The sequence below is a fragment of the Rosa chinensis genome, chromosome 1 (assembly GCF_002994745.2).
Source record: "Rosa chinensis cultivar Old Blush chromosome 1, RchiOBHm-V2, whole genome shotgun sequence".
NCBI lineage: Eukaryota > Viridiplantae > Streptophyta > Magnoliopsida > Rosales > Rosaceae > Rosa > Rosa chinensis.
Window position 1 is genome coordinate 18,773,863 of NC_037088.1, and position 71,104 is coordinate 18,844,966.

General features: G+C 39.5%; 5 protein-coding genes and 3 long non-coding RNA genes across 22 annotated transcripts in view; 3 read left to right on the forward strand and 5 right to left on the reverse strand.

Annotated features, from left to right (window-relative positions):
- Positions 1-6,859, reverse strand: part of LOC112181853 — an 11,888-nt gene extending 5,029 nt beyond the window's left edge. The window contains exon 1 of one of the 3 annotated variants that reach the window (XR_005804540.1): positions 6,688-6,859. The gene's annotated coding sequence lies outside the window, so the exon portion shown is untranslated. Of the gene's footprint in view, positions 1-5,999; positions 6,045-6,687 lie in introns of those variants that run through there. The other 2 variants (XM_024320253.2, XM_040512576.1) reach the window with 2 other exon arrangements.
- A 22,900-nt stretch (positions 6,860-29,759) lies between these two features.
- On the forward strand, positions 29,760-31,574 carry LOC121050976. The gene is made up of 3 exons (XR_005804600.1): positions 29,760-29,929; positions 30,097-30,173; positions 31,491-31,574. It is a non-coding gene; the product is annotated as an uncharacterized LOC121050976 (long non-coding RNA).
- Positions 31,575-31,834: 260 nt separating this feature from the next.
- On the forward strand, positions 31,835-34,617 carry LOC112195344. Its single transcript, XR_002934485.2, has 4 exons — positions 31,835-32,284; positions 32,375-32,431; positions 32,508-32,567; positions 34,537-34,617. It is a non-coding gene; the product is annotated as an uncharacterized LOC112195344 (long non-coding RNA).
- Positions 34,618-38,992: 4,375 nt separating this feature from the next.
- LOC112195334 (non-functional NADPH-dependent codeinone reductase 2) lies at positions 38,993-41,977 on the reverse strand. Of its 3 annotated transcripts, none has more exons than XM_040518433.1 (5): positions 41,613-41,977; positions 40,589-41,372; positions 39,863-40,106; positions 39,583-39,762; positions 38,993-39,440 (listed from the first exon to the last, which is right to left on the reverse strand). In XM_040518433.1, the coding sequence occupies exons 2-5, from the start codon at positions 40,930-40,932 to the stop codon at positions 39,216-39,218; spliced, it is 993 nt and encodes a 330-aa protein (XP_040374367.1). In that variant the 5' UTR covers positions 40,933-41,372; positions 41,613-41,977; the 3' UTR covers positions 38,993-39,215. The 3 variants fall into 3 exon arrangements, with proteins under 3 accessions (XP_040374367.1, XP_024191522.1, XP_040374317.1); XM_024335754.2 differs by having other exon boundaries at positions 40,589-41,494; XM_040518383.1 differs by having other exon boundaries at positions 40,589-41,520.
- Positions 41,978-45,899: 3,922 nt separating this feature from the next.
- On the reverse strand, positions 45,900-46,324 carry LOC121050911. Its single transcript, XR_005804320.1, has 3 exons — positions 46,289-46,324; positions 46,021-46,133; positions 45,900-45,928 (listed from the first exon to the last, which is right to left on the reverse strand). It is a non-coding gene; the product is annotated as an uncharacterized LOC121050911 (long non-coding RNA).
- A 527-nt stretch (positions 46,325-46,851) lies between these two features.
- On the reverse strand, positions 46,852-50,648 carry LOC112173764 (plant UBX domain-containing protein 9). Of its 11 annotated transcripts, none has more exons than XM_040512336.1 (9): positions 50,419-50,648; positions 50,217-50,278; positions 49,810-49,907; positions 49,416-49,600; positions 48,348-48,409; positions 47,792-48,218; positions 47,624-47,707; positions 47,096-47,189; positions 46,852-46,992 (listed from the first exon to the last, which is right to left on the reverse strand). In XM_040512336.1, exons 3-8 carry the CDS (start codon positions 49,835-49,837, stop codon positions 47,151-47,153), a joined length of 825 nt encoding a protein of 274 aa, XP_040368270.1. In that variant the 5' UTR covers positions 49,838-49,907; positions 50,217-50,278; positions 50,419-50,648; the 3' UTR covers positions 46,852-46,992; positions 47,096-47,150. The 11 variants fall into 11 exon arrangements, with proteins under 11 accessions (XP_040368270.1, XP_040368268.1, XP_040368266.1 ...); XM_040512334.1 differs by having other exon boundaries at positions 46,948-46,992; positions 47,548-47,707; XM_040512332.1 differs by lacking the exons at positions 46,852-46,992; positions 47,096-47,189 and adding an exon at positions 47,220-47,537 and having other exon boundaries at positions 47,792-48,110.
- Positions 50,649-57,203: 6,555 nt separating this feature from the next.
- Positions 57,204-58,028, forward strand: LOC112202939. The gene is made up of 2 exons (XM_024343989.1): positions 57,204-57,818; positions 57,897-58,028. The coding sequence occupies exons 1-2, from the start codon at positions 57,204-57,206 to the stop codon at positions 58,026-58,028; spliced, it is 747 nt and encodes a 248-aa protein (XP_024199757.1).
- A 3,427-nt stretch (positions 58,029-61,455) lies between these two features.
- Positions 61,456-63,818, reverse strand: LOC112202947. Its single transcript, XM_024343995.1, has 3 exons — positions 62,753-63,818; positions 61,855-62,516; positions 61,456-61,788 (listed from the first exon to the last, which is right to left on the reverse strand). Exons 1-3 carry the CDS (start codon positions 63,816-63,818, stop codon positions 61,456-61,458), a joined length of 2,061 nt encoding a protein of 686 aa, XP_024199763.1.
- Positions 63,819-71,104: the final 7,286 nt, after the last annotated feature.

The following is a 71,104-nucleotide window of genomic DNA, read 5'->3' on the forward strand; positions in this document are numbered from 1 at the left end:
CCATTACGGGAGAATATGTCTCCTTGTAGTCGATTCCAGGGCGCTGTGAGAAGCCTTGTGCCACAAGGAGAGCTTTGTACCTTACAATCTCGTTTTTCTCATTACGCTTTCTAACGAATACCCATTTGTGACCAACTGGTTTGGTATTGGGCGGTATTGGCACAACTGGTCCGAATACCTTTCTTTTCGTTAGAGAATTAAGTTCTGCCTAGATCGCATCTTTCTATTTTGGCCAGTTAGCTCTACGTTGGCATTCATCAACGGAGCGTGGTTCGATATCATCGGTCTCAATAATCTCATGCGCCACTGAATACGCTAATACATCATCAATGATGATGGAGCTTCTTTCCTACGTCCCATGTACACTAGTGTAATTGACAGAGACCTCTACGTTCTCAGGAATAGGTTCTGACATTGAGGCGTCCCCCAATGATGTCTCTTGGACATAACCATAATCCGAAACATTCTCATGGGACGGATTTTGAGTATCGATGATTAAAGAATTTGTTTGTGCCTCATTTGCTCTCTTTCTAGGGCGAGTATCCTTCGAACCAATTGGTCTACCGCGATTCCTTGCAGGACCTGCGGCCATAGACGCCACATCATTACCATGTTGGGCAATGGCGCCATCTCCTGGTGTCACAAGAGTGGCGTGATGTCCAGTATTTGGGACATCAATCCTTGCAGGCACGTTTGCAGCAAGTATGTGTGATCTCGTCACTTTAGCAATATCAGAAAACGCATCAGGCAGAGTATCTGCTACGTTCTGAAACTCGATTATTCTTTGCACTTCAAGTTCGGACTGTGCGGTACGGGGATCGAGATGAGACATAGTAGGGACAGACCACGACAATTCCTGTCATTCCTGTTGAACATCTGTGTTCTTATCTCCCCCTAACGACGGGAAGACTGTCTCATCAAAGTGACAATCCGCAAATCTAGCGGTAAAGAGATCGCCTGTCAAGGGTTCAAGGTAGCAAACGATAGTTGGAGATTCATATCCAACATAAATGCCCATTCGTCGTTGTGGACCCATCTTAGTACGCTGTGGCGGCATAATAGGCACATAAATAGCACACCCAAAAATGCATAAGTGTGAGATATCAGGCTCGTACCCAGTCACTAGCTGTAACGCAGAATAAGATTGGGTTGCAGTGGGTCGTAGATGAATTAGCGTCGCTGCATGTAATATTGCATATCCCCAAGCAGAAACAGAGAGATTGGTGCGCATAACCAATGTCCGAGCTATCATCTGTAGTTGTTTGATAGCGGCTTCTGCGAGACCATTTTGGGTATGAACATGGGGAACTGGATGCTCTACGTCAATCCCCAGTGACATGCAATAGTCATCGAACGCTTTCGATGTAAACTCCCCAGCATTATCAAGTCGAATTGACTTAATAGGATGGTCAGGGTAGTGAGCCCGTAAACGGATAATCTGGGCGAGGAGTTTAGCATAAGCAGCATTTCGAGTGGACAACAGCGCGACATGTGACTAGCGTGTTGACGCATCAACCAATACCATAAAATATTTAAAAGGTCCGCATGATGGTTGAATTGGTCCACAGATATCCCCTTGGATTCTCTGTAAGAACGGAATGACTATTTTAGGATCCTTTGCGTAGGACGGTCTCGGTCCTAGTTTCCCGAAGGAACAGGCTTTGCAAAATGAGCGAGGGGCCTTAGAAGCAACCAATGAGGATTTTGGTTGGGCCTGAGCGTTCTTAACGCTATTAGTAGCAAAATGTGTGACTACATCTCCCATTATGGCGTTAGAGCCATGGAAATTGGTGTGTGTGGCGTCATGGCCACCAGGAGGAACAACCATGGCGTCATGCTCATGGTTGGCGCCAATGATGGCGTCATCACATGGGACTTGGGCGGCCCTATGGCACCCCAAGATGGCTGTAGTGCCAGATGCTGCAATTGTTGCGGTCTTGCTAAGTCCAGGGATCAATTTTCGATCCTTGCTTCTTCTCGCTCTAAAGAATGGATGTCCGTGTGAAGTCTTTAGTATACGGAGCATCATATCATGACCAGGGTGTCCTAGTCAATCATGCCAAAGCCAATATGTGTCAGAATCCAAGAGATCTTCTCTTATTACATTATTGGATTCAATAGGTCGAATTGTAGTGACATAGAGTCCACTAGATTGACACATAAGCTTCTCTAAGATGCGCTTTCATCCGCAATCATTAGAGGTGATGGAAAGGAACTCTTTCCCTTTCCCATTATGCGTTTCCGCATGGAATCCGTTGGCTCTTATATCTTTAAAGCTCAATAAGGTTCGATTTTCCTTAGGAGCGTAGAGAGCTTCAGTGACTTTAATCAAGGTGCCATTTGGCAAAAGGAATTGGGTCATTCCATGTCCTTGAACTAAACCTGATGGCCCAGCCATCGTAGTCACAGAGGAATATGTAGGCAACATCTCTAAGAACAATTGCCTATGTCGAAGAATGGTGTGCGTAGTCGCACTATCCGCAAGACATTGTAGTTCATCCATTCCTAAAAGAAAAGCTCATAATTAAAAAGGAGTCATAAAGAAAAGAACTCAACTTTTATTAATAAGCCAAACAGAATTACATCATTGTTTCTTTTGACTAAAGAAAATATAATCCAATAAACTAATGCAAAACAACGATAGTCGTCTAACTCCTTTCGGTAATTCCAATGTAAACGTGACCAGATGAGTAGAGAGATGTCGGTGGAGCAAACCTCACTTAAGTACCACTTATCTCAAAACCTTCCTAGACATCACACTTACATTGAGTACGCCTACTTTGAAGAAAGACTAATATCATTGGCATCTACTATAAAATAATATGGCAATTATCTACATCTCTTGGAAAATAAAAAGACTTAATCAAAATCGCTAGTTTCTGGGTCTTGATTCTTGAAGTCTTCCACCTTTAGATCAAGATGATCTTGATCTTCTTGTTCCATGTAATTTTCCTCCCTTGCTTCACGATACATCTTGTATGCGTTTGCAACATTCTGGGATGCTCTACATGCCTTTGCTCAATGTCCAGTTGATCCACATCTGAGACAAGCATCATTATGGTCAGGTTCCCTTGATCGAGGTGCCTTGGGAGCACTATGCGGACGGTTATGGCCCTTGGTGGCGTCACCACCATAACTGGAGGCTTGGCCTCTCTCTCTCTTCACACGTTTACCTCCACGGTTCCGTGCATGCATATCTTGGTGGTTTCCTTCCTCTTTTGGGCGAGTATATGGACCAGAACATCCAGAATTATCCCTATTCTTAGGGTTTCGCTCCTTGCGTCCTCCCTTGGGGGCGTGACTATAATTAGACTCCGGATTTGACTAGGCTCCCACCGGTCTAGAGTTATAGTTCTTCACAAGTATGTTGTCGTGCTTTTCAGCTACGTTCATGGCACCAATTAGCTCATGAAATCTTGTGATGTGTCTAGCATTGACATCAATCCGATAGTTTTTGGCTACCATCAATGCAGAGAAAGGGAAGGTGGAGAGAGTCTTCTCGATCAACATCGTATCAGTGATTTTCTGTCCACAGAGTTCCATCAAAGACTTGATATGAAGTGCTTCTGAATTGTAGTCAAGTACAGACTTGAAATCACAGAAGTGGAGGCTATGCCATATCACTTCTACGTCTGGAAGCAGGGAATCACGGACGTTGCCAAAACGCTGCTTGAGTTCTACCCATAGTTTTCTTGGGTCTTCCTCATTGAGGTACTCATTTTGGAGCGTGTCATTCATGTGCCTTGTTATGAGAATGATGGCTTTTGCTTCATTAGCCTCTCTCGTAGCTCTATTTGCTTCAAAAGCAGCAGCTTGTTGAGGAGTAAGCACGTCTTGACTTGGCTCTTGGATCATACTCAGGATCCCATCAGCCTTAAGATGCTGGCCCACATCACGGACCCACTTGTGGTATCCTGCGCCTGTTGTCTCTAGTGGAGCGAAGCTCAACTTGTTCAGGTTACTCATCCTGAAAAACAATAAGAAAGTAAGGTTAGTTTCGGAGCGAAAAAGGCTACCACGAAAAACTAATAAATTTCTGAGCGTAGTCGCTTCCAAGAAATTAGGGATTTTCTGAGCATAGTCGCTTCTAAGAAAATCCGATTCCAAGAGGGGTTTTGGATTAGATCGAAACAATGATGTATGTGGTCGATCGTTTTTCTTCTCAACAAACTCTAAGTTTGGAGGACTCTACAAGCTCCAAGCTTGAAGTTAGCACGAACCCCCACAGTTCGGCTTTTAGTCTCCCCTATGAAGAAGAAAGAGGGGTAGAAGAAGGGATGTTGGAAGTCCCCGAGAAAAAGAAGAAGAAAGTGAAAAACTTCAAAAACGGAAACTTTTAGAAAAGTTTACCTTGAAAATTGGCCGGAAATTTGACCGGAAAAGTCACTGTAGATGGTCGGAAAAAGGGTCACCGGAGGTCGCAGGAAAAGTGGCCGGAAACTGGTGGCCGGAGCTAGGCAGGGCGGTGCAGAGCAGTTGCGGAGGCTTGCGGGGGCTGTTGCAGGGTCTGTGCAGAGGCTGTCGGTAGGCTTTAGGTAGGTGCTCAGCAGGTCTCGACAGATGATGCAGGGGCTGTCGGCAGGTTCTTGGCAGGTGCTCGGCAGGTCTCGGCAGATGATATAGGGGCTGCGCGCGGGGCTCGGCAGGAGTTGCAGGGGCTGTCGGCAGCTTTTCGGCAGATGTTGGCAGTCCAGGCACAGGGGTGCGCGGCACTCGACAAGTCTAGGTAGAGGCTCAGCAGGGCTTCCGGTAGCGAGGCTAGCGAGGCGAGGCTAACCCGAGTGGTTCAGCAACTTCCAGCGGCCAGTTCAGGTAGTTTCCCACCGGTTCTGGGTTCCTTGGGACTGGTTCTTCGATATATGAGGCGGTGGTTGCAGGACTTTGAAGGCTACGAAATTAGGGTTTCAGGGTTAGGGCTTCGTGCTGATAACGTGTTTTAGGGAATCAGAAATAGAGAGAAATTTGCTGTGTGTTCTCATTGATAATAGGGGCCTCTTTATATAGAGGATTACAATGTATAGAATCTCAATCATACAAGGAAAGTAATTCTACATTGATTAGGATTCTAGCTCCTTCTAATTAAATCCTATTACCACTAGGTCAAGTAACCTAGAGTTTGGGCTAAACACAAATTATGTTTTCCTTGAACAGGAATCACTTTGTTTTTCTATGAGTGAGACACCAAACAACATCAATTTACTTTAGAAATTGAATGCCTTACTAGCTTGCTAAACATTAGTAGAATTGCAGATTTACGTTTCTCATATCGTTAATTGTTTGATTGTGTTGCTACTTCAAAGTTTAGGCTTTCTACTTTGCTAAATATTTGAACATTAGTTCATTTGCTTGTACTTGGGGACTTGGGACTTGGGACTTGGGGTTAGGATATGTGGGTATTAGTTTAATTTGTGTCTGTGTGTTCACTGTGTTAGGTCTGTGACTTACCTTATTTGCTAGTTTGCTATTGCTGTAGATCTGGAAGTTTCAAATTTAAACAGTGAACTGCAAAGCTGCTTCAATTTCATGCTTTTTAAATTTTTCTTTGTGATTTAATGTAAAAATGATGTCATTTACTTGTGTCAATGTGTCCTTGCACGGTGATGGATGTATGAGAGATAATTGTATATGAAATGATGTTTGAGTTACCCAAAAATAGTACAAGAAATGGTTATAATTTGTGTAATGAAACCGAAGAACCGCAAATCCGAACCAAAAAAACAAAAATCAATTCAATCATCGATTCTCATATTTTAGAATGACCAACCCAAACTGAATGTTTATTATTATATTGGTCTCGATTATTGACAAATTTCAGGATAGATCGTCCCAGCCATTCTAGGAAGAGAGCTAGACTAAGTTAGGAGCAAGTGTTCCTTACTATTTGAACCTACGCATTTTCAGGATTAGTGATGATCTTCCCGTTAGGATTAATGATGATCTATCATCAGTTTGTTGTACTTTTCTAAGATCATACTACTTTTCTATGTATTTAAACTTACTAAGCAATGGTGGTGTCAAATCCACGTGAAGACCTCCAACAGCTAGAAAAGGCATGTGAAACCACTCCGACTCATAGGCTTTATCTAAAGTGTAAATTACATGTTAATTTGGACGGTCAAATTTGACAGAGGCAAAGGAAATTATCTTTTATTTCTTATTGTTTCTCTCTCTCTCTCTCTCTCTCTGAATTAGCCTTTCTGTTTCTTTTTGTAACCATGGAGACTTTGTACACTTTCTTAAGTTTTGGAAACCCAATCCTTCTTCCATTGCAATTCCTAGTCCTTTGCTTGAAATAAATAATGAATTTGAGGTGGAAGAGGAGGAAGAAGAAGACTCGTTCCTCGATTTGGAGATCAGTATAGAATCAAACACCAAAACCCACCAAGAAAGTTCCAAGCTTGACTAAAAGAAGCTAAAATAGAACCAACCATTTCTATTTCCCCACTTCCTGATTCAATTACCAAAAGAAAAATCCTGCCAATTGAACATATTTGCAAGCCTCAGTTCTCAATTGATGTACTCAAATCAGCTCCAAAATTTGGAGTTTCAATTTAAAAAAAAAAAAACTGAAATCAAACCATGCCATAATGCAGACCGTCAGATTTAATTGTCCTTCAAATTTGGGGATAAATAGAGAAATTTACAGTCATCCAAAAAACGATCAAAATCAAATAAAGAGGAACTTACCTAGCCACGGGTAAACGACAATGGTGACGATCAAAGACCACTGACTCTATGCCTCTTCATGTTTTTGGGTTCAGTTGATCTATAGCTTTGAATAATTGTAGGCAGTATTTATATGATTAATGCCCAACTTGATTTCCTTTGGTATGAAGAGGGAGAGAGAGAGAGAGAGAGAAGTCAAGAAGGAGATAATGAAACCAAAAGGAGAAGTCGAGAAGGAGATATAAAAAAATAGTTAATTGTTTATAAATAAAATAATTTTAGAAATGTTTTAAGAAATCAGAAATTGAGAGAAATTGAGTTGTACTTTCATTTATAATAGGGGTCTCTTTATATTGAAGATTACAATCAGAGAATATGAGTCTTACAAGGAAACTAAATCATACATTGAATAAGATATCTCCGAGAATATTTGTAAGACTAAGCTTATTATAACTCAGACAAGTAATTAGAGTTTGGGTCAGACATACAATCAGATGTCCTTAAACACTCCCCCTTGTGTCGCCCAAACATAGTGTTCATCTCGTTGCCTCGTCAAAAACCTTACCGAGTAGCAAAAACCCAATGGGACAGAAATAACCTCGGTCGAAGGAGAAAAAGAGTACAACACACCCTTCATGTTTCGAGACCATACATGTAGACATCTCTCCCTGATGACTACAGTAATGGGAGTTCAGATAATTTCCGCAAATGATGCTACCAACATGTTTCTCGAAAGTGGAATTTAGGCAATGACTTAGTGAGCATGCCTGCCACATTGTCCTCAGATCGAACCTAATTCACTTTGATTTTGAGGAGAGTCTGTTGTTGCTGATTATGCTTGGTGTTGTTGTTTTTGATGTAGCATTGCTTTGTTCAAAGCAAGTAGCATTACCCTCATAAATGCTCGTAGGCTCATCTGTGGTAGACTTCAAACCACAATTGCTTTGAACATGTGTAATTATTGATCTAATCCATATATATTCATGAACCACTACATGAAGAGTAATAATGTCTGCATGGTTCGAAGATATAGCGACTAGGGTATGTTTTTTAGACCTCCAAGATATCACGATCTTACCCATGGTGAACACTTAATCAGTTTGGAAATGACCTTTGTGTGGGTCAAAGAGATACACAACATCAGCAAGACTTTCCAAAACACTAATGTCGTTTTGAGATAGGGATAGAGGATCAACAAGACCTTCCTGGTGTGTGATAGGTCTTAATTCATCATCTCTCTTTAGGGATAGAACAAGGCCATACAACCAGTCCAATGGCATCGTGTTGGAGCAGAGCTATATCTAGCTAACAAGTTCACTACAAATGAGATGTCTGGTCTTGTGCATTGAGCTAAGTACAATAATGTGCCTATTGTACTTAAGCAGGGCACTTTTGCCTCTAGCACATCTTTGTCGTCATCCTTCAGATGAAGAGGATCCTTTTTTGGATCAAAACTACGGACGATCATGGGAGTGCTTGAAGGCTTGACCTTGTCAAGCATCCATCAACAAGATGCTCGAGTTCCAAACAAAGACATAATTGTGTTCTCCTAAGATCCTTTATCTCAAACTCAGATTTCGAGTGTTCAGTTGTTTCTCTTAACTTTTAAAGGGCTTCCAATGAAAATCATGTCACCAACATGAACTATGATAGAATCCGAAACTTGTCATGGAAACGCGCGGGCAAATCTTTCTAATCAAGTAGTCACTTAGTGAGCGTTTCAACCTCTTTGCAAACACGCTCCATGGTTAGAGCCACTTAACTTGGGTAAATGAAGTTCACCATAGACCTTCATGATTATTCCATATATAGATCCCCATAAAGATACGTAGTGACCATATTTGTAAGTGACATATTCAGTTATTCGAAAACTACCAAACTGACAGGGTGGTGGAGTGCAATTAATGACATCCATTATGAGAGAATATGTCTCCTCGTTGTCAATTTCGGGATAGATCGTCCTAGCCATTCTAGGAAGAGAGCTAGACTAAGTTAGGAGTCAGTGTTCCTTACTATTTGAACCTATGCATTTTTAGGATTAGTGATGATCTTCCCGTTAGGATTAATGATGATCTACCATCATTTTGTTGTACTTTTCTAAGAACATACTGCTTTTCTATTTATTTAAACTTACTAAGCAATGGTGGTGTCAAATCCACGTGAAGACCTCCAACAGCTAGAAAAGACATGTGAAACCACTCCAACCCATAGGCCTTATCTGATGATAGGACCCGCCCCGAATTTCACCCTGAAATCCGAGGTGGCCCTGTGGGGCCCACCTTAGGGATAACTCTACCAAAAACTCGGCAGAGTCACCTCTAAAATGGACTACCCAAAAACCTGTAAAACACACAAAAACACTTCAAGCAAACCAACCTTATACTCCTAGAGCCACCCTGCTCCCAATTACCAACAACTCTACTTTCACAAAACACAAAACTCAAAAATACTAATCTCAAAGGTTATCAGAGCAATACTACTATACACAGAGATATAAAGAGAAGAGTAAAGGAACAAGCGATCCTACACTGCGGAAGTAGTGATAACTATGCCTCAAATGTCATGTACGCCCGACCTCCACTAATTCGCCTGCAAACTGGGCATTAGAAACCGAAAGGCCCAAGGGAAAGTAGAAGAAAAATGTTAGCGTGAGTGGACAAAAATAAACAATTTAAAGGAAAAAGGTTTTCATACTTTCCCACATTTATTTCATTAAAAACCGATGCATGCAACAATTAGAAAATACATTTAGCTTTAAATCCTAGAATTCCAAAACGATAAATCGACTAGCCTCGCTAGTCACCACATTCGAAAACTATATCGTAAAACCGAAATCTCATTTCTCAAGAAGATAAGACCAGCCCCGCTGGCTACAGTGAAAATCGGACTAGCCCCGCTAGTCAAGCAACGATATAATATGGGGAAGAAGTTTCACCATACGAAAGAAGGGAGCCTTCCAGGCTCGGGTCGGAGTGTCCCACACTCTGGAGCATCCCATGCTTTGCTCTTACTCACCCACGAACACATAGTAAGCAGGGAGGAGTACTAATAGGCTAGCTAGCAATAAATATGCCGACCCAGGTATGGTGGGTTAAAATCATACGAAAATCGAAAAACAGTAAAGCTTCCCCATAAGTCCCGCGAATAAAGAAAACACAGGTACGATTCCCAACCGTACCTAGAAATTCTCGTAGAAAGTCACATAAATCAACAACATGTCCCACACGCTAAAAGAATAATTAGATTATCAACAAGGCATTCCCAATGCCAAAACCGAAAGTCGATAAATAAATAGGAAATCACTTCATCGAAATCCCATTTCGAAAACCTTTTCATAATCTCAAATCAACGAACAGAAATATACTTAATTCCGGAAATCACCTCGGAAAAATAATTAGTCGAAATTCAACATAAATTATAAATTCGAATCCGAGCACAACAAAGTAATATCCGAAATTCACAACCGATAAAAATCATAATTACTTCATGAAAATCATTATTAAAAGCAAATCCACGAGATAAATCAAAATCAAATTCCAAAATCAATTCATATGCTCGGAAAATAATATGTTAATTAAATAAGCATTAATTCAAGAAAATAAACGCATGCATCATTATTTAAAACAAAAGTCCACTTACAGTACTATTGGGCGACCACGTAAACGAGTTCCTTCATTTAACCGTAGCTCGCGGCATTGCCCTGTACACAATTATATTTCTGTAAACGGCAATCCGATAAAATAATTACGAACCTAAACGAAATCTGAAAATCCCTATCTCCATTACTTCTCAAATTCCACCCAAATCTCTCTCACAACACCAATTCCTCAATTAACATATTCCACAACGAAAACGAGGGAAATCCGACGGCCGAATTTCCAACAATTCAATCACAAAACTTCAAACTTCGGAAATTCACAAATAATTCCAAACTCCTCCATAATTCACCAAACTTCACATACAAGCTCTACAACATATATACAATTTAATGGGCTAAAAACCGAAATTAAAACACTGCCCTACACGTCTCCACGCCTCCACGCGCCACCGGCAACCACCTCTGATGGCCACCAAAATTTGGCAGCACCATCTACTCAACAAACCTAACCTCTTTCTCAACTACAACAAGTTCTAATTTTACCTAGAAGAGCTCCAATTTGGCCGGTGAAAAATTTCCAGAAATTCCAAGAACCCTAGAAATTGAAATTGTTAATTCGACCTCTACACTGCAAATTGTAATGAAAGACCTTAGGGGAAATGATCTATGTCAAAAACCGAACCTTCGACACCAATTTGGTGGCCGGATACTGCCGGAATCGGAAAATATCGGCGTTGACTCAAAACTGCTACAGTGACCATCCTCTTCTTCTCGTTGCTTCACCTTCCACAGTTCATATCAAGCTACGAAACGAACCCAGAAATGAAGAGAAGGAAGAGAGCTTTCCAACGACATCTTATACGTCAAAATCCGTCGCCGGATGGAGGAGTTATGGCCGGAAGAAGGTGAAGAGGTCGGAGAGGAAGAGAGAATCGGGGAGAGGGCTCGGTAAGTTTCCGAAAATGGAAACTTACCACAGTAACTCGGCTATTTATAGAAAATTATCATGAACAGTAATTTTAGTATTTCGCTTATAACTTTCGCATACGAACTCTGATTTTTACGTACCACATATCCACGCGCTCGGTTTAACGTTCTCTACAACTTTCATGAAGAATATTTTCTCAAATTTTGATCCGAACAAAAATTCATATTTTAGGGCCCCCTAAAAGTACTGAAACGACTGTAAAAGTGAAGGTAAATGTCGTTTACCGTCCTAATGATCAGTAAATCAGTAAATTTAGGTTCGGGACGTTACATCTGATGTGTAAATTACATGTTAATTTGGACGGTCAGATTTTCCAGAGGCAAAGGGAATTATCTTTTTTTTTTTATTGTTTCTTCCTCTTTCCTTCTCTTCTCTTCTCGGTCAGATTTGCCAGAGGCAAAGGGAATTATCTTTTTTTTTTTTTTATTGTTTCTTCCTCTTTCCTTCTCTTCTCTTCTCTTCTCTTCTCTTCTCTTCTCTTCTCTCTCTCTCTCTCTCTCTCTCTCTCTCTCTCTCTCTCTCTCTCTCTCTTCCAATTAGTCTTTCTGTTTCTTTTTGTAACCATGGAGACTTTGTACACTTTCTTAAGTTCTGGAAACCCAATCCTTCTCCCATTGCAATTCCTAGTCCTTTACTTGAAATAAACAATGAATTTGAGGTGGAAGAGGAGGAAAAAGAAGAAGACTCGTTTTTCGATTTGGAGATCAGTACATAATCAAACACCGAAATCCACCAAGAAAGTTCCAAGTTTTACTAAAAGAAGCTAAAATAGAACCAACCATTTATGTTTCCCCTCTTCTTGATTCAATTTCCAAAAGAAAAATCCTGCCGATTGACATATTTGCAAGCCTTAGTTCTCAATTGTTGTACTCAAATCAGCTCCAAAGTTTGGAGTTTCAATTTTCAAAAAACTCAAATCAAACCATACCATAATGCAAACCGTCAGATTCAATTATCTTTCAAATTTAGGGATAAAGAGAGGAAGTTCATAACCATCCAAAAAACAATCGAAATCAGATAAAGAGAAATTTTCCCAGCTATGGGTAAATGACAATGGTGACGATCAAAGACCACTGACACTGTGCCTCCTCATGTTTTTGGGTTCAATTGACCTATAGCTTTGAACAATTGTAGGCGGTATTTATATGATTAATACCCAACTTGATTTCCTTTGGTATGAAGAGGAAGAAAAAGAGAGATGGAGAGAGAGAGAGAGAGAGAGAGAGAGAGAGAGAGAGAGAGAGAGAGAGAGAGAGAGAGAGAGAGAGGAAATAATGAAACCAAAAGGAGAAGTCGAGAAGGAGATATAAAAAAATAGTTAATTGTTTATAAATAAAATAATTTAAGAAATGTTTTAGGCAATCAGAAATTGGGAGAGAATTGAGTTGTGCTTACATTGATAATAGGGGCCTCTTTATATAGAGGATTATAACAAGAGAATATGAGTCTTATAAGGAAATTGAATCATACATTTAATAAAATATCTCCGAAAATGTTTGTAAAACTAACCCTATTACAACTCAGACAAGTAATTAGAGTTTGGGCTAGACACACAATTAGATATCCTTAAACACTCCCCCTTGTGTCGCCTAAACATAGCACTCATCTCGTTGCCTCATCAAAAATCTTGCCGACTAACAAAAACCCAGTGAGACAAAAATAACCTCATTCAAAGGAGAAAAATAGTACAACACACCCTTAATGTTTCGAGACCATACATATAGACAGCTCCCCTTGATGACTACAGTCATGAGAGTTTGGATAATTTTTTTGTAAACGATGCTACCAACATATTTCTGGAAAGTGAAATTTAGGCAATGACTTAGTGAGCAAGTCTGCTACTTTGTCCTCAAATCGAACCTAGTTCTCTTTGATCTTGAGGAGAGTGTAACGCCTCAAACTGCACCTCACCAGCTTGAGCACGTCACAGTGCCGCAAGTTTCTAAAACATAAACCAAATACTCAATTTACATTCTAGAGAACCGCAAGGCATTTTGTTTGATAAACTTTTCGTAAAATGCACAGCGCAGATTTGAAAATACTTTTGAGGTGAAAACTTCTTAAAATTATTCAGTTTACTTTGTTCGTCTAGGACTTGTCATTTTCGAATGGTCAAGGAATAAAGGACTTAATAACCACAACAAACAGTCAACAAGAAGTTCCGGAATAACATGTGTCAAGAAATAAAGGTCGAAAATAACATCCGGAACCTGATTTCCATTATAAAGAGTTATCAAATTCCGCTTAACTAGCTCCGTCCACTACAATCCCGTTACCAGTGCACAGTACCTGTAATCACACTGTTGTAGGGGTGAGCGTTCGTCCTCGCTGCTCAATAGGGGCTTCACCCCGGCTAGATTTGAAAACTTATAACTTTAATGATGCACCAGTATGAAAACATACTCCAAACCATTTTATTTAAGGAAACGACAAACTTTAAAATATTTTCCAACTCAAAATCGATGCATGATACTTAAATAAATATGGCGCCACAATTACTTGTTGACCAGTCCCATAGACCCACTACACAACCTTACCTTACATTTTAATTTAAAACCAGGTAAGCGTAGCGAGAGCGCCCACTACCTAGCTACACACACAGAACCGGGTCGTCATTGCGATCACGCACCGTTTAACCAGTGTAGCTAACCCTCCGGAAGTTAAGGGGATCGAATCCAAGGAAGTCAGTGCTACCCTTCGCTCTCAAGCCATCACAAATTCTCTCACGGTTTAGTTAGTATGCATTGCATTTTAACGTAACCAAGCCATTCAACTCATCATGCATCACAATTAAATTAAACACAAAAAACATCTAATCGAGTGAGTCCCGAATCCTCTACCTGGATTCCGAAGCTTTACCATTTCACGTTGTCTGGAATTCACGAACCTTCTGTTCCCCTAGTAACTGGAGTACTATTGTTCCGATATAATGATTGTTAATAAACTGTCGAACTAATATATAAAGTCTCGACAATCAACTAATCGTACGTTCGACTAACTTTTCCTAGTTTGACCAGGATTCACCAGGAATCTTCAAATTAGGATTCTTCAAATTCTGGATTCTTACCAAGGCTAAGATAAACATCACTTGGTCATTTCATTTCAAATCCAGAATTTACCACCTTAATAAATTCCGACTCATATTCAAAGTCCAATAATCAAACTTAGTCGAGGACCATATGCAACAACTCGGTTTCCAAACTCTTTTCTTTTGTACAGCAAATCACCACCAACACTAGTCTTGATAATGACTTTATTAACTCCACCACAGTGGATAATCATATACCTAACACAAATATACACACACATATCGGGTATTTGATCTCAGCCTAAAATTAACAGTAGATCACACCCACGAACCAACTTGGGTTCTGATAGGAGCAAAAAGTGTGACAATATTATTGAATATGTGCGCCATTTTAGCCTTGTTTCTCCCTTAAGTTTAGTGTTTTGAGCCATTGAGTCGTTTTTAGAGTCTTGTTGAGTGTTTGGAGTGAAATAAGCGGAAAAAGTAAAATTCATGAAAAATCCTAGCTGGATCAGGATTCCTCACTGTCGACTATTTTTGCGGTCTTTACATTTTATTTTCTCTAGAAAATTCTGATATTCTCCTGCTTGTTGTAGGAAACCTTGCCTGGTGGAACTCTTGAAAACAGCAATGATTGAGTCATAAAATAAAGCATTAAGATATTTGACCAAGCAATGAAGAAGGGGAATAAAGGAGAAAGACGTTTTCAGTTGGGGAATAAAGGAGAAAGACGTTTTCAGTTGAAGAATAAAAGAGAAAGATGTTTCAACTGGAAAATAAATAAGAAAAAGATGTTTCAGCTTGGAAATTAAAGGAATTGCCCCATTATGAGAGGAGTTAAAGGCCTTAAAGGAGATGTTTCAGTTGGAAAATTAAAGGAATTATGATGCAATCCCATCCGCCCAATGATGAAGGGTATGATCGACAAAAGCCAACCAATGCTCCCCTATAAATAGGCAACATCCAGAATAGAATTTGCATCACTTCCCAGCCAAGATCACTTCCCAGCCAAGATCACTTCCTGGCCAAAAACTTTTCCGAGACTCTGCCCAATTCACTCCTTAAACTTCCATCACCTACAAGACTGTGACACAATCCATCCATCAATCTACAAAGCTCTTAGGCGCTGAGTCAAGGACGCTCCACCACCATAGTAGAGACGAGTTCATCACCTTGTTGCTAAGCCACTGAGAAAAGCTTCAAAGTGTAACTATGACTCTACTTATAATTTTTGTTTCGGTTTTGTTTGTTTCAATTTGCAAGTTGTGTAATTGGAGACATGAAATTTTCAGAATATTTTTTTTAATATTTTTGAGATTTTCAGTTTATTATTGAGTTAATTTCAAGAATTCTTTTATGATGCATGTTACAATCTTGTGCCCTTTTACGTGTTTAGGTAATTTTCAGAGTTAGGTTAATAAGTTTGCATGCTAGAATAACGGTGAGAGTTCTTGTGTGTTTGCTTAATTTGCCAAGAGTAATTGTTATTTGTTAAGACGCTGAGTTAAACAAGTAGTAATTAGTTCTAACGAGTGGTAAAAATCATGCTTTAATGATTAAACGATTCTGGAAATTACGTGTTAAATTCTATGTGTAATGGTTAATTTGCACGTGTGAGTTGATTCGAGGGTAGGATAATACTACTAGTTAAGAGAATTACGCTGAGTGTTTTCGGAAATTAGTAGTATTAGGCTTGGTAAGGACTTTTCCGATCCAAACCTACATTAGAACGAATCAAATAAATGGATTGATCCGCTGAGGCTTTTCATTTGGGCTCTTATCTAGGCATTTAAGGTGGGCACATTTTTGTAGCATGTCGAAATGAATTTTCTGTTTTTACACTTAGTAATTTCCAAGTGGTATTGGTCTAGGTTAGGGAAGTCGATCATTGTATAGAGTTTTATTTGTTTTGATTTTATTTTAAGTAGATTAGGAACCAAATTTCAAAAACCCCCCATTTTATTCTTTTATTTGTTAATTGACATTTTTGTGTAGGTGTACCCTACAATCCCCGGACTGAACGATCCCTGCTTATCCTATACTGACAATTACATTTTGCAAGGTTAAATTGTGAGGCTATTTCAGCCGCATCAATTTTTGGCGCCGAAGCCGGGGATTGTTAAAATCCCTTGCACTTTAAGTGTCATCGATTTTGTTGTATATAGAATGCATGCTAATATTTGTACTACACTTGTGGAATGGTGACAAATTGCGATTTCGGTTAGGCCAAGCTTTAATTGTGATTTAGTTTAAGTTTTATGAGTGTTACAAAATTAAGCATGTCTTTTATCATTGTTGTACAATTTGTAGAAAGTGTTTTTTTTAACCATATTGTAAATTGAATGTGTTTCACTTAGATTTTTTTTTAGCATGTTGGAAATTGTATGTGTTTCACTTAGATTAATATACTTAGGTTATGAATTTAGCTAAATACTTAATTGTTGTAAGTGTGTAAAATCGTATGAGTAGACAAAGGCCCTTTTGTTAATATTGGCCTAAACCCTTCATTAGTACCTTGCTCAGGTCTCTTGAGGTTGAGGGTGGCCTTTATTAGCACTTGGAGAACGGTCTAACACATAAGTTAATTTCCCAGCTGAGTAAGGGGCGCATACGGATGGTGTCTTAGATTGGGACCCTGGGTGATGGGTTCAATTGGATCTCAGAGATACTATAGAATGAGCCTAAACCACTATGTGGGAGTAGCCAATAGGGGCCTAAACCTCAATGAGGGAGTAGCCTCCGTAGTATCACTAAAATGAGTCCTCCCTCTCACTTACCTCTTAATCTGGCCATCTAGCCTTCTGAAACAAAGAAAAGAGACTTATGTCTAGGCGACTATCCCTATATCGTATCTCACCAATAGTAGCGGTTTCTATTGGGCTCGACTTACAACTTGGAATCAATTGAGATATTAACTATGTTTATAATAATAAAAAACAAAATGATGTGTGACCTGCTTAAGGTATATTGGATTAAACATGACTTTGTCGAGGGTAGCTGTTCTATAGTCCCATTGCACAAACGAGGTCCTCTGTTCCAGTACCTAAGTATGTAAATGCAAAAGTAACTTAGAAAGTAGGAAAGACATAATGTTTGTATTTCGAACCTTGTACATGTTACTAACACTTGATTTGGTCTTAAAGGTCCATGAATGTCCACTGTCTCTGATAAGACTAAGGAGCTCTTTGAAAAATTGGAACGTGCTAAGCAAAGGGCAGAACTCACTTTTTCAGACCGCCCTCCTCTAGAAAGGAGGGATTCTCAGGACTCTAGCTATTCAGGTTATAACTCCTCAACTAGATCAACCGAGGAGATCAACAAACCTGACCATTCTGAAGAAGGAGAAGAACAAGTCTTTGAAGAGGAAGACGAGGAGGTCACTGAAGAGGACGTTGCAGACACAGAAGAGGAAGAGCACGCCCGTGTTGAGCAAGTACAGGCACCAATGGCTGAGACTATTAGGCAACTGTCTAATCCTACAGGTGGGGGTGCTGCGCCCTTATGCATTGCCTATCTAGAACCAGGAGAGGGGCTTAATGATGATTTTGAGTTAAAGAGTGGGTTTCTGCATCACCTACCCAAGTTTCATGGGATGAGTAGTGAAGACACCAACAAGCATCTCAAGGAGTTTGAGTTTGTCTGTGGGAGTATGTGCCCTAAAGGAGCTGATATCAATATCTTGAAGATGAAGGCATTTCCCTTTACTTTGGAGGACAAGGCCAAGACTTGGCTATTTGAGCTGCCTGCTGGGACTATCAACACCTGGGATAGGATGAAGGGCGAGTTCCTTACGAAGTACTTTCTTGCCTCAAAGGTCACTGTTTTGAGGAAGCAGATTAGTGGAATTACGCAAGGACATGAGGAGAATTTTTGCAATTATTGGGATAGGTTTAAGAGCCTTGTAGCATCATACCCTAACCATGGGATGAGTGAGGGGTCCCTCCTTACCTATTTTTATGAAGGACTCACCGCTAATGAGCGTGGTCTGTTAGATGCTGCTGCTGGAGGATCCTTTATGGATAAGACACCTGCTGATGCCAAGGTGCTACTTACTAATCGTGCACTAAACTATCAACAGTATGAGGGGGTGCTTTCCTCTCAACGGAGGGTACATGAGGTGTCCACTAACTCTGCTCTTGAAGAGAAGGTCAACAAGATGTCTACTCTGCTGTCTCAAGTCTTAAACGTTAATGGAGGAGGAGCAATGGCTCAAGTGTGTGGGATGTGCTCGACTCAAGGGCACCCCACAGATAAATGTCCCCAGCTTGCCTCTCCAGAAGGATGGGAATCTGTTAACGCCCTAGTGTATCAAGGAGGTCAAGGAGGCCCGAGGTACAACCCTTACTCTAATACTTACAATCCTGGGCTCAGAGACCACCCCAACTTTCGTTGGGCCAACAATGATAACACCTTGAGACCACCTCAAGGCCCAGGTCAGAATTCTCAGCGCCCACCAGGTTTTTTTTTGAGGCCTCAGGTACCTCAAACTTTTGGTATTCCCAATTCTATCCCTCCACCTCCTAGTTCTAATACTTTGAGTGCCCCTAATTATGATGAACTGTTGAAGTCCCTTGCTGCGGGGCAACAACAACTTAACACGGCTACTCAAGCTTTGGTTGTAGGACAGGCGACCCATTCAAAGGATATTGCAGAGCTCAAGAATCAAATGGGCCAAGTGGTGGATTTCATGGGCCGGATTGCTGAAACAGGGAAACTTCCAAGCAACACAGTGCCTAACCCAAGGAATGAGCACGCCCAAGCCATCATCACTAGGAGTGGGCGCGTACTAGTTGAACCTCCCAGAGCCCACAAGAAGGCCCAAGCGGCCCATAATGAAGAAGAAGACGTTGTGGAGGTGTCTAAGAAGGATGTTGAGAAGGACCCAGCTACATCAAGGGTGGAAGTTGACTTGCCCCAAGCTGAGGCACCCAAAGGTACAATTCCTAACTCTAGTGGTTTAGTTAAGACTAACCCAGTTGTTTCTATACCTTTCCCAAGCAGGTTTGCCAAGACGAAGAAAGATAAATCTGATCAAGAGATCTTGGAAATCTTCAAGAAGGTTCAAGTGAACATGCCCATGATCGAGTGCATCAAACAGGTGCCTAAATACGCCAAGTTCTTGAAGGAGCTATACACCACAAGGAGGCAGACAAGAGAGAAGGAGGTGGTGAAAATGAGCGAGACAGTATCAGCCGTTATCCAGAGGAAGCTACCCCCAAAGTTGAAGGACCCGGGGAGTTTTTCTGTTCCCTGTATCATTGGTGACACCAGGTTTGAAAATGTGATGTTAGACTTAGGGGCATCCATAAATGTTATGCCTTATAATTTGTATGTGTCCCTAGGTCTAGGCCCTCTTAAGAGGGATAATGTTGTTATTCAACTTGCTGATAGGTCTAACAAATACCCTCAAGGGTATGTTGAGGATGTTCTTGTGCAGGTAAACCATCTGATATTCCCTGCAGATTTCTACGTATTGGACATGGAGGAATCACCCCTAAATACCACTCCATTACTTTTAGGGCGTCCCTTTATGAGGACTGCAAGAACTAAAATCGACGTGTACAAAGGGACTGTCACCATGGAGTTTGATGGTGATGTTATACGCTTCAACATTCTTGAAGCCATGAGGTACCCTGTTTCTGATTTGAAACCTTGCTTTGCTATTGATGTAGTTGATTCACTCGCGCAGGTTTTCTCTGAAGCAATGGTTGAGGATGAATTGGCTCTGACCCTAGAGGACGGGGTCGGATATGATGCAAATGGGGAACCTATCCCCAAGGTTGAGTGGGACGTTGAGGAGCCTAGAGTGATCAAGACTGTGGCCTCACTGGAGGCTCAGCCTATAAAGAGGTCAATTTCCTATTTGTCAATTCTGGTTTCTACTAATAAAATGCTACCCTCTATTGTTCAGGCACCCAAGTTGGAATTGAAGGTACTCCCTGAGCATTTGAAGTACACGTACCTAGGAGAAAAGGAGACCCTCCCAGTGATCATATCATCAACGCTGGAGGTAGAGCAAGAAAGAAAGTTGGTGGACGTGTTGAAGAAGCACAAGACTGCCATTGGTTGGACTCTAGCAGATATCAAGGGGATCAGCCCAACCACGTGTGTCCACCGGATCCTGTTAGAAGATGGCGCCAAGCCCACAAGAGAAGCCCAAAGACGTCTACATCCGCCCATGATGAAGGTGGTCCAAGACGAGGTGATCAAGTTGCTAGATTGTGGGGTGATCTACCCCATTTCTGATAGTAAGTGGGTCTCTCCAGTGCAAGTGGTGCCCAAGAAGTCTGGGGTGACAGTGGTGAAGAACGAGGATAATGAGATAGTGCCCCAGAGATTAGTCACTGGTCATAGGGTATGTATCGACTACCGGAAGCTGAATGCCACAACGAGGAAGGATCATATGCCCTTGCCTTTTATTGACCAGATGTTGGAGCGCTTAGCGGGCCATTCCTACTATTGCTTCTTGGACGGATATAGTGGGTACAACCAGATCTGCATAGCCCACGAGGATAAGGAGAAGACGACCTTCACATGCCCCTTTGGGACCTTTGCTTATAGGCGCATGCCCTTTGGCTTATGCAATGCACCAGGTACTTTCCAAAGATGTATGCTTTCCATTTTCTCAGAATACATTGAAAATATTATTGAAGTCTTTATGGACGACTTTAGTGTCTTTGGTAAAGATTTTGATACTTGTTTAGAGAATCTAGGATTGATACGTGAGAGGTGTGTAGAAGCTAACCTTGTGCTGAATTGGGAGAAGTGTCACTTCATGGTGACACAAGGACTAGTGTTAGGACACATAATATCTGATAGGGGCATTGAGGTAAATAAGGCTAAGGTTGATCTTGTACGTCACTTACCCTCCCCACAACTGTGAGGGAGGTACGCTATTTTCTTGGCCATGCAGGATTTTACAGGCGGTTCATCAAAGACTTCTCCAAGGTGGCGAGACCTATGTGTGCCCTATTGCAAAAGGACGTGCCCTTTGTGTTCAATGAGGATTGCAAGAAGGCGTTTGAAAAGCTCAAGGAGTTGTTGACCACGGCCCCCATCATATGCCCTCCGGATTGGAGTCTACCCTTCGAGCTTATGTGTGATGCATCGGACTATGCTGTTGGAGCTGTGTTGGGCCAGAGGAAGGATAAAAAGCCCTATGCTATTTACTATGCTTCTCAGACCCTCAACGACGCCCAGCTCAACTACTCCACCACTGAAAAATAACTCTTGGCTGTAGTCTTTGCTTTAGATAAGTTTCGTTCTTATTTATTGCACTCTAAAGTAATTGTTTACTCTGACCATGCAGCCTTGAGATATCTGATGATCAAGAAGGAGGCCAAGCCCAGATTAATTGGATGGATCCTGCTTCAGGAATTTGACTTAGAGATCAAGGACAAGAAGGGCAGCGAGAATGTGGTGGCGGACCATTTGAGCAGGATAGTACACGAGGAGGACGTCCAGCCCCTACAGGAAACTTTCCCAGATGAGCAGCTCTTTGGGATAGAGGTTAGTGTGCCCTGGTATGCGGATATAGTTAACTATTTAGTCACTAGGACATTTCCTGACACACTTTCCAAAGCTAGTAAGGATAAATTGAAGAAAATGGCTAGGCACTTTATTTGGGATGAGCCCTATTTATGGAAACATTGTAGTGACCAAGTCATTAGGAGATGTGTCCCAGAGTCTGAGCATAGGTCAATTCTATCATTTTGCCATAGTGAGGCTTGTGGAGGCCACTTTGGGCCTCGTAGAACAGCCTTGAAGGTCTTAGATTGTGGATATTTTATTGGCCCACTATCTTCAAGGATGCAAACTTGTTTTGTATTTCTTGTGATAGGTGCCAACGGACTGGTAATCTTGGCCCAAAAGATCAAATGCCCATGAGCCCAATAATAAATGTAGAAATTTTTGATGTTTGGGGCATTGACTTTATGGGCCCATTTCCCTCGTCTAATGGTTGTTTATATATACTATTGGCTGTGGACTATGTATCAAAGTGGGTGGAAGCAAAAGCCACCAGGACTAACGATTCAAAAGTGGTTGCAGGTTTCTTGAAAACTAACATATTTTCCAGGTTTGGAGTGCCACGTGTGCTAATCAGTGATGGAGGTTCTCACTTTTGCAACCGTACAATCGAGGCTTTGCTGAAGAAGTATGGGGTAACCCATAAGGTGTCCACGCCCTACCACCCTCAGACCAGTGGCCAAGCAGAGGTATCCAACAGGGAGATCAAGAGAATACTTGAGAAGACAGTGGGCCCGACAAGGAAGGATTGGAGCCAGAGATTGGATGATGCGTTGTGGGCCTACAGAACGGCCTACAAGACGCCTATTGGGATGTCTCCCTTTAGGTTGGCCTACGGAAAGGCATGCCACCTTCCAGTGGAGCTAGAGCACAAGGCTTGGTGGGCTGTCCAGAAGTTCAACATGGATTATGATGAAGCGGGCCTACATAGGAAGCTACAGCTAAATGAGCTTGAGGAGATAAGGAATGAGGCCTACGATGCTTCATGGATCTACAAGGAGAAGACAAAGGCCTACCATGACAAAATGATTCGCGGAAAAAGCTTCCAAGTGGGCCAGAAAGTTCTGTTATTCCATTCCAGACTTAAGCTATTCCCGGTTAAACTTCGTTCTCGTTGGGTTGGTCCATTTATAGTTAAAAATGTGTTTGCTCATGGTGCTGTAGAGATCAAGAGTGAGAAGACGGGGAAGGAGTTCAAGGTAAATGGGCATCGTCTCAAGCCCTACTATGAGTCCTTGGTGGGGCACACATTGGAAGAGATACCACTCCAGGAGGCACCCCATGACGTGTGAACAAGGAGAAGAGTCCAGGCTAAAGGACTATAAATATTAAGCGCTGCATGGGAGGCAACCCATTTCAACCGAAGCTGTGAAGGAGCCATCAACGAGAGTTTGACATTTCTATCCCTTCACTTGCTTAGGTTGAATTGTACTTGTGTCTTTGTTTATTGTTTGTTTATTTTACCCTTCCCTTATTTTCGTAGCCCCCCCCCCCCCCCCCCCATATTTAGGGTCTATATACCATATTTCTTGCCTACATTGAGGACAATGTAGATTCTAAGTGTGGGGTAGTAACTTTTATTTTAGTTTTAGTTTATTTAGTCTAAAAACTAAAGTTGGTTTTACAGTTTTTTGTGTGTGTTTGAGTCTTAGGATGCCCCTAACGTCTAGGATGAACATGTCTCTGAATTCATGGCTGAAGGTTTTCACAATCGAAATAGGACTTAATTGAATTCTGTGGTTAATCGACGTTGTGATGCTTGTATGAAGATTTGAGATAGGATTGTAACTTGGTTCATTAAGCATGCTAGGATTAAGTCTAATTCATTTGACCCTAAGTGAGCTATTGAGCTAAAATACTTTCTTTTTGAGTGCTTATTGATAAATTCAAAATTTCATGGCTGTATTTGCAAAACCTCATCATTCTTTGAAAATCCAATGATCATGTGCCATAGATTTTAATGGACTAGAGAGTACTAGAACTCGACTGTTGTAACGTCAAAACTTGTATGCCATAATATGCCCTGATCCTGGATAGGATAGAAGGCATTAGGGTAACCACCATAGCCAAACAAGCATGTGTCCCCAATTGTGCCCGTCGTGGGACTCCTTAGAATGAACCCCTTTGAGCCTACGTTGAAAACCTTTGTTTCATCACCCTCACTACCCTACCATGAGCTTAGTACAGGATATCTCTACCCTTGTCTTAGGGACTTAGTAGAGCATGACATAGTATGTAGGGGTTTTACAATTTACCTTTGCTAGTTCCCGTGTCGAGACAGCCCAATTTGATTGACAGAGCTTCTAAGTCAACATCCTTCTCTATGAGTCTATTCAAACATCAGGACAACAGTTGCACTTCACGTCTCAGAGTTACCAGAACAGCCATCGACGTTGACGACCGCGACGAAGCCAAAATCAACCCAGAAACACCAATCGTTATAGTTGATTGAATTCAAAAACTGATTTCATCAACACGTAGAGCACGACGAGAGGATCCCATTTCTTACCTCAAGCAAATCATCCCGTCGCCGGAAGTTGTCGAAGAACAGCCGGAAATACGAAGCTTCTCGGCTTCGATTCTCTTCCCAAAGCTGCCAGTTGGACGATCTGACCCCAGAAAGGCGTCGGGGACGAGGAGAGGAATCGATTGGTGCCGGTGCGCAGTCGTGAGGTGGCCTGAAGGAAAAGTTCAGACCGGGTTGTTCTTCTGGGTTATTGCATTCCGTCTCTCGACGCGCTGATCTGAATTCTTCTGGATCGATCTGGAATGTTCGATCTGATGCGTACTTATTTATAGCCAGATTTTTTATTAATCCAACGGCTTAGATCAAGCGGTGGTAATTTTAACGGCCAAGATCGCGCCAAGTCTAATTTCCTTTTTCCTTAAATAATTTTCTAAAATCTCAAAACTTCGATAAATCACTATAAATAGCTCGGGTATCTGAAAAATTCCCCGAAAGTTCCTACCAACTCATCACATCGCGTACTTTATTATAGAGTCCAAATTTTTGAAGATTTCACCTTGTGAAAAATTTCAAAAATCATTCCTGAGCTGCTTAACATTTACGGAGATTATATATTCAATCTCAAATAATTTCACTCAACTACCTCAAATATTTCCAGGGCTCTCACAGAGTCTGTTGTTGTTGATTATGCTTGGTGTTGTCGCTTTTGATGTAGCATTGCTTTGTTCAAAGCAAGCAGCATTATCCTCATAAATGCTCGTAGGCTCATCTGTGGTAGACTTCAAACCACGATTGCTTCGAACGTACATGAATAATTAAGGATCTTATATATATATATATATATATATATATATATATGTATTCACGAACCGCTTCATGAAGAGCAATAATCTCTGTATAGTTCGAAGATATAGCGACTAGAGTCTGTTTGTAGACCTCCAAGATATCGTGGTCTTACTCATGGTGAACACTTAACTAATTTGGGAATGACTTTTGTGTGGGTCAGAGAGAAACACAACATCAGCAAGACCTTCCAAAACACTAATGTCATTTTGGGATGGGGATAGAGGATCAGCAAGACCTTCCTGGTGTGTGATAGCTCTGAATCAATCATCTCTCTATAGGGATAGAACAAGCCCAAACAACCAATCTAATAGTGTCGCGTTAGTGCAAAGCTATATATATCTAGCTGACAAGTTCACTATAAATGAGATGTCTGGTCTTGTGCATTGAGCTAAATAGTACAATAATGTGCCTATTGTACTTAAGTAGGGCACTTTTGCCTCTAACACATCTTCGTCATCATCCATCGGACGAAGATGATCATTTTTAGGATCAAAACTACGGACGATCATGGGCGTGCTTGAAGGCTTGACCTTGTCAAAATGCCTAAGCATCCATCAACATGACGCTCAAGTTCCAAACCGAGATATAATCGTGTTCTCCTAAGATTCTTCATCTCAAACTCGGATTTCAAGTGTTCAGCTGTTTCCCTTAACTCTTTAAAGGCTTCCAATAAAAATCATGTCACCAACATGAACCATGCACGATAGAATCCGAAACTTGTCATGGAAACACGCGGGCATATCCCTTTCTAATCAAGTAGTCACTTAGTGAGCGTTTCAACCTCTTTGCAAACACGCTCCATGGTCTATACCCACTTGACTCGGGTAAATGAAGTTCACCATGAACCTTCATGTATATTCCGTATCTAGATCCCCATAGAGATACGTAGTGACCATATTCGTAAGCTGCATGTTCAGTTATTCGAAAACTACCAAACTGACAGGGTAGTGGAGTTCAATGACATCCATTATGAAAGAATATGTCTCCTCGTAGTCAATTCCAGGGCGTTTTGTGAGAAGCCTTGCACCATAAGGCAAGATTATCATCTCGTTTTCTTATTTCGGTTTCTAACGAAGACCTATTAGACAACATGTTTTATGTTAGGAGGTGTTGGCATCACTGGCTCAAAAAACCTTCTTCTTCATTAGAGAATCCAACTTAACCTAGATCGTATATTTCTGTTTAGGCCAATTTTCTCTACATTGACATTCATTCATCAATAGAGCGTGGTTCGATATCATCGGACTCAACAATCTCATGCACAATGAAATGCGTAAATACATCATCAATCATGATAGAGTTTCTATCCCATATCTCATGTACACTAGTGTAATTGTTAGATAATTCTATAATCTCAGGAATAGGTTAAGACGTTGAGGCATCCCCCAACAATAACCATAATCTGAAATATTCTCATGAGATGGATTTTGATTTTCGATGATCAAAGAATTGAGTTGTGCCAAAGTATCATTCGAACCCACGGGCCTCCCACGCATCCTAGTGGGGGCCATGGCCTGTGACACCAGAGTGCCATTCTCTATAGCTGGTGCCATACTTACCTCCATGTAGGGTGACACTATGTCCTCTCGTAGGGACGTCCATCCTTGCAGGCATGTTTGCAGCAGATATGTGTGATCTCATCACTTTAGCGGGGATCGAGATGAGACATAGTTGGGACAGACCATAACAATTCCTGTCATTCTTGTTGAGCATTCGTGTTCTTATCTCCCCTAACGACGGAAAGACTATCTCATCAAAGTGATAATTTGCAATACATGTGGTTAGGAGATTGCCTAACAAGAGTATGAAGTAGCGGACGATAGTTGGAGTCTCAAATCCAATATATTTGCCTAGTCGTATGTGAAGACCCATCATGGTGCGCTGTGGCGGCGCAATTGGCACATAAATGACACACATAAATATACGTAAGTAAGAGATAAATGTACCCAGTCACTAGCTGTAACGCAGAGATAGGTTGAGTGGCGGTGGATCGTAGAAGAATTAGCATAGCTGCATGCAATATTACATCATCCCAAGCGGATATAGGGAGATTGGTGTGCATTACCAATGTCTGGGCTACTATCGTAGTCATTTTTTAGAGACCATTTGGGAATATAATGTCCAACATCAGTCCCAGTGATATGCAATAATCATCAAAAGTCTTCGATGTAAACTCTCTAGCATTGTCAAGCCGATTTAACTGAATGGGATGATTCGGAGAGTTATAAATGTGCTAGGAGTGTAGTATAAATAGCATTACAAGTGTACAATGGCACTACACATGACTAGCGTGTTTGCATGTCAACCAATATCATGAAATATTTAAACGTCCGCAAATTGGTTGAATCAGTTCACAGAATCCCCTCGAATTCTATGTAAGAACAGAATAAGTGTTTTCGTATCCTTTTCATAGGACGGTCTCTGTCCTAATTTCCTTAAGGGACATGCTTTGTAGAACAAGCGAGAGGCCTTAAAAGCAACCAATGAGGATGTTGGTTGGGTTTGAGAGTCTGAAACGCTATTGAAAGCAATGTTGGTGATTACAACATCACCTGGGGCGCCATCACCATGATGGATGCCATCCATGGCGTCATGGATATGGACTACGCTAGCTCTATACTAGCGATGAACGGCGGCGATGTCAGAGGTAGTGGCGACGGTCACACTTAGTCTAAGAATCAACCTTTGATTCATGCTTCGTTTCGCTCAAAAGAATGGATATTCGTGTGAAGTCTTTAGTAAACGGATCATCATATCATGACTGGAATGACCTATCCTGTTGTGACGAAGCCAATATATGTCTAAATCTAAGAGATCTTCTCTCATAATTTTATTGGATTTAATAGCTTGAATAGTGGTGACATAAAATCCACAAGAGAGACACATAAGTTTCTCTAATATGCGCCTTTATTCTCAATCATTAGAGAAAATGCAAAGGAACTCTTTTCCGTTCTCTACATGCTTTTTGCATGGAATCCGTTGGCTCAAATAACTCAATAGGGCTCGATTCGCCCTAGGAGCGTAGAGAGTTTATGTGACAGTAATCAAGGTACCATTTGACAATGGGAGTTTGGGCCATTCCATGTCCTTGAACTAAACTTGATGGCTCACCCATCGTAGTCATGGAGGAATGTGTAGGCAACATTTCTAAGAATGATTGCCCATGACAGTTAATGGTGTGCATAGTCGCACTATCTACAAGACATTGAAGTTCTCTAGGATTCATTACTCAAAAGCTCATAATTGAAATGAAGTCATAATGAAAATGACTCAAAATTTTATTCATAAGCCAACGATATACATCATTGTTTCTTTAACCAAAAGAAAATCTAATCCGAAATTAGCTAATGCAAAACAAATGTAGTCGTTTGACTTCTTTCGGTAACTCCAAAATAAATATGACCAGGTGAGTAGAGATATGACGGTGGAGCAAATCTCACTTAAGTACCACTTATCTCAAAACCTTCCTAGACATCATACTCACTTTGGATAAGCCTAGTTGAAGAAAAACTTAACCAATGACATCCACTAATAATACTTTGGCAATTGCCATATTACATCTCTTGGAAAAATAAATACTTAAACAAAATCGGGAATCTATTGATCCCAGCTAGATTTGAAGTCTTCAACCCTTAACTCAAGATCACCTTCTTGATCTTCTTGTTCCACATCGTGAGCTTCTCTTGCTTCACAATACGCTTTGTAGGAGGTCACAATATTTTCACAAGCTCTACAAATGTGTGCCCAATGGTTGGATGCTCCACATCAAGTACATACATCTCTGTGCTCAAACTCCCTTGATTGAGGAGTTTTGAAAGCGTCATTAGGATGGCTATTAGTGTTGGTGGCGTCACCAACATGGCCAGAGGCATTGCCTCCCTCTCTCTTTCCACATTGACCTCTTCGGTTCCGTGTCTGCCTATTTTGGCAGTTACCTTCCCAAGTAGAGTGATTATATGGACCAGAACGTCTAGAAGTATCCCTACAATTAGGGTTTCCCTCTTGGCGCCCTCCCTTTGGGGTGCGACTACAATTGGAATCCAGAATAGTCTCACTCTCTTTCCATGGGTCTCGAATTATAGTTCTTCACAAGGATGTTGTCATGCTTTTCAGCGACATTCATGGCTCTTGAGCTCATGAAACCTTGTGATCCATCCTGCAGTAACATCTATTCGATAGCTCTTAGCAACCAATCAAAGCATAGACGGGGAAGGTAGAGAGAGTCCTCTCAATCAAAATCACATCTATAATATATTTTCCACATAATTCCATTAATGATTTAATGCAAAGTGCTTCTGAGTTGTAGTCAAGAATTGTCTTGAAGTCACAGAAGCGGTAGGAACGTGTTAAAGGAAAAAAAGATTAAAAATAACCAATCATACTTTCAAATATTAGCTATGTTGTTCATGCATGAAAATTGATAAACTATATATATTATAACTATTCTAAAATAGAATGAGTTTTTGTACTGTTCATTCAACTATTCTAAAGTAGAATGGGGGTTTTGTATTGTTCATTAAATAGTGCCGTGACTCTTTTGCCCTCCTATTTTTTGAGGATTTCCTCTATTGATCCTGCCATTTGATATATCAACAACGAAATTCATTTTTCCTTTTTTTTTATTTATTTGAGAATTCAGAATCATGTAGAGATAAAGAGAGAGGTACAGCTTCAGACTGTGAGAGTGCTAGAACGATCCAGAGATAGAGAGGGAGATAAACTGAGACTACAATCTGATCCGTCATCGCTGCAGGCAGAAAAAGAAAGGCGAAGACGATTGTTCATCTTCCCGTGATTTGAGACATCTGGGTATGATTCAATTTTTTTTTTTTTAAAGTTGGGTCGAAATTTCGGAAAGTTCACAATTTGGGGTTTTCTAAATTTTAGGCATTGGATTGTAGAGCACTACGTCTTTTAACAGTATTATTATCTTTTTGAAAGCGATTGATCTGAAATTGGTTTTATGTTGTTTGCAGTCTCTATCGAAGTTTAAACATGCACTGACATTCAAAGGAGGAGACAACGAATCAATTTGTGTGTTGTCTTGGAAAAGGTACATCGGATATTCTTGATTTATAACTTGGATTAGAAGGAGTTGAATGTCTTTATCTTGATAATGATTGATTATTTCTGAAGTTTGGAATTTGTCAAAACAAAAACCTCTATTATTTCTCTGTTTTGTTGATTCAACATCATCTCTGTTTTGACATTAGGAGCCTTTCTTGAATGGGTTCTTTTTCATTTTGTTCCTTCTCCAATAGACTTGGTTTTGTTGTTCATGACTTTAGTTTTGTAATTATGTGCAATATTTATTAAATTGTTTAGCGTATCAAATTCTAACGTGTCAAGCAAGTTGCTAGGTTTCTCAAGTGTTAGAGAATGAATAGGAAACCTCCACCAAAGCCATATATTTGACTTTTCATCAAATGAAACTTTTGAGTTTTCACAAAATTGTATTTCCATGAGAGTCATCTTTAAAGAACTATAATATACATCTATGAGATGGAGTATGAAATTCTACATCCATGAGAGTCAGTTAAAATAGATTCTATTTCTCTTTTGCCTCCTAGGATTATATCATGTATTATACAAATGAAATATGGTCAAGTCTTTGGATTTAGATTATCAAAGTAGATGGAAATACAAAATGCTATTGCCACTAGAGGAAGTAGCAGAAGTCATGTTGGTCTCCTTAAGACTCAATATAAACCAGAAATTAGTTTTTAATCTTTTCTCACAGAAATATATTAGAGTATACTTTTGAGTTGAAAAAAAAAATCCCCTGTCTCTCAATTGTTCCATTTTGAAACAGTATTTTTGTCTATATAATGATAACTAAAGTAACTCTCTAGATTCATCAATTAGCTTTATAACTTACATTTGCCAAAAACTTACCTCACTACACCTTTAGTGTAAAACCAAGTTTAAGGTGTTTATATTTGTACATTTGGAAGTTGAAGTGTTGTAGAAGTGTCAAATTACTCGAAGATAGATGATGCTAAATCTTTTTTCAAAGATGATATAGTTTACATTTTGATTCATTGTTTGTAGATTAATCTGATAGAACATAAATTTCAAAATTTAAACTGATTTCTTCAATCTAAGATAAATAACAACAAAGTCATTGGTGTTACTTTGGGAATACTACTTTTTATATGACTTTTGATAATGTTTCTTTAATATATGCTTTCATTATCCAGATTCCTTGCACAACTGTAGTAGTATTAACATTTCAATATTATTCTGATTTTGCTAGTTTTCTTGATAGATTTCATGTTTTCTTTTAGATTTCATGTTTTCTAAGCTGAAATTATGATTTTCTTAATGTTTTGATGGCATGGTGTTCTAATTACGTTTCTTCGCTATTTAGAATATATAGGGGTGCAGTTCATAATGGCTCTAATTGGTGTGATTCAGCTGTGAGTTTTTGGCTTTTTTCTATGGATGACAGGTAAATCTTCAAAATTTGTCATCTCATTTACAACAATGAGATTTTTTTTTTTAATTCTAAAAATCCCATTGATCTTCAAAAAATGCAGTTTGGTCTTTAATAAGTTAATCCTATATTAGTAGGTTTATATTTTGTTCAATTTTGCTCTTAAATTAACTGAATCTTCTCTTTTTGTCCATTTTCATTCTTTCATTCATATTTTGCCCTATGTACTATTTGGGTATACTAAGCTCTGTTTGTTGGATAATGGGACAACTGTACTGCTTAATGGTTTGATATCTGTTTGTGTGGAACAATTGTCTTTAGAAGAGAGAATTGAATTCGACAGAAAGAGAGAGTGAAAGAGAGAGAGAGTTCGATTCGATCTTCTGTTGTTGGTAGCTTATCAAAGAATTGCAATCCCTAACCAAGTACCCCGAATTGGGAATGGAAAATATGATAACCCTATCTGACCAAGTCTTCGCATTAGGTAGAAGGCAGTTTTGGAAGTGGTTTGGGGGAAACAAAAGGTTCAGATGACTGAAAACAATTGCCATCTAATGGGAATGTACTATCAAGCTTCTATACAGAAAGATAAAGCTAATAGCAGATAGACTTGAGGTCATTGATTCTCGCCGCAAAAACTTTGGTGCACAGATGAGGAAAGACGATGACTAAACTCGAAATGACTGGGTATAAAGTTACAAGTTCATTGGGTTGCAAATGCATATAAGGTAAATATCTTCTGTAGATATGTTGTCTTTGAATTATATATTGTGAATTCTTATTATAGAAGTATTCAACTTTGTATTAAACTTCTACAGATTAACTGGTATAATAGACATCCAAATTCATCAAATGGTACAGCAAAGATCAAGCAAGTAAGAATCAGCATATGATTTCTTGGTTAATCTGTTTAAGCAAAAGGTTTCTTGATCAACATATTACATTCTGCAGTCTTAATCTGCAGTGGGGTTACGGAATGAGAGGTGGGAGACGATCAAGATCAAATTAGAGGTATAGCCCATACTAGAGATATGTTTCTCAATTTGTATTAGATCTTTTGCAATATCAAGAAAGTGCCATGCTAGCTTTATTAATTGAAGGGTTAAATACTGTTCACTCCCTGAACTTTTAGGGAAAAAACAGTTCAGTCCTTCCCTTTTTAATTTCACACGTTCACTCCCTCATCTCTCAATTTTTGACCAATAAGTCCTCTCCGTCCAAAATATATGTTAAGTAGCTGACGTGGCAACATCCTCCCCGCTAAAATGTCTAATATACCCTTAGTTCTTTTTTTTTTTCCTTTTTTTTTTTTCCTTTTTTCTTTTGATGCGTTTATCTTTTCTTTTTCTATTTATCTCTTCTTCTTCCTCCTCACTTCCACCTCCGAGACTCCGACATTGAGGACCCTTACTTCCTCACTCTCTTCTTAAACTCTCTCTCCTTTATTTCTCTTCCTTCCTCAGATCTCTCTCTCTCTCTCTATCTCTCTATTGCGGCAAAGGCATACTCCTCTTGAGGAAGATGTTCTGGGACTCCTCGGAGAGGAAATCGCCTGCGGCGGCGTTGGGTCATGCTTGGAGGTTGAGATGCATCGTCTGGCGCGCCTTTCCATTAAGATCAGAGTTGAGCGCCGCCAAATAAAATTTGGAGAAGGACCCTGCAACGCCACCATGACGCACAGCTTCGCTCCTGCACCTCGTGGTACATCATCCCTTCCATCTCTCTCTCTCTCTCTCTCAAACTCTGTGTTTCTGAGAAAGATTGGAAGAAGAAAACCCTAGAGATTCTGTTCTAATGGATTTGATTTGAGTTTGATGATAAGAGGAAAGATTTGATTTGATTTGATTTGTTCGACGGCGGCACTGGACAGCAGCTCTGGTGGATGACGGAGGGTCTGGGAAAGGCAACGGAGGGACAAGATTTGATCTTGTTTTTGGGGAGCAGGGTTTTAGACAACAGAGTAGCAGCGTTGGTGATGGTGGTGGGGATTGGGGCATGGATTCAGAGGCGACATTGGAGGAAGATCGATATGGGTTTTTCATTCTCTGTTGTTGAAACTCTCTGATTTGGAGTAATGTTGTTTGGGGTAATGGTCTTTATGTTTAGATTACTGATTTTGGGCATTTTGGGTTTTAATTTTGGGGACATGGTGGTGGTGGAAGGGTGTCGAGCATGAGATGAGAGACAATTGTGCAGCGGTGAAGAGAATAGGATAGGGCGGTGATGGGTGATGAGAAGGATTGGTACGTGGATGTGAGATTGCGGTGGAGAGGATATGATAGGGCAGTGATGGGTGATGAGGAGGATTGGTGGATGTGAGGTTGCAGTGGAGATTAGTGTGTGTGAGGTGGGTGAAATAGGAGAACGGAGCATGTGAGAGAAACAGACGGAGGTGGGAGGTGGGCGGTGGAGGGGAGATAGCTGGGAGAAGAAGAGATAAACAGGAAAAAAAATAATAATAATAATAAAACAATAAATTAAGGAAAAAAAAGGATTTGAGGTTAGAATAGGCATTTTGCTGCAGAAAGACTGCCACGTCATCTAGTTAACGGAGCTTTTCGACGGAGATGACTTATTGGTCAAAAATTGAGAGATGAGGGAGTAAACGTGTGAAATTAAAAATGGAGGGACTGAACTGTTTTTTCTCTGAAAGTTCAGGGAGTAAACAATATTTAACCCTATTTAATTGTATAAGATTAAAGGATCCTATCATTGGGTTAATAATATTTTCTAAACTTCTTCATTTCAAACAATTCCAATTGTTATTAAGAGTGAGTAAATGAAATTGTTATTTATCTACATGTAGCAAACATAAGAGAAACATTGACGCATGCTTGCCAACATATATATATATATATTATACAGTAATGGTCAGAAGCAACAGAGCTGCACCATAAGGACTCGTTGATCGTCATAGAGTTTTAAAGAAAAGAATAGAGTGTGCTGATAACGTGTTATAAAATATTGATTTATTTTGTAGAGAGTAAGAAATGCATAAAGAGAGATGAGGGGAAAATGGAGAAGTGTATTATTCATTTTCAGAGGCATTCCTTATATAGAGGTATGGTTTGCATGATAAGTATTCAGACTATTGATATATTATATGTAGGTCCTTAACTAGTAACGTAGATAGCCACATAAAAATTAATATTTACAACACGTGTTACATATGTCAATTCTTGCTGCATAGGACCATCAAATTCAATGAGTAGTTGGACAACATGACCCGATTTTAGGGGCGATCCTTTTTTGGCTGTACTTCCAGCAAACGCTAAATATAAATAACAAATTACATATAAGTTATTGACAAAAAATGACATAACAAATACATCATTTAAAGATTGAATTAAACATATAAGGACTAAATCTTACAAATAAGGACAATGTGTTCTCCACTTGCCACATGTCATGAGTTAATTTACCTTTTTACCCTTAACTACTTCTTTTGACTTCTAATCCCTTTATAAGGATTAAATATTACAAATAAGGACAATCTGCTCTCCACTTGCCACATGTCATGAGTTAATTTACTTTTTTACCCTTAACTACTTCTTTTAACTTCTAATTCCTTTATGTTAGTTTTTTTTTTTTTTAGAATAATCCCTTTATGTTACTTTTTTTTTTTTTTTAGAATAATATTTTTTATATTACTTTTTTTTCATAACTTAGCTTTATCGATATTTTAAACTCTCCAAAATATCTTCAAAACTAGTTTTAGATACGAATATTTACCCCATATATCAAAACTTCCATCAAATTTTCTAAATTTTAATTTAAGCAAAATATCCATTGAAATTTCCACAATTTTGAAGTACCAAAATTTTCTAAACTTCGTCTCACTAGTATTTTTCCCAACACAAATCCCCTCTTCCGGTAATGCACTCGTCATCACGTAATCCTGCTATTGCACTCGCTGCACTCATACTCGTCCAGTTCTGCTACTGCACTTGTACTCGTGTTCTGCTACTGTACTCGTCATCGCCTAATCCTGCTACTGCACTCGTCAAATCCTGCTACTGCACTTGTCATCGCCTAATCCTGCTACTGCACTCATACTCGTCCAGTTCTGCTACTGCACTTGTACTCGTGTTCTGCTACTGTACTCGTCATCGCCTAATCCTGCTACTGCACTCGTCAAATCCTGCTACTGCACTTGTCATCGCCTAATCCTGCTACTACACTCATACTCGTCCAGTTCTGCTATTGCACTTGTACTCGTGTTCTGCTACTGCACTCGTCATCGCCTAATCCTACTGCTGCACTCGTCAAATCCTGCTACTGCACTTGTCATCGCCTAATCCTGCTACTGCACTCATACTCGTCCAGTTCTGCTACTGCACTTGTACTCGTGTTCTACTACTGCACTCGTCATCGCCTAATCCTGCTACTGCACTCGTCAAATCCTGCTATTGCACTTGTCATCGCCTAATCCTGCTACTGGACTCATACTCGTCCAGTTCTGCTACTGCACTTGTACTTGTGTTCTGCTACTGCACTCTTCATCGCCTAATCTTGCTACTGCACTCGTCAAATTAATCCTGCTACTGCACTTGTCATCGCCTAATCCTGCTACTGCACTCATACTCGTCCAGTTCTACTACTGCCCTCGTACTCGTGTTCTGCTACTGCACTCATCATCACCTAATCCTGCTACAGCACTTGTCATCGCCTAATCCTGCTACTGCACTCATACTCGTCCAGTTCTACTACTGCCCTCGTACTCGTGTTCTGCTACTGCACTCATCATCACCTAATCCTGCTACAGCACTTGTCCAATCCTGCTACTGCACTCGCTGCAGTAGCATGAACAGTAGCAGTAGCAGGATTCTTTTGCTTCTTTATTGCTGAACGTGTTCTTGGTTCAATAGCAGCTTCATTTGCAATAGCAAAAGCAGGAGCAGGATCAGTAGCAGTAGCATGAGCATGAGCAATTGGATTTGTCAATCCATAATAGATCTTCAGTAGCATATTCCACAGTAGCAGAGTAGCACATGGCATTACATTCAATCTTTAATAGATCTTTGAAACTTTTTTTTATTTTTTATATGTATGTTCACACTCCAATTTTATATTGTAGATGTGCCTCAAATTAATTTTTTGAGCTCTTAAGGAAATGAGTATTGTAGGGATAAATTGTCATGTATGACTGTTTTTATGCAGTAGCATATTCAACAGTAGCAGATGACATTGTATTGTTGTGATAAATTAAAGATTTTCAAAATTTACAGGAATAAATTTAATTTCAGTGATCAACTTGGCCACCACAACTTTAGGTCATGCAATATGGCTATCTGAGCAGTAGCATATCTAGCAGTAGCATATTCAACAGTAGCAGTAGCATATGATATTACATTCAATATTAGTTATTACATATAAGTACTATATTTTAATGAAGATTATGGTATGTTGATGTTGGTCTCTAGTTGTACAGCTAAAATATCTTCATTCCCAGTAGCACCTTCTTCTATCTTACGCTGCATTTGTTTCTCTAGTTTTTGATCTCTTCTTGCTTCTTCTTCAGTTTTATCTTCAATTGTTTGTATTTCTTTGTCACTTTTTCCTTTTCATCCCACAGCCTCTCTAGTTAAGCTTGCTTCCTCTCGCAACTCTCGATAGCGCTTCCCGCCATATTTTGCTTCCTCTTACATCAATAGTTTCCCCTATTCCAACCGCTGCCGCTGCCGTTACTGCTACTGCTACTGGCTCCAAATCAAGAATGAGTAAATCAAAGGATCAATCATGTATTAGGTTGCTACTGCAATATTAACAATTTTATCTCCTTAAGTACTGAAGCATTACACTCTAGGTAGAACTATCACTTATAAAAATGAATTGCTGGTGTCTAAAAAGTATAATTGAAACTCAGAACACTAATATATCCATAGCCACTACAAAGTGACCAAAACCACATGAACTTAGCAAAACACAGTTTCCTGCTATATAGACTTCTTTAGGAACCAAAAAGCCTACCATAATAAGGAAAGTAATTAGCTCATACAATGGTTCATTCATAGATAAATGCATGTTGATACTGTAACCAATAGTTCTTACTTTCTTGTAAAATTTCTCTCTTAACTATAACAAAAACAAGGACTGGAAATTACATTCTCTTTTCAACAAAAGCAGCTACCAAATTACATGTATTCATAGCTGAATGCTAACTAACCATCTAACAAAACATTTATTCTAACATTGCTCATTAGTACGCTTCTAGGTCAGTAGCACTCACCACACCAAAATGTTTTGTTAACTTCTCAATCCACTTTTACCCACTACAAAAAACAACTATGCATAACCTATAACAACAGATAAAAGCTCATACTAACCTATCAAATCGTCGTAATCGGATATTGGCCGAAATGTGGGTTCTAAAGCATTTTCCATTAACTTCTATATAGATCAAAACCCACAAAACAATAACAAATATAACAATGACTATCATATCATGATGATGGATCAGCACAAATATTTTTGATCAATGCAGTAACTGTCATGGCAGAATACCACCAGATGTCAACAATCAAAATTCAAATTCAATAGACATTTAAGACCACCGCAGAACAAAGAGTACCACTCTAATTACTCCACCATAGGGTAAAATTTGATCACTAGTGAATCAAACTTACACAACTCTCTACAACACTATCCTTATCATTTCAACATAGATGAACGTTTTCATTTCCTGAGAATCAAATAAACAAAAAATTGCAAAACCAGCAGATGACACGCACCGTTTTGGGGACGGGCTACCAAGACCCTTGCTTGACGCAGTTGAGCATGCCGTTGGAGGCGAGAGCGCGGAAGACGATTCAAGACATACGGAGATGAAAACCTTGAGAAGAGTTTTCTATGCAAGCTGCTATTGATTCGAAGATGAAAACCTGCATTTTCAAGATCGTTTTAAATGTTCGCCACTGAATTTTCATGAAATGGAAGCAAAACCTATGAACGAGATTCAAAATCTGACCAAACTTACCGATTTTTTTGCTGGAAATTAAGATGGGGAGTATGCTGACTTGATTTCTTGGGTTAGTCTTCGTCGAATTTGACTTCTGCTACTGATCGATTTGATACCGTTTTGTAATAGTAGGGTTTCAGATTTGGGAACGATATTGTTTTGGGGTTTCTGATTTGATAACTACCCGTGTATTGGGTGTTTTATTCACTCAATGGCATGCGCGTAAATTTTTCATCAAATTGAGCATTTTGGTCATTTTACATTAAAATTGGGAGCCAGGCCTGCTTCATTTGGTTTTTGGGTTTGGGCTCGTGTCCTTATTTGTATAAATCTATTTGAAGGTGGGTTTTCTGTTTTTATATCTTTGGTCTGGTGCTACTGTGTAATTTTCTAAAATATAAATGCATGTACCTTTTCAACAAACCTACCTGTGATTATTTGTGCCATCGAAATTTATATAAAAATTACGTCCAACCTGAATGACAACCGGCATGATAATAGAATGACAACTATTACATAATCGATTATTCGCATCAGTTCGTGCAAACAAAAGAAAAGAAAAATCAAAATATTGCTTCGAGCATATTATTGAACAAAAGTTGATCTGATCAGCCTAAAGCAAAGTTACGACATATGTTATGTCCGCACTGATTAATAAATCTTGGTCATCGATTGACCTGATTGATTGGTACTATAATTACTTAAATATCTCCATCCCAAAGCTCTTCTAGAGACTTGAAAGGGCCATTATCTGAAACGAACTCGGATGCTTGACATCCTCTCTTTTGTGGAATTTGATTGATCTTGTCAACTTCCTCAGGCAGCAGCTCCCATTCAAATATGTCCATATTTTCCTTAATCCTCTCTTTGTTAAAGCTCTTCACCACCACACTCACCCCTTGCTCATATGCCCATCTCAGACAAACCTGATCATGATCCACATGCAAAAATTTTAGCCACAGTTTTGATTAAAACGAGGGAATTAATCGAAATGAAAGATCTGCATCTGAATAAACGTACGTACATATTTAAGGATAGAAATCGGAAATTTAGCATATAATACTTAACCTGAGCAAGAGTTTTCCTTTTTGCTTCAGCAATTTGTTTGAGCGTCTCACATTCCATCACTCCATTTGTTCCCCACGGTGTCCCTTTTGCCCCCAAAGGAGAGTAGGCAGTGATGATTATACCTTTTCTTTCACAAAACTCTCTCAGCTTTTTCTGCTGCCATAGCGGGTTCATCTCCACCTAAATTAATTCCAAATCAATGAAACCAAATTAAGCATGCATGCAATTATTTAATAAACTAAAGAATAACGTACCAAACCTTTATTAACTACTTAATTACTTGGTTGATTGCAGGAGGGATTTTTGCAGTGGAAAGCAAGATTTCAATCTTTTTGCATGAGAAATTGCTGACTCCTATTGCCTTGGTGAGGCCTACCTTCTGGCACTCTTCCATTGCTTCCCACACCGACTTGAAGTCCATAGGAAGAAGATGCTCTTTCTTCCAAGGTATGTCATAGCTTCCCGGCTCCAAACTCATAGGCCAATGAATGAGATACAAATCTAGGTATTCCAATCCTAGATTCCTGCAGGGGTATAGCCGGACATATACTAAATCAAAAGATCCCCCTAATTAATGTGAACATTTGCAGATTCGATAACTGCAGAAGTCTACCCAATAATTGGAGACTTCAGACTTTTAGTTTTCTCTTCTAAGGTAGAGTCTATGCTAAAAACTAGCCAGATTTGAAATCATTCATTTAGCTATTTGATTACTATTAATATTGTCATCCAAGTACAAACACCACGCCCAATATTTCTCAGATTTTTGGCACGAATTATCTTTACTTAGGGGTTAACCAAAAAATGAACAATTTTGATTGTCAAAGTCCATGATTGGGTGGTCTACTAGCATAGGAAATGTGCATTTTTTCAAATATATTAACTTGGAATCTTGTCCGTTACAGATAAATCAATATATAGATCCCACTATCCCAGAAAGGTGAGTATTGCACATATAAGAAGGCTCTGTGTGTGTGTGTCAAATTAAATGAATGAGTATACGTACTTGAGTGTCTTATGAATGGCAGGCAGGACAAGGTGATAGTGTGCATCCGTCAACCAAAGCTTGGAAGTAACAAAAAGCTCATCCCTGGATTTGACGAGGCCAAGTGAAAGAGCTTCGGCAATGGCTTCACCAAGAACTGGCTCCGTCTGGTAAGCAGCAGCGGTATCAAAATGTCTGTAGCCGACTTTGATTGCAGTGAGAATGGCTTCTTTTGCTGCTTCAGAGGCAACAAAAGGATATGCAGCCGTTCCTAAACCTAGCACCGGAATACTGCTTTTATCACTTGCAATACTATTTGGGACCACGGTTAGCGCCAACTCCGGAATATTGCTTATCTTCTCCATTTTCGAGATATCTCCGTACAAAATCGATAGTTAGGATTATGTGGTACAGTGGTAGTGATCCATTTTTGAAAGCCTTGACCATCACATGGAAGTTTGCGTCTCTATCTCTTACAACTTTCTACATGGTACACAGGTACTTGTGTGGTTGATTGGAACTTGGAAGTCTATTAGTGGTTGATTGGAACAGGACGTGATTCACACGCGCCGTTTGGCATATGACCAAAAATGATTGTTAGGCTCAGTAAAAAACACGGTTCACTCTGTCCTGTCCTGTTAGAATGGGTTCATTCTCTCTCCCTGGTAGACTACAAAGGAAACGCCTTCCTTTCTTCCAAACTCATTTTCACCGTCAGCTGCAGAATTTAGCCGAGATTTGACCGACTCGATCACTCTGATCTTGAATTTTCACACCAAATTCAGTTCCCTATTCAATATTTGACCTGCAAATTGAATTTGGAACAGGCAAAGAGAGAGAGAGAGAGCAACAGAAGGGAGAGACAGATCGAGAGGGAGAGAGAGAGAAATAAACGTCGATCAATGCTCGGCCAAACCTCAGATTATACTTTTGGAGGTCAAAGGCGTCCGAAACTAACCAAAAACACAATTAATCAACACTTGATCGAATTCAAAAAATAAATACACTACCGTGCAGAGCTTAACGAGGTGATTGATTTTCATACCACATGCAGGTCAATCCGTCGCCGGAGCCGCCAGAAACCGTCTGAGCAGCAGGAGCTTCCAGCCTTCGATTCTCTCTCTGCGGTCGACTAACGATTAAACCAAACCATTGGAATGCCGACGACGGCAAGACGAAGAAAATGAAACCAGTGCGACGTCGTGCGGTGACCGGACCGCGAATATACGTTCGGGTCACATTCTCGGGTCGCCGGGTTGGAAGCCTCGAAACTTCTAGGCTTGAAGATCATTGCCCCGGAAGGAGAGTGTAGCCAAGGTCATTCCAGAGGCAGAGAAGGTCAATGAATTTGTGACCGTGTTTAGGAAGATGATAGGGAGCTGAAGACTGATCGAAAGGCTTTGGTTCTTTCAAAACTAGCTGGCTAGCAATACTGATCTGTCCTTTGCTTTTGTTTTTTGTTTTTTTTTTCCCAAAATTAAAATGTAATCGACGGCCCAGGTCAAGAGATGTAGATTTTACGGCCCAAATTGCACCTCTTCCCATTTCTTTTTCCATTAATAATTTCTAATATTCAAAATTTAGAAAATCATTATAAATAGCTCAGACGTCTGAAAAATTTTCTAAAAATTCTCATAAACTTGTTGTGCCGCCTACTTTAATATCAAAACCTTAAAATTGAGAACTTCGCCTTGTGAAAAATTTCAAAAAATAATTCCAAGCATTACTTTAATTACTCAGATCATTATATAACTTCCGAATGGTCTGACATTATCTCAATAAATTTTCTCGGGATCCTAGCTTGGGTGTCCAAAAAATTCTCCAAAATTTTTTACAGACTTGTCTTGTAGCTAGCGTCCTTTATTACAATATTATAAACCATAAACCCTAAACCCCAAACCCTAATTTTTTTACACATTATTTATTAACACACTATAAATACATGGGTTGTCTCTGTTTTTTCGATTTCCAATTTCAATTATATTGATTGCACAAAAACTTTTATGCATACTAATGTGATTTAACTTGTTTATTAGTTTTATCGACTCGTATACTTTCCATGAGCAAGAAGGTGGAGAAGATAGAATTTATCAAAATCAACCGTTAGATGTTATCATGATAAGAAGAAATGGTTATGGTTAAAATTTCAGCTATTTCCGTCGTCGTTTGGCTTTCGATCTACTAGGTCAACCCTAAACCCTAAGTACCACATCAAACTAATATGCTTATAATCGGTCATTCGCAACTTCTTTTTTCAATCTATCAGCTCTCACACTCTTGTGAGTATGAGCTATATCAACCAATGTAAAAATTTCGGGAAGTTTATCTACTAGTGATTTTGCTCTCCTTAGGGCAGTATAGATGTATAAAAGGTTGACCGCTTTTTTTTTAATGTCAAAATGACGGCGGATCTAGTTAAATTTTTCACATAGTACCTACTAATATGCTATATGTAGATGGGTAATGTCAAATTTATCAATTACTAATTTTAATTTTTTGAATCATATAAAAACCTTATATGCCTACTAATATTGTCCAACTTGTTTTTTAGTTATATGAAATAAGTACACCTTCCATGAGCAACAAGGTGGAGGAAATATAATTTATTAATATCGACCATTGGATGTTATCATGATAAGAAGAAATAGTTATGGTCAAAATTCAACTATTTTCGTCCTTTTTTGGGTCTTGATCTAATCGGTCAATACTAAACCTTAAGTACCACATAAAACTAATATTCTCATAACAAGTCATTCGCCACTTCCTTTTTCGATCTGTTAGCTCTCACGTGCACTCTTAGGCATATAAGCTATATCAACCAATGTAAAAATTTCAAGAAGTTTATCTCCTAGTGGTTTAGCTCCCCTTAGGGAATTATAAGTGTCTAAATGGTTTACCGCTTTGTTTGATGTCAAAGTCACGGCCGATCGAGTTAATTCTTTTACACAATTCCTATTAATACACTATAGCTACTGCTTTATAGTGGTTGTCACAAATTCAACCGATTTGGTTCTCGTTTCGAATTCGATCATCCAAGTGAAACTTGATTAATTTTATGACCCTATATTTATATATTGTAGAGTCCAAAGGGCAACCTCTATCAAATCAAAGAAAATGCAAAAACCGACTGTTGGATCATATTATTATACTTAAATATGCATGTGGTAAAAAATTTAGTCAATTTCACCATAGTTGCAAACCCGATCGGACTGGTCAACGGTAGTCACTTGTATATCCTCTTGGTTGACCGATGGCGTGACGATCACGAAACTTGCTTATTTTTTCACACCACGTCTATAAATACTCCTTCGATAGATGTGCGTGGACATAAGATAAAAATTTTATTTTCAATTACAAAGACCTTGACCTATACCAATTTGCCCACTAAGGTTGCATGACTTATACATTGCGATTTAACGGAATTTTGGACGGAGAGTAACGAAATGGACCTATTCGTCCAAAATTGAGAGCACAAGGAGTAAATGTGTGAAATTAGAAGGACAGGGATTGAAGTGTTTTTTGGGTAAAAATTTAGGGAGTAAACAGTATTTAACCCTAATAATAATAATAAAAGGTCTGCTTACCTACAGGACAGTTTTTAAGGGACTATGAGGGACAAGTGAATCTGACGGCTGAAAATAAATGCACAGTTTTAAGTTATTATAATTTTTGTTTTTATATTTAATACATGTGGTTGAGATGCATTTGTTCCTCACAGTCCCTTAAAACTGTCCCTTAGGTGTGATAATAATAATAATAATTATGGGCCAATGATGATGATTAGGGCTGTTACTCAGTCGGTTTGAATCGGTTATAGGTATTACCAACTTCAAAACCAAAGCTTTCGGTTTCAAAATTGAGCTACCAATTACCAGCCAAAATTTTCGGTTTTTAATCATATCTACTAAATTCGGTATTTCAATTTTCGGTATTACCAACTTTAGAACAAATAATTCTTTGTAATATCAATTCGAATAAAAAATAGTATGTTTTTCAATTTTATAGTCGTAAACTTTGTATTCATCTACTTATTATAGCATTCTTTTATACATATGACATCAAGCTTTAGCCATTTTAAATAAAACTAGGTTATTTAACCATGTTTGACTAGGTTACTTAAGATACGTGTACTATTAATGTAGTATAAGTAGTAATCACTATGCCAATAATAGCTTCAGACGACAGATATCATCTGTCGTCTGATATGCAAATTATCTGTAGTCTATCCAGCTGTCATCTCTTATGGCATCAGACGACAGATATCCTCTGTCGTCTGTTCTCACTCAGACTACAGAAGTTTCGTAAGGCTCTGTCGTCTGAACAACCCAACTTTGAAGGATTTGGAACTTTCTGTAGTTATTAATCACATACAACGACATATTAATGTTGTTGAAATGAGGTACAAACTACAGTTTTAATAAAACCTCTGTCGTCTGAAAACAAATAAGAACACATATATATGTTGTCTGAAGTTACCAAAATAAAGACTTTGTTTGACAATCTATCGTTTGAATGCATTTTTAACGACATTTAATTGTTGTTTGTAAATCACTTATAATTGGGTAAATTATGCTCATCTGTCGTCTAAATAGTTGTAAGACTTTATTTTTATGTCGTCTGTTTTGTATTCCAACCACAGTTTTAAGTTTTTATGTTATCTGATAGAAAATAAATCTTCGCATTTCTGTTGTTTGATAATCAATTGAACTTCAGTTTTATGTTGTCTGATAGAAAATATGCTCATCTGTCGTCTAAATAGTTGTAAGACTTTATTTTTATGTCGTCTGTTTTGTATTCCAACCACAGTTTTAAGTTTTTATGTTGTCTGATAGAAAATAAAACTTCGTATTTCTGTTGTTTGATAATCAATTGAACTTCAGTTTTATGTTGTCTGATAGAAAATATGCTCATCTGTCGTCTAAATAGTTGTAAGACTTTATTTTTATGTCGTCTGTTTTGTATTCCAACCACAGTTTTAAGTTTTTATGTTGTCTGATAGAAAATAAAACTTCGCATTTCTGTTGTTTGATAATCAATTGAACTTCAGTTTTATGTTGTCTGATAGAAAATAAAACTTCGCGTTTCTGTACAGTAGTCATCAAAAAGGCAGATTAATTATAAGATCAATTCCTCATTGCATAAATTAACCCACCAAAGTACATTGCATAAATTAACCCACCAAAGTACATTTCCAAAGTACATTTCCATCAGTAGCATAAATTGGATATCAGTACGCACTGCAGTAAAGAATAACCCTACATCTCCAATCAATATTCAACATTGTGGGTGACAGTTGTAGGAGGGCTCCCCTGTTACTCCTGACCCTGATAACCTAACCTCCAGGCCATTTTCTGGTAAGACCTGCAATTGTTACATCAAACGAAGGCGATGAACTTAGACCAATTTATTCAATACTGAAAGGCCTCTCATGCATCAAAGTGTAAGTTAAGTACCTTGACAATAGGTTTTTGCACCAAAGTGTAAGCAATTGCACCAAAATTTGCGAGTAATTCTTTACCAAACTCTGGATCCGGGCAGGCTCTGAGAACTCATACTTGTCATCAGGCTGCAAGAAGAAAAATATAAGATGGCCATCCAGACATAGTGTTGAAAAAAAGAATTGAACAAATAGCTGGACACACATTCATTGGCCAACAAACAACACAGGCACATGCAAAATGAACAAATGTCATGAAATAAGAAATGAAGGAGGTAAGGTACCCTTAAATATAGTTTGATCTGCGTCCCACGGCTAATGATATTTTCTGGATCAGTTTCTACCCTAATCACATAAGAGCTACTGCTCAAGACAGTCATCCAGACTAGAATAAATTGGAAAGAGATGGTAGGATTCTCGCTCGTAATAAGGAAGATGTAAAGAGATCTTTTTTTTTCTTCCCACAATAAATTTCGTACTAATTTGCAGATATTTCTGGGTAAGATAATTAGTCATCTTAAATAGCGCACATAGTGCTCCTACATGGAGTACCTGCATATACGCGCATATGAAAGACACAAACACACACACATATGGAAGAACATTCAGGCTAGGAACATAAAAATTCTTTCTAAAAGGGGGATACCAGTCAAGTAACATATCAAGTCGAAACATGTGAGACACTAATAATCCCCAGAATTGAAAGTCCAATTATATATAGGAACTGGCAAATATTACTAAATATAAGAAAACTACTGACCATTGTTTGACGTGCTTCACGTGGAGACACCACAAGTGAATGGTTATGTTCCTTAACAAATTTTGCAATCACCCATTTACCAGATTTATCATACTTGACATGAATCATTGCCTTACAACCCTCCCTTGTACTGGCTCGCGGTTTTCTGACGGGTCCAAATTTACCTCGAATACTAACACAGTGACCTTCCTCAAGACAGTCATCCAAACCGTTGTCTGCACCAAGATCCTTATTTTCCAAACAAGATATAAGCACAAAGATCAGATTCAAAAGCATCAATAAACAAAAACAAGATTCAGTAGACTGCAAAACAATGCATTATGAGAGAGACCTTCAGAGCCGTCAAGAATTTTGAAGTACCACTCTGAGCAATGGTACCAAGGCAGTCAATGAGTTCCTCCTTCTTCATCCCAATACCAGTATCCCTAAAATTCAGACACCAACATGTCAATCAGTAAAAAACCTCCATGTCAATTATGTCTAAGAACCTGATATCAAAAGGAGAAACATAATCAAAAGGCAAACTAAAAATGCATGGACGCTATTAACAAAGCATAGCACAAAAAAAAAAAAATATATATATATATATATATATCGAGTGTTTCTTTGAAAACAAGTAGTAGATATAAATGGGGTTTTAAAACGTGTATAGTGTTAGACTCAACATGTCGTGAACTTAGCAAGATAAATTGAGACTGTCGGGTAAACAGTAAAGGATCTTGATTCCTGTCGTTCAGCTGCATCTCACGTATTGCTTTCTCTTGTTCTGCTGTCTGAACTCACCTCAAATTACAAAAAATCAAGGACCTCAAAATAAGGAAGCAGCCACCTCCCAGAAAAAGAAAGACAGATTAAGAACCTTCAAGGACAACGAAACTGCACGATCAAAATCTGAATTTTCTTCAGGAATTTTCTCAACCGGAAGCCCATTACCAGGAGATACCTGAATGAACAAATCTAATAAGAGTCATAGCTTTAGAAAAAACAGAAGATATAGGCCAAGACAATTAGATTGGCAGGAGCATACATTGGGAGTACTGTTTTGCACATTCGGAGAACCCATTTCAGCTTCTCGTTTTGAAGCTTCAATAGCAGCTTGAATCATTTCTTCCTCCACATCATTGCCATATCTTGAGGCGTCCAAGTCAGTTCTTGCCACATCCGGAATTGTAGGCATCTGTCCTGAGAGATAAGGCTGCTCATTGCTGGCATTGAAACCTACAGGAACCCCAGTTACCTCTCCTGGGTGTGAAGGTGATGGTGCCCGACCAGTTAATGCAGAACCAATCCGATTGTAGAGATCTCTACTATAACTACGGTCAAGTAGTAATGAAGGCTTGAAACTCCTGGCAACAGAGAGAAGTGGCATAAGTCCTTGTTGTGGAGCTACTTGATTCTGATTACTCATTTGAGGGAAATTGTACTGTGGGGGAGCAGTAGATGAAGGACTTGTACTGAACCAAAAAAGAACAAAGGTAAAACAAGTATTAAAGAGAAAAGACAGACGCAGAATGTTACTAAAATTACTGCTAAAAGTTGAGCAAGAAAATAAAAAGGAATGAGATGAAGTGAAAATGGGATACCTGTGTACATCTCCTTCCCTAAAATGTGCATTCACGGCTTCATTGAGATCGCCTCCATGTTCCTGTTGACAAGCAAAAGCATACCAGAACAACTCAGAAACTTAGTAACAAAGAAGTTACGTATAGAGGAAAGTACAATTCAATGTACACAGTGTAGAACATCGGGGTTTCATTCACAGTACATATACATCCTGATTTTCATTCAAGGAATCCAAATGAACTAGTCTACCTCATCAGCTTAGCTCCCAACCTTACAACCAAGTCACACCAGAAGCCTTGGTGATATGACTTGGTCTAACCCAATGGTAAAGTCTAAATTCTACTAGACAAAAATCAAAACACGCCACCGATCAGAGATATAATTCCCGGATATTGAACTACATTGAGGAAACACTCTTAATTACTCGTAAGAAATGACAATCAGGTTACATGTAGAAATTGAAAAGACTTGGAGTATCCTAATAAACTTAAAACAGGAAACACCTACAAATATTTTAGACTCGTAAGGTTCCCATAAGTGTCCGGAAATTTATCATTCAAGGAATTGGTTGTGGCCCAGCTGCAACAACAAAGATGATCCAATATTTTCGCTTTCAATTTCTATTGTTCCAGCTCATAAACTTTTCGCACAAGGAGCTGTTTATGAGGGAAAGAAGGGGGAAGTAAAAACTTACAAGCCGCTGAGGGATTTCAAATTAAGCCTGATAACCTATTGAAGTAGAGATACCTGCAAATTAATCCCAGACAAATTAGGAGATAGCAGTAATTCAAAGAAAAGACATGATCGAGGTCATGTACTCACAGTTGCCGAAGATTCACTAGTGAACCCAAGGTTGGTGGTATAGCGCCTTCCAGCAAAAAAAAAATATATATATATATATATATCGAGTGTTTCTTTGAAAACAAGTAGTAGATATAAATGGGGTTTTAAAACGTGTATAGTGTTAGACTCAACATGTCGTGAACTTAGCAAGATAAATTGAGACTGTCGGGTAAACAGTAAAGGAGAAAGTGTTACTTTTATACAGTCAAACATCAGAAATCAGACATGAGTTATATGTTCTTTACCATAAAACTCAGTTTCTGAAACCTTCCGTCAATTCTAGATATTATGTAGACAATCTGGGATTTTACAATGCCATCCCTGTTCTCAATTGATAAATCACACTCAATTCCGGTTCCACAGTCTACAAGCTTGATTATAGGAAGCCTAGCACTCATAATCGTCTGTACACCAGCAACATGCCCTGCCCCTACAACACAAAGATGTACAACTGAGAACAATACAATGACTAATGGAGCACAATGACTTGCATCTGATAGACACACATATCTATATATATATATATATATATATATATATATATATATATATATATATGCGTATTTGTGCTTGTGCGTGCGCGTGCGTGTGAAGCATACATATACAGATGCAGAAACACCGAGATGATCTGGTTAGGACCTAAGTTTGAAGGCTCTGAGGACAACATGTGAGGACCATCCAAATTGTGATCTCATGATTTGAAATGTCTCTTCTGTAGGTCCTATTTAAAATCAACCCTACAAAAAAACTCATCAAACTGGGATCATTTAGTCATCTAATTGTGACTGAATTAGTAAAACTAATAGTGCTTCCCAACACTTAAATGATTAAATGCATTTGGATTCGCCTGATTCTGTGCAAAGAAGAAAATTTAAAGGGAACCTATAGTACTTGACGAGCTCGTTCAAGACCGGAGATCTCTCTTCCAAGAACAAGAGCATGAGGAAGCAATTTCAACAGTACCCACAAATATAAACACTAATCCCTACCATAAACCCATAAATTTGAACACCCACCAATTGAAAATTAGGGAGAGAAGAGAGTACCTGAAAGTCGAAGCTTCTCTGGTCTTGATTTTGGAGTTGGGGTTCAGTCCTCAAGCTTCTATCTGCGTTGATATAAAGAAATTAGGTCAAGGAGAGCTGAAGTAGAGGAAACCCATTTGTTCTTTTTGTTCTGTTGTAATGAAACGAAGAGGGAATTTGATATGGGTAAAGAGGGAATCTGAAAATTACTCAGACGACATACCCAAACTTGCTTTGCCGGAATCGCAGGAGGATGGGAGTGTGTGTGAACTGGAGAGGGTGAAAGGAATTGAGGGTGGATTGAGGGATTGAGGTTCATGAGAGTGTGAGAGCATGCGAGGGAGAGATTGACTGAGAGTGAGAGGCGGCAATTGTGTTCTTAGATCTAGGGTTGGGTTTTTTTTTTTTCAGCTAAGGGAAAGGTCCCAGCAAAATGAGTGGGAAAGCCCGAGTTTTTCTGTTTTAGCTAAGGGAGGGAACCGGGAATACTATAGATTATTCCCATTTACTTGGACGACATATGAATGTTGTCTTAATTTTCTACTTGTCTTTCGTTTACTCAGACGACAGATATCTGTTGTCCTAACTTTCCACTTTTTTATTGCGAATTTATCAGTTATTTCAGACGACAGATATCTGTCGTCTTAATTTTCTAACTTACTAAAAAGATGAAAAAAATTGAAATAGCCAAGGGAGGGATCAAATACTTTAGATTAGCAAATTAGCTTTCAGTTTCCCGTTTACTCAGACGACATATGAATGTAGTCCTAATTTTCCACTTGTTTCCCATTTACTCAGACGACATATGAATGTTGTCCTAAATTTCCACTTTTTCATGCAAATTTATCGGTTCTTTCAGACGACAGATATCTGTCGTCTTAATTTTCTAACTTACTAAAAAGTGAAATAGTATGGATTCTCATGCTATTCAGACTACATAATTAATTTATATGTCGTCTAAAGAAGTTTAAAAGATTCTGTCGTCCGAAATGTGTCGTCTGAAGGCATTATTGGCATAGTGAATGTTCATACTATTATGAATTTTTTTATGCTTATTTCTTAATATACATGCATGTATATTGAAAAACTATAGTATATGAAGCTAATATTTAGATAATAGGTAAATTCGGTATTTACCAAAACCAAACCAACTTTTTCGGTAATTTTCTATTTCGGTTTTATCGGTCTCGATTACCAAAAAGTCGGTTTACCAAACTGAAAACATCGGTTGGTATTCGGTCCATTTGGTAATTACCAAACCAAGTGGCAGCTCTAATGATGATGATGATGATGATGATGATGATGATGATGATGATGATGATGATAATAATAATAATAATAATAATAATAATAATAATAATAATAATAATAATAATAATAATAATAAGGGAAATTATGGGCCGATGATGATGATGATGATAATGATGATAATGATAATGATGATGATGATGATGATGATGATAATAATAATAATAATAACTAGCCTCTTAACACACGCTTACGCGTGTGTCAATTGACTTTTTTTAATGTTTTTTTGTACCAAAAAATTGGTTTTACATAATTTATTTCTTCATCAAACTGCAATAAAAAATAATGAATAATACAGTTTCTGAACTTGTGGTAAATAACAATTGGTGATTCATTGCTCACACGTCTAGTAAAAGCCCTCCCACATTGAGATTAACAGTTTCTTCTCTCTCTTCTTTTCTTTTTCTCTTTTCCTGTTTTTCGTTTTCCTATTTTTAATTTACTGTTTTATCCATTATCTATTAAAGTTTATAGTCTTAGAGTTTTAATTAATCAAGGGCAATGGTAGGATTATTGAAAATTTAACCTTAAGCCTTGTTGGCTTAATTATTATTAATGGGCCGATGATGATAATAATAATAATAATAATAATAACATTAATAATAACATCACCCCTTTCATCACTTTTAGGTCACTAGAACCCATTACCACCACCTGGACAAGTCTGGGAATGTCAAACCCCCCATATGCACGCCCAACAAATTTCATCACCAATTTCTGGGATTGCTTACCCAAACCTTGATGAAGTTCAAGTTGCGAAGATGAGATGCAAAGATAAAGATGATGTCGGCACAAGAGGTGAGGCCGGATCTGTGCAAGATGAAAGGTGGTGGAGGAGGGCGTGCAGTTGAGGAGGAGGTGGAGGACGGCGTGCTGTGGCTGAAGAACTGAACCAGTGCCCACTTCTTTCTCCATAAGCTCCGGTGACGCGTGCGGCGGCTCTGGTAGCAAACAAAGGTCAGGATTAAGGGGTTTTGATGAATTGTGAGGCTCTGATTCTAGCTAGGGTGGTCGTGCATCTTAGACGTGGCCTGAAAAGAAGAATCGGCCCTTACATAACCCAGATTCCGGTGACGGCAAATACGGTGTCGTCTGGCTTAGGGTGGCGATGAAACTTCTGGGTTTTCTTCTCCGTTGCTTGCTGAGTGCAGTGATGATGGTGATGTGGTAAGGAGATAGCCGGAAACCGTTAAGGGTCATGGAACAGTGGTGTCACAGGTTTGGAGGTCGCGTGCGGTGACTGGAGGGTCTTGATCGACGATGAAAAGACTGGGTCTTGGTCGGGTTGTCAGTTGTGGTTCAGATGATGATGGCTGTGTAGTGAAGTGGTGGCTGGAGGTGGTGGTCTCCAGTGATGGCAGAGGAAGAGAAGAAGAAGAGAGGTCGGGAAGAGAGAGAGAGGCCGTGCGGCAAGAGAGAGGCAAAGTGAAGTTATAGAGAGAGAAAATAGAGAGAAAAAAGAAAAAGAAAAATAGAAATTAGATAATAAAAGAAAAAAGAAATTAAATGAAATTTGAAATGTCTATTTTGCCCTTATTAGCGATTTAAAATATGAAAAGTGGCCCGGATGTCTGGTCCAGCTCAGCATATGACGTCACCTCTCGAGCCAAATTTGAATTTTGGAGTTGCGTGATGGAAAATAGAAGTGCAAGGACCATCATGATTAAAAAAATAGGTCAGGGGCCAAACTGATGTTTGCTCCAAACTTGAAGGGGGCAAACTGAATTTAGTATAATACAGTGGTCACTAAAACCTCACAATGAAATTGAACTTGGTTCACAATTGAAAGGAGAAAAGAAAAATTAACAAATTTTTTTTTTAGTACAATTAAAATTTTCTTAGTATAACGCGATAAATTTTTGCTGGAGTTCATGTCTACCTATTTTCACGCTCTGGTTATTTCATTGCAGAAAAACTTTACCTAGTACATCCTAATTTGGTATACCTTGCAGGTTCAGTGGTTAATGTGAGTCCAGTAAAAATTTAAGGAATTAAGATGAGATTAATTGAGATCAATTTTATATCTCGATAAGTGTTAATAACATTTTGGGAATTTTTTTGAAAATTTTATTGAAGCAAATCTTCAAGTAATTGGCAAGAGTGTAAAGTGAGTGTTACCACGAGTTTGTAGGTATTTTCATGAAATTTTCGGACATTCGACCTATTTTTTATGAATTTCAAAAGTTTAGAAATTAAGAAATTCATTTTGAATAAGAGAAAATAGTTACGGTGCAATCAAGAGCGTCCATCTGGCTCATCATGCCCGTCGATATCTATTTTATTTTGAGTCTTTAAATATCCCCAGATCAGATTGAATGGGGGTGACGAAACGATCCGTTTCTTCCACCAGTTAATCCGCTGCCGAGTTCTCCTTTGTACGGCCACGTACCACCGTCTTGCAGTAGTGGTTCGAAGCTCGAAAGGTTTGAACTTTTCCGTCGATTTTGCAGCTTTTTTCGGGACCCCAATTATAATATGCGATAAATGAGGTTTGAAAGTTGATATACTTTGTCGAGCTCAATGAGTTTATATAGTTGGATTTTGATTTTGGTTAAGATAGACGGAATTGGTATTTTGGGAAACTTAAGCCGCTGCAAGCGCAACTGTTTACAGTGGTGGTTTGGCCTTTCTGGGTTGATCTCTAAACCTAATGTGTGTTTCTGGACAGTTATTGATACTTGGTTGTAATTAATTTCCAAAGTTGATAAAGTTGATGAAAAACCAAATGATTGGGTGGTTCCAGTTCGGGTTGTTTGCAAAGAGGAGTTGAATTGGTTTTCGTTTTAATCAAGTTAGTTGTTGGAGTGAGTAGGGATGGCAATGGGGAGGGTAGGGTAAGGGGATTAAATTACCATCCCTATACCGATCTTCATTCCCCATCCCCTTACCCATCCCAATCCCCGTAATGAGAAACTGGGGATTCCCCGACCCTGTCCCCATTGGGGATTAGGTCCCCGTAACCGCCCCAATCCCCGTTAACAATATTACTAATTTATTAGGGGTGTGACCAGTTACCCATTTTTAGCCCAATATTTGCCCAATCACTCCACCTTCAACTGTTTGTGCCCACTTACCCAATTCGACAGTGTCAAGACTCATCTAGGCTCTGGAAAAAAATGTTATTACGATAGTGCCACTACACTAAAACTGCACGACTCGTCAGTTACCCATCTCTATCAAACGTCAAACCGATTCAAATCTCTTCCTCCCTCCATACCCGATTCTCTCTCTCTCTGCCTCACTCCCTCTTTCTCTCTCTCTCACCTGGATTCTCACCATTCTACAGCGACGACGCTTCAAGGTCCGGCGATTGTTTTCCCTTTTTCGGCTTCGAAGATATCGAAACAGGTAAAAACTCAATTTCTGACTCCGTTTTCCAGTTTTTTTCATGGTATTAAAAAGCGCGCCTCAGGCGCGACTTGAAGCGTGGAAAGCGAAATTCTGCTATCAAAACGCCTGTGTTTTGATGGCAAGGCTCAAAGGCGCCAAAAACTTAAGCTTTTTCCAGAAAGACGCAAAAAAGCGCTAAAAACGTGATGAAGGCGTACGCGCCGCGCCAACTGGTGCTGCTGCAATCGGTGGAGATGGAGAGAAAAAGGTACAGCAAGTCAATTCACCGGCGGCGTTGTCAAGGAAAGTCAGTATGGGAGGGTAAACCATAATTGCAGTGATCAAAATAGATGAGGACCATATGCACTCTCTCTCGTGAGACTCTCATGTCATCTCTATTTGCAAAATCAGTTTGATCAACTCGATCTCATTTCACCTTATCATCTTATCCCTTTCTTTACTGTTAGATGCTTTTCATTTAAATTCCTTCTGCCACTTTCCTCGGCAAGGTTTACTGTTAGTAGCCCTATATATATATCATAATGAATTAATACACAATATATATATATATAGTATGTATTAATTCATTATGACTAAGGCTTAGTATATATGTATATATTTTGCTAGTTATGATTTTTACCATTAGCTTAATTATCAAGAATTATTATTAGTGATCATGAATAATCTTTTTTTTTTCTATATTATTAATATTCTATCTATAAATATTTATATCGTAAGGCGTAAGCCTTACGCCTTGAAGCTAACGCCTTAGTGAGGCTCTCCCGAAAACGCTTCGGGTTACGCCTCAGCGTTTTAAAACATTGGTTTTTTTCATGTTTTCTGAGGAACCTATTACAAAATCTTCCGTTTAAAGTAGTTTGAAGTTTCATTTTGGTTACATATCTGTGAAATTTCTCGAACGACTTTGCATGTTCCGAAATCGGTGAAATATAGGGTTTCTGGTTCATAATTGAGAAAATCTGATACGAATGTTGTTTGTCGATTCTAAACTGTTAATTTAGATAAAATGAGGTGTGATTGAAAGGCTATTGTGGAGTCCTAACCATAAAAGTTGTAACATTAGTGCCCCCCCTAGTAGACTTCGTATTGGGGGCCAATGATCCCTGCTTTATTCATTGACGGACTGAAAACTGCTATTCCAAAGTAAATGTAGTGTTAAATTGCAGTAGTCGATAAATGAATCAAATTGTGTGGTTTGTGTCAGTTTAGTGGGGGGCAGTAGACATATTATTGACCATCAAAATGTGGGATTTTAGACATTAATTGTTGTTTTGAGTGTGAATAACTTCTATAAACTATGAAACATAGGAAGCGATGTAATGTTTGATGCAAATTGTGAGGTATGTGTCAGTCTAGTGGGGGGCAGTAGACATATTATTGACCCTCATAATGGGGGTTTTTAGACATTAACTGTTGTTTTGAGTGTGAATAACTTCTATAGTCTGTGAAACATAGGAAGCGGTATAATGTTTGATGGTCTATTGGGGGGTAGTAGACACATTAGTGTCGCCCAATAATGTCTTTCTTAGGAGACAGTCATCATCTCTTGTTGATTATAAAATGATCATTTTGGTTTTCTTTGTGATAAAGTGCAATACACTGTGAATCCTTGAAACTGGTCCAAGTTTTGATGGTTTAGTGGGGGCAGTAGACACATTACTGCCCCCCCCCCCCCCCCCCAATAATGTCTTCATATGGAGTCAGAACCTTTCTCTTAGCTATTTTAGAATGATCATTTTGGTTTTGTTTTGGTGTAGAATGGGTAGACCAAAATTCGCCTTGATGAGTGACTCAGAAGAAGATGACCGGAGTTCAGAGAGTTCAGATAACTATACTGAGACAACGTTTAACCAACCCCTGCAAAAAAAAATTGACTAAATCAGAAAGAGGAAGCGACAACAGGCAGAACAGATTTCTGATGAAGAATCTGCTGAAGAAGAAGTCAATGAAGATTCAGGACGATCGACTGAAGATGAATCAGAATTAGAAGGTGAACAGACAACGAAGAGGTTTGTAATCAAAACAAGATAACAACCAAAAAGGAAACCAGTTCAAGAGGAATAGGATTCAGAAGAAGAAAAAATAAAGAAGAAGAAAGCCAAGCAAAAGAAAGGGGCAATGAAAAAAAAGCAGAAAAAAGAGACCCAGAAAGCAAAGATTGAGTGGAAGCAACAGAAGTGCACGCTCAGTGCATTCTGGAGAATGGTCAATGCACACAAGGATAGAATACCAGACAAAACAAAAGAGATTTTGAGGGGTACAGACTTTGGTGAAATGATGGAACCATTCTGGCAGGACAAGATAACCGAGATCTAGCTCCACAAGCATGAAGCGGACCTAGAGATACTCATGAGGCACTTCGACATCACAGACAACAAGTGGAAGTTTGGGGATGTTGTTATGGAAATATCGAAGGAGGATGTCACGGCTTTATTTCACCTTCCGGCTGAAAGAGAAGTGTTCAATGTGAACAGGAGGGTGGTAAGGGAAGAGATGGAAGACTCCCCAATATTTGGTAGCCCTTTAAAGAAGCAGGCTGTCCTCAGAACAAAGGTGGAATCGAAGCTGGTAACTGAGTTGACAAAGCCGGCAAAAGAGAAAGATGCCAGGAAGATAGCCGTGCTAATGATCACATATCTATTCAGCACATTCTTCTTCACCCGAACCGGTGCTCAGATCACATGGGATATGGTCGCCGTATGTGAACGGATTGAGAACATAAACATGTATAACTGGCCAAGATTAATTCTGAACTTCTTGATGGAAGGGCTACAAAAGTATAGGAGGAACAGTCCATCTGTTTTGAATGGATGCCTTCTTCTCATCTATTACTGGTTCCTTGAGAAGACCAAGGCAAAGACCTGGATACCTGGAAAGCAGAATGAAACTCCACGATTCATCCGATGGTCGATAAAAGAAATATTTAGCCTGGAGCAGATGTACATGAACGAGAACTTAGCCGTGGTAAGCAAATTACAAAAACATTACATCTATGTTCTTTTCAATGTTTACTACACAGTACTGACTTGTTAAATGTAACAGGATCTGATAAAAGCTGGACCATGGTTTGCGAAAATTAGACTGGAAGACCTCGAGCTGGGTGATGAGGTGCAAGACACACCAAGCTTTGACAACTGGGTGAGTGGCTCAACTGAGCTTGTCTGCTGCCAGTAATTGGGGGGCAATAGATACATTATTGGGACCCAGTAATGTGTTGACCCAGTAATGGGCCAGTAATAGAACAGACGGGGAATATCAAGGAATGAAAGGCTGACAGGGAATATCAAGGAACTAATTAGGGAGATGGAGGCAGCCACTGGTGAGACAAAGCCCACAAAAGAAATGGAGGCAAAGCTAGGAAGGCTTGCCAAAGCAAATGAGGAACTGAATGCGCAGAACAAAGATCTATGGGGCAAGCTGAAGGTTGCCGATGAGAGGATTAAAGAGCTGGAAATTGAAAAGAGGGCAAAAAATAACCTCATCAGGGCGTTGTACATCCGGCTTGAAAAGGAGAAAGGAGAGGTCCCCCCACCACAAAGACAACTTGAGATAGTTCCTTTCATGCCGAAAGTGGTCCCCCAAGATGAAGTTGAGGATGAAAATCCAAACTTTGGACCAAGCGTCGGAGAGGAAACCCATTATGCAGCCAGTGTGGGAAAGTCGACGGACACGGTGACGTCAGCGTTTCCTATTGCACAGGAAGTACCTGAACAACAAGATGAAAGCCGTTTTCAACCGGGGCAACAAGAACATGGGAATGAAGACAAAGATGAACAGCTCGATAACATCATAAGGATTATTGCTGAGAAAGAAGTGATGGCAGTAGTTGGAAAGGAAAAACAGAAGGAAGGGACCCATGCCGAACAGGAACAACAGAAGAAAACTTCGGAGATACATTCTATTGTGAAGAACGTGAAAACATACCGGAGGGCTGCCAAGAAGGCTAGAGAGGAGGAGTGGGAGTACGACACTCCGGAAGAAGCAAAAATGACGAAGAGAGCTGCACCTAAGAAAGCAGGAATCATGCCGCAAGCCCAGAGAAAAATGGAACACAAGATTAAGGTTAAGGGAGTCAAATGCGATAAACAAACATGGAGGACACTGGACCCAGCAGTGGCAAGGCACTATCGAGACTTCTTCAACGTTGCTGTGAAAGACACGTAAGTACACAGCCTGGTTTAAAATTGGTGTAACAATTCAATTTCCGTTTTTCATACTGATAAAATCTGCATTGGAATCAAATGTTTCTATTTGAATAGGACCGAGTACTGGATCAGCAGTGATCTTCTACGCCGGATCACTAAGCACGACCTAAGAGTAATCATCCAAGAGGGGGACATCGAAATTGACGTAAGTCTTTCAATGAAAGGCTCCATTTAATGATTTATTGGGTCTTAGTATAATGATTACTGCCCCCCAGCAAAATCATCAATTCATGCAATTTTCCTTTCTCTTGTTCACTTATAATGTTCTGATGAAAAATCCACTTACCCAATTGCAGGTGATCAGCGTGTATATTGACTTATTGAAGTCTGATGCAGAAAAGCAAAATGCGCAAGTGGGATTCCTCACAGTAGACGCAGGGGTAAGTAGCCTAAACCAAATACATTGAGTTATGTGTTTATTGGAAAGCAACACTGTGTAAAAGGCTGAATTATGGAGTACTCTTTGTGTTTACTGGGGGGCAGTAATCATTCTACTGGGGGGCAGTAGAGCGATTATTGCCCAATTTTTGGTACTGAATATATATCATTTTGTGTTTTGAAGATGTTCTGTTTATTTCTTTCATATTGAATGAAAATCAAGTGGTCTATGTCGGTCTATTGGGGGCCAGTAGGCATATTATTGCCCCCCAGTAATGTGTCTACTGCCCCCACTAAACCATCAAAACTTGCACCAGTTTCAAAGATAATTTTTAGTTTTAACTTGAATTAACTTGGTTACGTTCTGTATACAGTACTATGCTATAAAGTATGAATAGACCAAAGAACAAGATGAGGACACTAGACCTTTTGAGTGTGGTGTCGAGACAATGATTTATGAACCCCTGTGGTCAGTCTTCCGTTTCAAAAAGGTGCTAGTACCAATTCACCACACCACAAGCATGCACTACACCTTGCTGGTAATTGACAATGAAAAAAGGAGCTTCAGTCATATGAATTCATTGAGGCCACCAATAGATGAATTCACCAATGAGGAGAAGTACCACCTGAATGCAGCAAGAGTGGTATGTAGTAATTCCACAAATGCAGTCTTATGTTTTCAATACTGTTAGCATGCTTTTGTTGAACTAAAATTCTATAACTGCAAAAAACAGGTAAAGCATATAAAGAAATTCATACATGCTGTGAACTTTACTAAGATGAGAATACCGGGAGAAAGCCAAGATCCAGATGTCACTTGAGAAAAATGCAAAGGCTAAGATGATAAGGAAAACCTGATTATTGTTGAAGAAGCAATGACCGAGGAGGAAAAACAAACCAGGAACTGGATCTTACAGAATAATGTTGTGGAGACAGACTATGAACTCTATGAAGACTTTGAATGCCCGCAACAGAACCCATCATCGTAAGTACATTAAAGCAAACTATTTGTCCTAATAGTTGTGTAACATTTGTCGTTGCTGCCTACATTCCTAAACATAAATTATTTTTACTTCTTTACAGTGGTGATTACGGGCCCTTTATGCTCCATTACATGGAGAGCATTGTGAATGGCGTAGAACCAACCAAGGAAGGCGGGGACAACATGAGGAAAAGATTGCTTGAGAGGTTCATGCACCTACTATTGGGAAGAAAGTGAGGCATGAGATTAGATATAACATATTTAGACATGTAGTTTTCGTATCCGAAGAGTAGGGATTGTAAAGTTCTCGTACTAGCCTAATCTTCAAACTATGGTGAAACGAACTGCATTATTGGATGATATAATATACTGTTGCTGACTTCAATTAGAAGCAGGCACTTTACACAAATGCTCCAAAGTAGACATGTTACTACCTCCCAATAATTTTTGTTGTTTAGGTCAGAATACTATTGGGCCCCACTAATATTTAAGAAGATGGGCAGAAGTATCTCAGTTGGTATTTAAATTTGTTGGCAACATTTGAAAAGAGTTTCAAATTACTAGGTGTCCTTGAAAAGAAGACATTTCTGGGGGGGGGGGGGGGGGGCAGGAATTTGTTTATTGGCCCCCCAGAAACCAACTGTATGCACTCAGAACAGCTCAAACCTGTTCGAAAATTGACATCAACTATATAAAAGCAACTGCAATAAACCCAAAAGTATAATTCTGTATTCTGAAAAGAATAATGATTGTTTGAGCCTGAATATACAAGGAGTCCTTGAATTGATGACATTATTGGGGGGCACTAAAATGTTTATTGCCCCCTAGAAACCACCTGTAAGCATTAAACTTGTTGGAAAATTGAACTTCAGCTATGTAAATGCAATTTTAATCATCCCAACAGTAAGAATCTGACATCTGAAAAGAAAAATGATTATTTGAGCCTGAATATAAACAATTATTGGCCCCCAATAAACCAATTACTGCCCCCCAATAGACAAATTCAAAACCTAAAAACTCTTTACAGAAACATATACTACTGCTGAACGAGAGGTTCAGTGCAGCTCAACTTGTTATGAGTGCCCATTTTGCCACAACGACCACAACGAATCAGCATCTTTTCAACCTCTCCAATCAACTTGAACCGCTTCACCCTAGACCTCCCGGGGGGCCTCTTCGTAAGGGGAGGTAATATACATTCAAAAGCAGATTTCGAAGAAGACATATCAACATTGGTTATCGGATGGATAGGAAAACTGTAGCTCTTCTTGAACATATCAACATGAAAGTACTTATCAATATAATCATATACATTTTCAGAAGCAGCTTGTAATGCAGCAAGGCCGTGAGGACAAGGAAAACAATTGATCTACCATTTAACACATGAACATGCATGATCGGAAATGTTGACTACATATGAAAAGTCAGATCGAACCTCATAAAATCCAGGGCTAGAATAATGGACACTGAAATGACGAGATTTCTCCATCTGCACCTTCAACCTTTCCTCCATTTTGGGAGTTAGTTCTGTGGTCCAACGTTCTGCCTCTTCCCTCCTTTTACCCGCCATCTCCATTTGTTTAATTCTTGTCTGGTCCAGCATACAATGGACTGGCATCAAACGCTCAATTGCAATCCAAGAGTTAAATGATTCAGCAATCCCATTAGCCATAATTCCATATCGGCAGCTAGTATAAAATGCATGGCACCAATTTTCCACAAGCAATTCAGCAAGAAAAGGGTCAATACTATCGGCACCACCAACTGCTCTAAGCAACCTCAAATTGAAATGGTATTCCTTCTGTGTAGAGGAATATGCAACCTTAAAAAACTTCTGCTTAACATCTTCTATCAATTTTGAATTACCTTTACCCCTATATTTACCGGCAAGGTTCGCCACCAAGTGCTTGTAACAAAACAGATGAGGATTACCAGCAAATACCTTATCAAAAGCACTCAACAATCCAACACCCCGATCACTAATAAATGTGATAACTCTTCCTTGAGGTTCAAGCAGACTCTTTAAATGCTTGAAAAAGAATGTCCAGTTTGCATCTGTCTCAGAATCACAAAAACATATGGCTAGAGGGTAGAAACCTGCATAAACCAGATCACAGGAAAATCAGTCTACTGGGGGCCAATAATGTTGTTATTGCACGGCAGGAAACTATCACAACGTCGCACAGCAATGTAAAAATGATATCTATCACAATGAAAGAAACTAAAACAAGAAATATTAAGCACACAGATGAAACTATAACAAAAGCCAATATTACTGGGGGCCAAAAATAAATTTATGGGGGGGGGGGGGGGGCAATAAACAATACAGTTACCTTGATTCCCATTCCTTCCAGTTGCAGACAGAATCTGCCCCTTGTAAATGCTTTTACCAAATGTTCCATCAACATACAACACAGGCAAACAGAATTGGAAGCCTTCTACACAACCTCCGTAAGCTACGAAAAGCCTCTGAAAACGATTTGTAGATGGTTCAACTTCCAACACAAAAGAAGAGCCGGGGTTACTCTGCAAAACAGCTTCCTTATACCAAGATAACTTGCTGAACGTGTCTGCATCGGAACGATAAATCGCTTCCTTGGCCCGATGCTTTGCTTTCAAGGCAACCTTGTAGGAAGTATCAAACCCATCTGTTGATTTGAACTTGCTCATAATCTCCCTTAGCTTCAATGAAAGATTATAGCTAACATCAGCAGCAATGCAAGTCTTGACAACCTTGGATCCCAAAAGCTTGTGTTTTTGAGTCCTAAATACACCCTTGCAAGTGTGAATATTATTCAACTCTGTTATATAAAGGCAATCATTGGTAGATGATGAAAAAGCACGAAGATGCCAATCACAACCTTCGGTTCCAACATTTGCACAAACTGTATGAATACAGTCCAAATCATTTCTCAGGAATGCAAACTCGAAACCAACTGCAATTGCATACTTCCTGAGCTTCTCACGGAGCTCAGCAGCACCATGAAACTTATCCCCGACATGATGAATATAAGAACTCCACTCATCAGACAAATACATCTTGTGAACTTCAGTCCTGAATGCATCACCCAAATAATCATCTTCATCAATAACTTCCGAACCACTATCCACCGAACAAGTTCTCCTACAACCTCCCCCAATCTTTAAAACTGAAATATCGACACATTCTAACCTATGTATTCTAGCAGAGCAAAACAGCGTCTGGAAATCACGATCGTTACGAAGAAAACAAACTTCACAACCTGGAACTGAATACTGAAGCTCAATAATATCACTTGGCAAAAACTGGAATGTACGGAAAATGTCTTCATACAACTCAGAGTAGCTCATGCATTGATTCAAAGGAATCATATAATCTTTGCCAGAGTAAAGGCACCTAGCAACCAGAGGATTAGCCATAGACCTGCGAAGAAAACACAGGCGAACGAATCTATTATTAAACCTAAAACACATATTATTGCCCCCCAATAAACTGAGTAGTGCCCCCCAATGATTTAATCAAAACTACCAAAACGAAATAGAAGCAGTACCAAATTACTTTTAAAATAATGAAAAGGATAACTACACAACAATTACAGCGACTTAATAACACATAAAAACATTACTGCCCCGCAATACACACACTACTGGTCCCCAATAATATAGTCAAAACAGCAAAAACAATTTGGAAGATGTAATAAATTGCCATGCATTCAAATAAAGCATCAGTAAGCAACAATTATACACACTAAAATATCATTGAACACACATTATTGGCCCCCACAAGAAATATTACTGCCTCCCAAAAATTTAATCAGAACTACCACAACACTTCGGAAACAGCTCAAACCCAAATCCAAGCATGAATTCACCAAAAGAAACACGAAATTAATACAGAAATTCAAAACTAACACAATGCACTCAAAAACACCTGGAAGTTCAAATCAAAACTACAAAAACAATTCAAAACCAAAACAAACATAACACGAAGCTCTGATTCAGAAAAATCAGTTCGAAAATAAGACAACAATTCGTACAAAAAAATTCCTAAAATCAAACAGATTAAATCGAGCTAAAAGCCAAACAGATTAGATAGAGCTAAAGAAACAAAAGCAAACCGCAGAGGAGGAACACAAAGAGCATCTCGATCTCGATCCATGTGAAAATCACAGCAGATTTTCTCTCTCTATGAATCGCAAATCTTCTACCACCAGCTCTAAATACAAATCGCAAGAGCTTCACACACCGAAATCGCCGGAAAGCTTCACAAACCGGAACCAGGGAGCTTCTCTCTCCTGTCTATAGAAATCGCACAGCTCCTCTCTCTCTCTAAAATGATAGAGCTCCACTCTAAAAAACCAGGGAGCTTCTCTCTCTACAAATCCAGCCGATCCCCTCTCTCTAAAATCAGAGAGCTTCGCTCCCTAAATCACGTTTTTGTTACGATTTGAAAGCGTTTTAGTTATAGAGGGGCAAAAGCGTCAGGAAAATTGAATAAAACAGGCACGTGTTGAAAAGGTTGGGTAATTGGGGTTTAAAAATGAAAACTGTTGATTAAGTGGGCAATCTCTTAGAGTGTTTGGGTAAGTGGGGTTAAATGTCCCCAAAATTGGGTAAATGATCATTTCCCCAATTTGTTATATAAAAATTCATACAAATAATTATTGATTGTACAGTATGAAGTTAAAATCAAACATCAACATAAAATAAATTCTTTATTTCAATCAAACAAACACAAATACAAGTCTCGCTTAAAAAAGAACAATAAAAGTCTGCATTCGACAAAAAAATTCTACGATCAACTGCTAAGTGTAACCTAACAACTTACTCATTCACTCCAACAAGGTGAATTGAATAATATCAAAAATATATTGACAGAATTTAAATATTGACAAAAAGATGAAGTTTACATAGATATTTCTTTATAAATAATATCAAAAAAATATATAATAAATATATTTTAGATAATTCTTATTAGGTGGGTATGGGGATGGGAATCAAAATACCATCCCCACCCCGTACCCGATTTCAGAATTCGAATACTGGGGATCCCTATCCCTGTCACCCGATTTCCCCTGAATTTCTCCCCATTATGGTGGAATACCTTATGGGTACCCTACCTGATGAGGATTATTGTCATCCTAGGAGTGAATACATTATTGGAAGCTTGTGCACTCAGTATACAGAGTTGATTGAACCCGAACCGGAGAGGTGTTGGTGATGGTTTCGGCAGAGAAGAAGGAGAAGATTGAGATGACTAATGAGCTTGGAAATCCTTTTTGGCTCAACATAAATATGCAATTACCCATTGTTTCTGGTTTGGCATCAAATTGGCTGACAAGAATCAGAAATTTATATATGGTGAAATTGTAATTGTACCTCCACTCAGTTTTATCAATTTAGTGTTGATCAGCGTTCACTCACATTTCTTGCTTACTGAATTCATACAGACCTTTTTCCAGTGCTAGTGGAGAGATCAATGTGATGCCATCCAGCCTATAGTCAAGAACCTTGTCAGCTCGGGTCAATTATGCTAAACAGCAAAGCAGCTCTCATCTGTAATCTTTTATGGGTCTTAATGCTTCTTTTTGTTTTTCGTTAGTTACAGTTTCTACCACCAGCGTGGTCCCTCTTCTTTTTTTAATGGAACTAACATGAACAATGATCAGAGGCTAACAGGAAACGGACGGCTTGATATGCTCCACATCTTCAAAGCCACTGATAAACGATAATCAGGGCCATGTGGATAACCACCTCTGGTGGTTTCCAGAATTTTCCCTATATATAGCCCATATTCTAGATTATTTGACGATGACCATCATATAAGGGTTTATTCTTCGAAGATTCTTTAATTCGTTTTTCTTTCTTTTCTTTGGTACAAAAACTTAATTCTCTTCAAAACCCATTAACTCAATTTTTCTTTCTTTCTTTGGAAATAATGATACACATGATTATAGGAAAAATAGGCAATTTGTTCAACAAAAACGCATTTTTATGTTTACTAAATTAGGACCAGAGAAAGGAAAATAAAAACAAATTAATGGGTGTTAAAGAGAATCAAACTTCCAACCATGGGAATTAATAGTACACTAGCCCATACTCATTTACTCAATTTTGAAATGGAATGACTCATGTCAAACAGCAAATGACTAAGTTCTTGGCTCATTAACATGGTTGGAAGAGTATCAGAAGGCTAGACAAATTGATTGTAAGCCAAAGACTCGAAGCAGCCAAAGATGGAGGCCAGCAGAAAGTGGAAAATGGAAGTTGAATGTGGACGGCAGTTTTCTGCCACATTGTACTGCTGAGGGTATTAGAGCAGTGCTCAGAGACTCTGTTGGTAGTTTCCGGGGTGCCTTGGCTGCACCTGCAATGCACATGGCGTTTGCCAAGGAGGTGGAACCGTTGGTCATTAAGAAGGGTATTCAATTGCTGCAACAGGTTCAAATTGAGAATGTTAAGATCGAGACTGACTGTCTTCAAGCTGCTTTGGATATCAAAGCTGCAAACCATGAAAGACTGGCTGAGGGAGGCTTAATAGATGACATCAAGGTGCTCCTGTAGTCCATGCCATCGGTTTCAATTAGTCATACTCCTAGAACTTATAATGTTGTGGCTCATCGCCTAGCAAACATTGCCTATGAGGCAAGCAGTAGTTCGTTTTGGTTTGATCAAGCACCAGAATGTATTATGGATGTGCTTAACTTTGATTGTAACCCTCCCCATTAGGGGTCTTACATAAAAGTTCTTTGTTTGATTCAAATTTTTTTTTGAAATGGTAGGGAAATAACACTACTAGAATAATGCTGTTAGACATCACCACTATTAAATCGGTTGGGATTGCATGCGATATACAAAACTGCACTAACATCAATTTATGAAATTTTTGATTTCTATTGTGATTATTAACATCGGTCGCTAATTTAGCCGATGTGTAAACTTTCATTCAAAAAATTTTCAAAAACTCAGAGGGATTAAGTTAAATTTTTTTTGAGAAATAGAGGACCAAAAATTTCAATCCCCCCACTTTAGTATTTTTTCACTTTGACTTGTATTGACACCAACAATTTCGAGCCCTAACTCTTTCACCCGACTAGCACCTCCTCCACCTCCTTCGCTGCCTTGTTCTTCGACTTGAGCCGTCTCCTTCTCTTACCGCCACCAGCGTTTGATTTTCTGTCCGGCATAGGTCCTCACTCTTCTCTTCATCGTCCTTTTCTTCTGTTTATTGGGCTTCCCTCATCCTCCTCCTCTGAACCACCTCAAACCCCACCTCCACTCCCTCTCCCCTCTCACCTCATCCCTCTCCCTCAAATCCCACATTTGCTTCTCTTCGAGCTCCAACTCCCACCAAAACGCCACCTGTTAGGTCCATAATTACCTAGTAATTATTCCCCTAATCTTGCATTTTTGCTTAACCTTTGTATTTATTAATATATATTTATTGTGTTTTCTTTATCATGCTAGGAAATGATGGAGAAGCTTGGAAATGCCTTAAAGAGTCAACTTTAGCACATTTTCCTACTCCAGCAGCCTAATCAAATGAGCTCCAAATGAGTTGAAATTTTCCAGATACGTCATAGACGTTCTACGAATTATTTCGTATGAAGAGTGCAAGAGCTAGTTCTGAGTGGGAGAACTTCAAAATATCAGTGCAAGTATGAAGTCTTGGTGGAGATTCAATTAAAGGAAGAAAAAAGAAGAAAGTACGCAAACGGACAAAAAATGGGTCAAAAGAGGTCAATGTCGGATTCCAACAATTTCTGGCCAAGTTAGCTGGCCAAGAACATGTGTGGATGACAAGGAAGAGGTGTTGACTAAGGTTAGAGACTTTACATAGGAACACTTTAGGTGTAGGTTATTTTGAAATTCAAAATTTGAAAGCAGGAAGACACGGACATTGCCAAAGCGTTCTTCAAGTGATACCCACAGCCTTCTGGGGTTTTCTTCATTTAGATACTCATATTGGAGTGAATCATCCATATGGCGAGTCATTAGGATGACGGCTTTTGCCTTATTTGCTTCCAAGGCTGCTCTATTTTCTTCCAAAGCTTGAGCTTGCTCAACAGTTAGCACATCCTGGCTAGGATCAAGAGTCGTTTCCAGGATTCCTTGGGCCTTGAGATGCTGGCGGACATCACGAATCCACTTTTGATATCCAGAGTTAGTTGTCCCCAATTAAGCAAAGTCCAATTTGTTCAGGTTACTCATCCTGAAAAAGAACAAGAAAAAGGGTTAGTTTAGGAGCAAAAAGGCTACCACGAAAACAATAAAAATTTCTAAGCGTAGTTGTTCCAAAGAAATTAGAAATTTCTGAGCCCAATCGCTCCAAAAAAATTCAGTTCCAAGAGGTATTGGATTAGATTGTGTTTGAGTCCAAAAGTAATTTTGGCAAGATCCCTTTGGGGGATTAAGCATAGCAGGCCGATACCTGCTGCCCAAAATTAAGTCTACTTAGGTTTGGGTCATAGCTTCGCCCATTCCGAGATCCATAAGGAAAACGAGCCCTTATTGGAATCAAGTAGCGGAGATTGAATAGGAAACTTCAATCAATAATCCTTCTATGGCAAGGAATAGTCGAAACCCTAGGTATAAATGCCAGGTTTCAAGGACGAAAAAGACACAACTCTGCAATCAATCTCAACGATTATCAAAGTCTCTCCGGAGCAAACCTACCTTCAACCTAGTTGAAAACCAGCGAAGCAAGGGTAATGCCCTCGCAACCAAACGAAGTTGAAGTCACGCTTTAGCAAACCCGTGCTTTCTCCAAAACTTCCCGGTGATTGCTCTGCTTAACCTACAACGTTAAGGATCGATTCGGTGAACGTAAGAGATCACAACCAAAGTCCTTACCCGTAAGGCAAGAAGTCCTTTTTTGAAAGGTAGAGAGAAGAACCTTGTGACGAGGTTGGTGCTCTCCTCGTCCACAGCGTTTGAGAAGAAGTCATGTCAAGGGACTCCCCGACGACTGCACCCCACGGTGATGGCACGCCTGCGCACGTTCAAAAGAGACTGTTTGCAAGCAGACTGGTTTTGGAGCCAAACATTTTGGCACGCCCAGTGGGACCTGCATAGCATTTCTTCGTGGTCGCTACCATTGGGAAGTCAAGCTCAAACCCTTACCAAAAGGTTTACTCTAACTGCCCGAAGCATAAGACCTCCAGTTACAGGCCGCACTCTCGTGCAGATTGTCATGGTCTTTCTAAAGAACAAGTGACTCAAAGATTTTCTCTCAATCCCCAATCACCCAACATGTCAACTGAATAGGAAGGAAGTCAACTGCCCGCTACTGGGGGTGAGAATGTCACTACCAATAAGGCAAGCGAGGCTGTCAATCTTTCTGTCGCCACTAATGCTGCAGGAGGCACGACAAGAGAGGCCTTTGTTCCTACGCCTATCCCAGAGGGAGCAACCATCGAACAACAGTTCGCGATCCTCATGGCTGATATCGACAGACATCGAGAAAAGATAGCCGCTGATTTCAACAGGGAAAATGCGAAGTCGGAGCAGCGTATACATGAAATGAACCAGTGCATGGACCATCTTGCTGAGGAAACTAAGCAAAAGGTGGAGCGGTCAGCGATTGAATCAAGACCTCATGCTAGAGGTATCGCTGATGAGCACACTCTGTAACAAAAGCAAATCATGGAGGCCATCATGAACCAAAGCAAGCATACTGCGGGGCAGTTTGCGGATCTTCGCAATGAGGGGTCTAGCCTTGCGACCCAAGTTGCCATGCAAAAAGCTGAATTGGACCAAGCCAAAGAGGTTCTGAATAAAGCATTGGGCAATCCCAATGCCATCCTTGTTTCTCTTGGCCAGCCTTCTAGATCCGGCAAGTACATACCGCCGACTGCTCACGAGAAGGCTAGCAGTAGCACTACCACACCCTCTGCAGCCACCACCGCTGCGTCTACCAAAACCAAAGACAAAGTATTGGTGATTGGTGGCAAAGACAAAGCAACACCATCGACTGCACAAAAGAGCAAAACTCTGAAATTCGGTGACGGTACCCTGGCTGATCCTGTTGTGTTTGCTCAATATGACAGTGATGGGGCAAAGAATGTCTACCAAGAGCTCCCAGAGAATTATTATGGGATTGATCAGACGGGCACTCCGATCAAGATCACTGCTTTAGCCAAGGATGTGTCCGCACCAGCAATTACTCTTCAACAGCCCAGTATTCCCCTAGCCATTCGCTTGGGAGAAGGAATAACAACTACTAGACAAGTTGAACTTGCCATGCAAGCTGCCCACCAGACTATGGAGATTCTTCCCCCTCCTGGCCCAAATTACATGAGACGTGAAGAGGTGGAGGAGATGATTAGGCTGGCTAACCCTAGGGCCCACCTCAATGGGGTTTATGAGGGGCCCTTCCCGCCACATATTATGCTCGCGCCTTTCCCCAGAGGCTATAAGAATATCATATTTTCTACTTTTTCAGGGGAAGACACCGAGAACGTGGCAACTCACCTCGCCAGGTTCAAGGTGCAATGTGGCCAGTACTAGAACGATGACAGTCTTAAGTGCATGATCTTTGGTACTTCTCTATCAGGAGCCGCTTCCACTTGGTTCTCTAAGCTCCTCCCAGGATCAGTGGCAAATTGGCCCGCGATGGAAAACCTTTGGGGCTATAGAGCCTGAAGTAGATCTAGTCTCCCTTATTCAAATGGCCCAGCAGCCTATTGAGTCTGCTGTTGCTTACC

Bases quoted from the DNA above. Each gene is read 5' to 3' on its own strand.
- LOC112202939 (XM_024343989.1), top strand. From the start codon at position 57,204: ATGAGGCACTTCGACATCACAGACAACAAGTGGAAGTTTGGGGATGTT. The intron at 57,819-57,896 runs GTAAGCAAATTA...TAAATGTAACAG, and splicing joins TGAACGAGAACTTAGCCGTG to GATCTGATAAAAGCTGGACC.
- LOC112202947 (XM_024343995.1), bottom strand. From the start codon at position 63,818: ATGGCTAATCCTCTGGTTGCTAGGTGCCTTTACTCTGGCAAAGATTAT. The intron at 62,517-62,752 runs GTAACTGTATTG...TGGTTTATGCAG, and splicing joins TGGAAGGAATGGGAATCAAG to GTTTCTACCCTCTAGCCATA. The intron at 61,789-61,854 runs GTTCGATCTGAC...GTTAAATGGTAG, and splicing joins CTAGCCCTGGATTTTATGAG to ATCAATTGTTTTCCTTGTCC.
- LOC112173764 (XM_040512327.1), bottom strand. From the start codon at position 49,837: ATGTTGTCCTCAGAGCCTTCAAACTTAG. The intron at 48,410-49,415 runs GTAAAGAACATA...GCTTGTCAACAG, and splicing joins TTCAGAAACTGAGTTTTATG to GAACATGGAGGCGATCTCAA. The intron at 47,708-47,791 runs GTATGCTCCTGC...TTGTTCATTCAG, and splicing joins TGCAAAACAGTACTCCCAAT to GTATCTCCTGGTAATGGGCT.
- LOC112195334 (XM_040518433.1), bottom strand. From the start codon at position 40,932: ATGGAGAAGATAAGCAATATTCCGGAGTTGGCGCTAACCGTGGTCCCA. The intron at 40,107-40,588 runs GTACGTATACTC...ATACCCCTGCAG, and splicing joins GCCATTCATAAGACACTCAA to GAATCTAGGATTGGAATACC. The intron at 39,763-39,862 runs GTAATTAAGTAG...GAATTAATTTAG, and splicing joins TCCCTCCTGCAATCAACCAA to GTGGAGATGAACCCGCTATG.